Below are 72,089 nucleotides of genomic sequence, written 5' to 3' on the forward strand. Positions count from 1 at the left end.
ATGCCGCGGCGAGGCAGCTGTGGCCCGGCTGTGCCGTGGTTAGACACGCCAGCAAGAAGGCGAGGGAGTGCTTTGCACGGGAAAATGAATACAACATGAGAGGCCTATTTAAAGTTCAAGTGGTAGGCTGACTCCCCGGAGTTAGGCCATCAGCACACAGAAGCTCAGCCTCCATCCCATAATAAATTCAATGAAGGCAGGTTTCACTGCTACTTACAGAAGCAGGCTTTAAAATGACAGTCAAAGCGAAATGACCTATTTTCTTGCTTATTGCAGGAAGGTGCAGGTTTGGATTCAATACTTTCTTCTGTCTAGGATGTAAGCCTAAGATTGTTTGTGTTTATTCAATACTTTCTTCTGTCTAGGATGTAAGCCTAAGAATGTATGTGTGCTTCTTGGTTTAGGACGTGGATGTAACCGGGAATTGAAGAAGTTTGGTCTGTCCCCTTAGAGGAGGCACTAACTGTATACCTGTGGAAGCTGAACAAGCTATATGGTTTAAAGGGGAAATGTCTCCCATAGGTTCATGTGTTTGGACATTTGGTTCCCAGCTGGGGGTAGTGTTTGGGAAACTTGTGGAGGCTTCAGAAGGAGGAGCCTCAACAGAAAAAGTGGGTTATTTATTGGAGGTTTTACAGCCTAGCACCCAGAACCTGGAGACAGGAGCTGATACAGAGGCTGTGGAGAAGTGCTGCTTACTGGCTTGCTTCTCATGGCTTGCTCAGCCTGCTTTCTTATAGAACCCAGGACCACCTGCCCAGGGGTGTCCCCATCCACAATGAGCTGGGCCTTCACCCATAGATACTAATTAAGAAAGTGCCCTACAGGCTGTCCATTTACAGTCTGATCTTCTGAAGGCATTTTCTCTTTATTATTATTATTATTATTATTATTATATGTTTTACTATCTAAAACAATTTTTAAATTTAAATATAGTTTGGTCATATTCTTCCCTTCCTTCAAGTCCTTCCAGATGCTTTCCCTCTCTGTACCCACCCAACTTTAAGCACTTTCTAAAAAGACAAACAACAACCCAATACAACAACAAAAAAACCCAAATCCAACCAAACAAAATAAACCACACCCCACAAAACCAAACAAAAACAGAAAGAAAAAACCCAGCAAACTGTAACCAAATAGAAGCACATACAAAACAAAACTGTGGAGTCCACTACATGCTGGTCAGCTACTCCTGAACCTGAGGTCTGTTCAGGAGTGGTTGATCTACCCAGTGTCACTCTATTGGAGAAAACTGATTATCCATTTCTCAGCAGGTATAAGTGACAGTTCAGTTACCCTAGTGGCTTGGTTTTCATTCATTCATTCGTTCATGCATTCATTTTTTTAAAAATATAACAAAATATAATATAATAAGATAAAGCAAAAACTCACACTGAAGTAGGACAAGAAAAACCAGCAGAAGGGAAAAAAGCCCAAGGGAAGGCACAAAAATCAGAAACCCATTCATTCACACACTCAGGAATCCCATTGAAAACACTGAACTAGAAGCCATAATATATACTCAGGGAACCTAAGCAAGTGGACCTAAGCATCAAGCTGATGTAGCTGTTTTAATATCTGACAAAATAGACTTCAAACCCAAACCGATCAGAAGAGATAGGCAAGGACACTACATGTTCATCAGAGGAAAAAAATCAATCCACCAAGAGGATGTACATTTCTGTGCCCCAAACACAAGGACACCCAAGTTTGTAAAAGAAACCCTTCTGCAGCTTAAGTCTCCTATTCACCCTCACACACTGAGAGTGGGAGACTTCACTCCCTCACTCTGGTCAATGGAGGCATTTTCTCAAGTGACGCTATTCACTCTCTGCTTCCTAGCTGTGGACTCAATTCGATCAAATGCTGCCTGTTCATGACAGACAGACTGTATGTCCTGGAGCTGTATGCCAAAATAAACCATCCCCTTCTTAGGTTACTTCTATCCAGCTAGCTTGGTTACAACAGAGCAGAGCCAGGTGATGGTGGCGCACGCCTTTAATCCCAGCACTTAGGAGGCAGAGGCAGGCGGATCTCTGTGAGTTCAAGGCTAGCCTCATCTACAAAGAGAGTTCCAGGAAAGGCGCAAAGCTACACAGAGAAACCCTGTCTCAAAAAAACAAAACAAAAAACAAAACAAAACAACGGCGCATAAAAAAAATGAATATCCCATCTAACCTTTCGCTGTGTCTGATAGACAATGAGACAAAAAAAAAGTCTTATAAAGCCTCTTAAACTATGAACTTTGCTGATTCTGATCACTCTCTAGATAATTTATCAAGGAGGAGATAAGAATACAAAAAGGAAAAGTGGTCTTTTATATCAAAGGCAAACTCTGCCTAAGACCGAAATGAGGATTCTTGCTCCTAGGCATGTGAGGTCTGGGAAGGACACAGAGGGAAGTGTAAAGAACATATACTGAGACAAATGTGCACCAGAGTTTTCATGCTTCTTATTTTATCTGACCCTCAAAGACAGGTTTTTAACCTTCCTAAGGGCTATGGCCCTTTAAGACAGTTCCTCATGATGTAATGAGGAATTTTTATGGAGGGCCAGCCATAAAATTATTTTCATTGCTACTTCGCAACTACAATTTTGCTACTGCTATGAGTTGTATTATAAATGTGATGTGTGACCACCAATGGGTCACAACCCACAGGTTGAGAACCACTGCTCTAAGACCGGCAAAGGACAGATGAGGAGTCTGCGTCACAGAAGCATTATGTTAAGGCCCATAGTGACACAGCTTATTATGGGATACATACAACATCACATTGTACTTGAGGCTCCCCACCCACAGCAGTACCCTGAGTTGGAGACTCGGTCAACAAGAATTACTAATAGATGAGTAGCTACCATGTGTCCTATCATTTGAGCGGCATGGGGCATTTCCTCTTTCTCTAATACTCTTAAACTACCTGAAAGCTGCCAGATTACCTCCAGAGCAACCCTTGCTTTGAGTTAACAAATGCACTCTATTCCAAAAGCTCAGACTAAAACTCAGGTGTTATTTGGAAGGAATAAATCTATTAATTCATTAGTTAAAAAAAATAGTCTTTTTAAAAATTAAACAGGCTGACATGATTTGATTAGCTAGCTGAAATTCCATAGAAAGCTTCAAGTGGCCATTTCTCCATCATAGAGGGGATGTAGAAAGGACAATAATTCTTTCCGATTGTGGCCAGGGTGAGGGCCAAACCTATGCTCCACAGAGAGAAGGGCATTTGGGCATCCCCAGAGTACTAGCAACCTCGGGATGATTTGCAGAGGTGCCAGGAATATGCGGGCAATGGGACATAGAGATATGATCAAAGGAGAGAAGAGCGAGGGGGTTCTGGAAGGAAACAGAACAGGGTGGAATGAAAAGTTCCTCGTTTAATGAATATTCTCATGCTCCTAAGCAGCTGTTGAGATTTATTAATCTATATCACAGTACACTTTAAGCTTTTTTAAAAAAGTGAGGCCTAAAAGAGTTAGCCAAAGCTACCAAGTCACTCTGTGGACTGGCACTCAGACCTTGTTCTCCAAACCAAGCTCTTTCTGTGACTACTCTGCCTCAGTGTAGACCTTGATGACCTTAATCTCTTCATGACATGGTGAAAGGGGGATGCTACCAGACACTTAGGGATACAGGCCTGAGTTCAGTCTTCTTCTGGATAGTGAGGTCTACATAAATTAACTGTAGAAGAGCCAGGTAGATGGCGGAAACAGAAATTAAGAGCCTAGATACAGTCACGGAGGAAGAGCATAGGTGGATCTGTTGAGGTGTTTATGGGATGCCTAGTTTGTGACACCGTAGGGGTAGGCACATAACACCACATAACACACACACACACACACACACACACACACACACACACACACACACACACCAAAATCTACCAATGAAAAAATTTGGATAAGTCATGGTATACAGGAACATTTTACATCCAGTGGAAAATGACTTATTTTGCTTATAGAAATTAGCCATGGTGTAAGTGTTGCAGTATCCTTGGCATTCCTGCTAGGCATCTAACCATCAGCTGACTGGACATAGGCTGTCCCCAAATCCATCTTTTTCATTTTATGAATGTATGGTAGAGCCCAGATTCAGAATTCTCACTTCAAATGTCTGGATAAGATGACTCAAATACCCTTCCAAATATCAAATACTTTTTTATTCTATTTTTTAACTTATTTAGCTCTCTCATGGCTAAGCCTGGTGACAGAGGTCTGTAATTACAGCACTTTGGAGGCTGAGGCAGGATTATGAGTTCACAAGTTCAAGGTCAGCCTGGGCAACACAGTGGGACCTTGTCTCAAATCAAAACAGCCTTTTCTCCATGGCAGTGTCCAGTTAAGATGGTGACTACATAAATACCCTGGTGTTCTAGAAGAGAAGAAACCAGCAGGGAAATACAAGTGAGGCATGGATCTCAAGGGAAAAGTGCTCAAAAGAAAGTAAGTTCAAAAAATGTCAGCATTTGCCATGCAATAAGCAAGGTGCCGTGCTTTTCTAGATGGAGGCGTTACATTGCTAGCTTCAAACTGTGTCAGCATAGTTAGGACACTCTTCAAAAGAGCTAACATCAGGGGAGAAATGGCTCAGAGCAGGCTCGGTGTCCATGGTACTCCATCCATCCATGCATTCCTTCCATCAAGGCACAGGATGCTGCCAACATCAGCAACAACAAGGATGCTTACTGAAGATGAGCTATTTAAGAAACTTGTTCAAATGGACGTGGACAGAAAGCAATAGAGCCAGGATTTGAAACATCTTTTGTTTTGCTTGTTGTTGCGTGAAAAATTGTTACAAAAAGTCCATACGCAATGACCTGGAGCTTACTACCATGTTACCTTGTGTGTGTTTGGGGGGCGGTGTGTGTTTGTTGTGTTTGGTTAGGTTTTTCTGATGCTCTTACATATCATCTACACTGATAGGAAGAGGCCTAATAGTGTTCTATTCTTTTTCAGGCTATAGGAAAATAAAAATATAAAATTTAGTTTTTGACAAGCTACTGGGGAAAAACAACAACAACAACAACAAAAAAAAAACCACTGCCCTGGAGAGTCAACCTTTGCTTTTGCCTTAGATGGTAACTGGATAGTCCCCAGGAGAATTCAAATGGCCATGCACAAAAGCACCTTTTTCATAGCTTACAGCCAGCAGGTGAGCAGAAATCCAAAAAGCAAAAGTCGGAGATTGATCAGAAAACCCCAAGGAGAACTCTACTCCACAACCATCCAAGGCCACAGGCCCCATCCTCCTCCTATGCCTTTGGCTCCTGGGAAAAGGCGGGCCTGGGGCTCTGTCTTAAATGCCTGTGTCCACCAGAGCTTTCTACAGGGAGCATGAGAGGGAATGAACTGCTCGCCAGACCCATCAAGTAGCTTGACTTAAACATTTACATTGCATGTCTCAAGATGATCCATTTGAGGAACTGCCTTTTTGAAACACCTACACCTGGAATTAAAATACTGAAAAGAAAGCACCCTCCAGTCTTTTCCAATGAGCAGATGGGCCTGATCGGATCCAGCCACGGACTACATGAAGCACCAGATTGTGCATCTTTTCACAAAGCCTCAAATTAGAAATTTCAGAGCGTCATGATTTGCAAGATGAAGTCTGTTTTCCTGAGAAGATTCTGTGCTGCCCCGATGCCAGCCTCGCAGCCTCTGTCTCTCCAACAGGGCGTTCTGCAAATAAAATGTACTGCACAGTCTATTTAATTAGCTATTGCTCTCAACCATTCAGAGCTTTGGGTGACTAGTATTTATAATTTTATGGTTGAGTTTACTTGCCCAAAACATGTCCTGAACAATTCACTGGTGTCTAATTTCAGATGAGCTCAGTAAGGCTCGAGACATAGGGAACACCTGGAACACTTTGTCCCACCTTCTCTCAGGACCAGCCCTGGTCATCCATGGTATTAAAGGCAGGCCAAGCACCTGGATGCCTCTGGGCATTTTTCTGAGGCCTCTGCTTTGACCTCATGGGAATTTCATCAAATAAGAAGGGGATAGGAGGTGAGGGCACTTGGCCAGGTGTCTCCAGTCAGGTGAAGAAGGGAAACACACCTCACAGTTGGAGAATGAGGGATTTGCTGAGAGCAATGAAGAGAAATCTGGTTTCAGGGAGGTGTCTACCTGCTTACATGACTCAGACACCCCTCTGCAAACGTCCCAAGTTTAGAGGCAATTGAGCATCCAGATGACTTGCCAATACATAAGATATAGCATATTTATTTGCTGGAATGGTATTTGGCAGTCAAAAGCAATGGATTAAGTTTACACAAATCGGCATGGGTAAATCTTAAAAACAAGCCACGGACTAGAAACACAACTCACAGACAACATATGCAGCATGCTATCATTTGACTTAAAAGAGAAATTGTATGTACACACACCAGAAAACCATATATTTCTCTAGGCAGGCACACGTTCATAAGTGAACCCTGAAAACATGATTTTTGTGTAAATTTCTTTTACACAATAAAAATAAAAAATCTCCAAGGATATTTAGGACTAACTCATTAAAAAAAAATAGGTAAATATCTTAAGGAATTAATTTTTCTCAGGAGCTTGGAATAACTTAACTGATTAACTTTCAGCTTTTGGACATATAAATCTCTATATATGGAAGTATGTATAACATATATTTACATACCACAGTATATATTTTTATCAAGTTAGAGAGCATATAATTATTTAAAAAATCTAAAATGGCATCTTTCCAACTCACTAGTGAGTGAGTGATTCTGAAGGAGAATTTGAGCCGATGGTCAGAGTTTATTCACGTAAATAAACAAGATTAATACCATTTTCAACTATTTTAAAAATAAAGTAATTAAAATAATGACAGTCTGTACCATGTCCTGAATCCTGACCCTAAGCCAGACATGTGTAGGTGTTAACTTAGCACATTTAACTATCCTATGACTCCAGGAGGTAGGCATTCTCATTACCAAATACTCTATTCAAACTGTGATCAGTTCCAGAAGCAGCTACCCAAGAGGAATGGTGGTAAGTGGAGGAACCAGTCCTGAGACTCTCAGCCAGACCTGTGTCCAACCAGTGTGGCCCCAGTGGCCCCTACAACTCTGCTCTGATTTCTAAGAGGTCCTACCTGCCCTCCTGGGAAATCTACCACACTACCCTGCAGGGCAAAGTGTCTAGAATATGAGCTTCATGATACTGGGTTCTGTTCCTGGTAGAAGACCTATAGTAGTTCATCCAAAACATCTCCAAACCTGACCCTGTGTCCCAGGAGGACAAAGACAGAAGGAAGCACAGTGAACAGGGCTGACAGAGGCCTGTCTTTGACACTCAGGAGAGCTGGCAGCTAAAATAGTCAGTTGAGCTTCCTGACTCAGTGGGTGCTTTCAAGAGAAGACAAGACAGTTACCAATACTTGGTGTTCTCCTTCAATACATTTCAAAATTGACTTTAAAGCTACTGACCCAGCTTACATGTTTGTTTTTATCTCAATCTAGAAATATGGAAACTTATGTAGAAGCATAGATTTGATAATATCATTCCAGTGCACCTTTTATATAATTCAAAGATGTACATAAAATAGGATTTCTTTTTTAATGCCTTTCTTTTTCTGACTAGGTTTTATACCAAAGGTCAACTCACTGTTAAAAATGGTTAATGTGCTTCTATTTTCTGTCCCTCCCCGAACTGTGAAATGCTGACATAAACTCCCAGAATGAAATCACCAAAGGGAACGGAGAGCAGCGTTAATGCATTTAACCATTTTATCAATGTGAATATGATAGAGATGTTGAAGGTCTAAAAATATACAGAAGACAATGCTAAAAGTGTTTGGAAAGTAGGAGCTGAGGCGTTGGCTCAGTTAGTGGAAATGACCGCTGCACAAGAATACAGACCCGAGTCAGCATCCCCAGCACTCATATACACACAGCATTCGGGAGCACACCTGAAGCCCCAGGGCTGTGGGGCAAAGGCAAGCAGATGCCTGGGCTAACCAGCCAGCCAGCTTACAAGAATCAGGGGGATCTGGACTCAGTGAGAGACCCTGTCTCAAAAGGTAAGGTAGAAAGCAATATTGGAAGACACCCATTGTCAACCTTTGACCTCTCACCCCCATGCATATGTGCACACCCCCACATGAACAAATATAAACACACATGTTTCTCTTCTTTTTTTAAAGCTAAAAAGTCATCGGGATGGTAAAGGGATGGCTCAGTGGTCAAGAGTACACGCTGCTCTTACAGGGACCTAAATTCAGTTTCCATGTTAGGTGGCTCACAACTGCCTATATCTCCAGCTCCAGAGAATCAATACTCTCTTCTGATCTCTACACACAGGTGGCATACACACACACACACACACACACACACACACACACATACACACAAATAAAAATAAAGTCAATAAGGGATTAATTGAGAAAAGAAGGCATATTTCTAGGATACTGCTTAAGTCAACAGTGAACATCATACTTTGCATTAAAAAATTTTAAGTAGTAATGCTGGTGTGCGTCACACATACACATGAAAAACTGTGACATAAAGCTATTGCAGGAGACATCAGACAGGAGGTAGACTGAGCACTTGAGCCAAGGGAGATAGAAGTTTACAGTTTCCCTTTGCCATGGTCAGAAATCATTATCTAAACAACTATCGGCTTTTAGAAGTAAACAGACCTCTCCTTCCAAGATTCTTCAGAAACCAAACCCAGATGTGTACCATTTGTCCACTGGCCTCACTTCTTCCTCCTGGGCTACCTGCCTCCAAAGACTGTTGTGCATTTATATCTATTCTATGATTATCCCTCACCCCAAATTCCTACATCCAGCATTGGTCTCTGTGCTCAAACCACTTAGCCACACGTCCACAGGAACGCAACAGCAATGTAGCGTCCAAACAGGGTCACTTTGAGAGCAAAAGGAAGATGCTGACAACTGGCAGAAGATTAAGGCATGATGTCATGAAAACAGCATGAACTTAAATGCCCTAGGCCAGCCAAGAGGCACCTTACCCATGAGGCATTTCGGACTTCACTGGCCGGTCCAAACCAAACAGTGGTTCTTTTCCCTAACACTTGTTTTTCCTAAACTCTTTCTCGCCTTAGTAGAAATCCATTCTTTTTAGTTCCTCAGGCCCCAAAGCCTGGGGTCACTCCCAAGTCCCCCTTGATAGCAGGACACCTTCAATCAGTCAGCTGAGCCCACCAACTTTTACTTTCCAAAGAGGAGTCTCTCCTTTATCCAGGCCACCATCACCTCTCGGTTGTGCTGAAGTAGCATCCTTGCTCGCTCCTTTCACCGCCCCTGCTCCTGTCTTCCTGAGCTAAGCTCAGAACCAGCCAGGCACTTTGTAAGTTAAGATCTTGTTTGGGGATCTTCTCACGCCCTCACTTGTAACACCAAACAGGTTCCCCTGCCACCTAGAGACAAGAGAACCTGAGGATGAAAAGGTCCTTCATATTGTCTCCAAACTCCTGAATCCTCTCTGGTGTCAACTGTCAGCCAATTACTTCTGCGCACACCCTCCAGCCGCTGAGATTCCTAGAGGTTCTTGTTTCTGGAACACACCTCATATGCTCTTACATAGGAACTCTCTCTATTTTTGGTTTTCTATGCTTGTATTTCTCTAACCCTCAAATATCCTTCTGAGTCACTGCCTCCGTTTTTTTTTTCCTTTTTCATTCCAACAGCATGTTTTTTTTTTTTTTTTTTTTTTTTTTTTTTTTTTTTTTTTTTTTTTGGTTTTTTTTCGAGACAGGGTTTCTTTGTGTAGCTTTGCGCCTTTCCTGGAACTCACTTGGTAGACCAGGCTGGCCTCGAACTCACAGAGATCTGCCTGCCTCTGCCTCCCGAGTGCTAGGATTAAAGGCGTGCGCACGCGCACGCAGCTGCGCGCCGGCCAACAGCACAGTTCTTATTTGGAATCTCCTGCACCCGCGAGAGTTACACCCCTTGGTGTAATTAATGCTCTCCCCCCTTGTCTGCTCTGCTTTTCTGCTCAGTGATATGTATTTCACCTCTCTCCTTCGCTCACTGTCCCCCTCCACTGAAGATGTCAACTCCCAAGAGACGGTGACTTTTAGTATTTTACTCACAGCCTAAACCTACAGGAGGACCTCACATATTCTTGCTGAACAAACCAAGTAAGGATGTAAGCATCCATTTAGAGATGCAGGTAAGAGGCAAGACGATGGTGCGACCAGGAATGTTTACTTTTAAAATAAACATCTTAGTATTAGCTGGCTCCTAAAAGCAATTCAAATGGGATCTTCAATTTGAATTTAAGAGCTTCAATCTTGCGATAAGAGGTGATGAACTCCCTCACAGTACCAAACTGCTGGGTTTTCTGTCAGTAATCCTTAAATCCTCAGTGCCCTGAATCCACATAGCACATAGGCCCTCAGCTCCATTCTGCAGAGGAGTTACAATGGCTCTTCTTTGACTTGGTACCCACATCAGTGTGCACATCACCGAGGAAGTCCTGTGGACCTAGAGATGAGCAGTTTATCTCCTGAAAGCAACCTAGGGAAGCCCTGTAAGTCAGCAATGAGAGAGGAGAAGAGAAGGAAGAAGGCATGGCAACTTTTATTGACTTCGCAATTTGCTTATCCGAAGCCCTTGACAAAGTGGGGGAAGGGAAAGGAAGACAGCAGAGGAATAGAGCTTTCACCTCATGTGTCCAAGGTCATGAGTTCAATACCACCCCTTCCCCGCAACAACAACAACAAACTGTGGAGAAAGAATTCATGAGATTATATAGCCAAAGTGCATTCTGGAGCAAGGAAGCACCCTTTCACTGAAAATTTCTGAGTGGGACATGAAAATAATCATCTGAGCAAGATCCAATGGTTTCTGATGATCTGAGCAAATAGAATTGAATGTTGAAATGATCACTCACTTCTCTCTGCCATTATTAGTGGTATGGCAAGCTGGCAAGATGCCAACTGAATGTAACAATCTAAAACCAGCTTAATATAACAGTGTTGGTGGCACCTCATGGTGTGCCATCTTACACATTTTATTTCCACAACTAACCACTGGCGTAACTAATAATGGATCCCCAAATAGATTTCACAGGGGAGCAGGCATTTGATCTTTCTCCCCTCCCTTCTGTTACCTCTGATTCTTTCCTCAGGCAGTTTGGTTAACTGCAGACCTGGGGAGAGCCAGCCCTGAGAAGCCTCCTTGTAGAAAACTCACAGAGCTCGGGCTGGGGAATAATGGAAATCAAACTTGGCAAAAAAAAAAAAAAAAAAAAAAAAAAAAAAAAAAAATGGCTTTTCAGTATATTGAAAAGAGGATTGAATCCACCACGGACCACGAAATCCCCTCATCAAATCCAATCTTGATTTTTACCTATGAACTGATTAGTCCCACCTGTCACTCAGCCATTTTATCTCCCAGGTTCAGTACAGCAGCAATTTTGCTGTGGTTTGTCAATTTGCTGTCAATCCACTGAGAGCAGAATATTGTTCAATGTGTTGAGAATAAGACGAGCAAGCGAGAGAGAGGAAGAGAGAGAGAGAGAGAGAGAGAGAGAGAGAGAGAGAGAGAAGAGAGATATTCTGGGGTGCTAGTCACAGATATTTAAATTGCCATTTCAAAAGCTTCAACTTTCAGGGGGTTAAAAAAAACTTGCAGATCACAATAACAATTCAAAGAATATTATGAGGCCCCAGTGCTGCCGCTAAAGGAGAAGATTTTATTTTTATAGACCTCTGACAAGGTAAAACTTGGTTTGAAAATTTAGCTAACTGGAAGAGTTCCATGCCAGAATATGAACATATCTCTGTAGTCCTTAAGAACACTTCAAGTGGGATAAACTTAGAAAGATTCGACATCAGCAAATAAGTCACCTTGGGATAAAAGCAATGGTTTTATGTTTCTCATTAGCATTGTACCTCTGAACACGTTATTTCACGTCTCACTTACCTTTTATCACAATATTTTCCTCTTGTTTGTTCTGCTGATAATGATTATCTTGATTTATGAACACAGCTAGAGAAGTTAGACAAGCCAAATGCCTTTCCATATTAAAGACACTAAGTATGTAAAAACCACTGGGTGAGAAAAATAGATTAGCTCGACCAAAGCATTGATTACAGTCTTGGTTTCAGAAAGCTGTAAGGATATAATGACCTCTTGGTTATCCTCTGTCAACGAGATACAATCAACATTTTCTTTTCTCTCTCTTTTTTTCTGATTCCAGTAGAACACTTATTCTATTTACAGTAAGCGATTATAAAATGAGAAATGTTTATAGACTACCGAGAACCATACCCAAAACACTTAAGTTTGTTTTTCTTTACATAGCACAGGGATCTCTCCAGCTCAATCTCCCTTCTAGTGAGGTTCCTGCTGCTGTGATAAACACCATGACTGAATTCGACTTTGGGAAGAAAAGGGTTTATTTGGCTTAAATATCCCCATCATAGTTCAACGTCAAGAGAAGTCAGACCAGGAGCTGAGGTGGAGACTGTGGAAGAATGCTGCTTACCAACTTGCTCAACTTGTATTATTATTTTTTTCCCACCATTTATTTACTTAATGTGCATTGGTGTTTTCCTGCACGATGTCTGTGTGAGGATGTCGGATCCCCTGAAACTGGACTCACAGACAGTTGTGAGCTGCCATGTGGGTGCTGGGAATCGAACCCAGGCCCTTCTGGAAGAACAACCAGTACTCTTAACCTCTGAGCCATCTCTCCAGCCCCTCAACTTGTGTTCTTACACAACCCAAGACCACCATCTCACAGGCTGTATAGCGTGCAGTTGGCTGCTCCCTCCCACGTCCGTCATGAATTAAGAGAATGCTCTATAGGCTTGCCTGCAAGCCAGTCCAAAGTAGGCAATACCTCAAGTGGCAGTCCCTCTTCCCAGGTGACGCTAGTCAAATTTACAAGTCTAACCAGCTCAACCTCTCCTGCATGTCCTTCAGTTACTTTTGCGTTTCACACACGGATCTCTGCATGACACATCCTCTAATTTTGTTCGCCAGTCCTACTCAAATATCATGTAGCATGAACTAATTTAACCAAATGTCCGACTTGAATTTGCAAGAGCAGATTCTCTTGGCACCAGTTCTCCATTTTGGAAGGGCATTGAGGAGAAGAGACATATGCCTTTGAAACTGTGGATCTTAGCCAAAGGATGCAGTATTAGTCTCTGACGCCGAAGTGGCTCCTCTCTGGCAAGTATCTTACAGAGACTGCCCACACCCAACCTGGGAGCCCATTTCACAGATGAGAAAGGTGAATGCGAAAACTAGAAATGCTTGGCGATACATGTGAGGGAACCTGACTAATAGCACCTGAGACCAACACATTTTCTGCTTCTTCATGTCAAAGGAATGAAAGGTGTGGTGCAGGGTAGAGCTGATGCAGCAAGCAGCCCCGTGGTGCCTTCCAAGATCTAATTTTCTCTTGCATCAGCCTCTTCCTCAGGTTGGAAACTCTGTAGGTATGTTAAGCACAAAAAGGGCGTTTTTTAGTGTAAGTTACCCAGGGCTAATAGACTATTTGGAGTATGTCAGGGAAAACACACGTCTGCATAGGTGGCTACTGGTGCTTTTACCCAACGCTGAGGCTGCAGAAAGCCATAGAACCACAGAAAATGGCTGACCATCATTTTGTCAGTTGGAACCAAAAGGACATGCTTTGAAAAGAAAGGTCCAGCCACCCCTGTAAAGGGCTCTCCTTAGGACTGGCTGAAAAACTAGGAAGCTAGTTCTGCTTTCCAAATCCCACATGAGGGAGCAGCTTTACACTGAAACCCTGATGCCAGAAGCTCTGTGAAGACAAGCTCCAGGCTTCCAGACTCGATAGGGCACAGAAGGACAGACAAGAATGAAAATGGCATTTGTTTAATCCAACGCAATGTTCCAAGGAGCAAGAAGAGCCTCAAAGAACCACTAATGGCCTTTGTTCTCTTTTCCAGAAAACAAAAGCATCTGCATAGATCTCATTGCCCAGAACTAGGTCACCATGTACCCTTTGGCTGCAAAGAAAGCAGGCAGAATTCAGGTTTTCTTGTTTGAAATATGGTCCAAGTCCATCACATATGACATTATGATAATATCTAATGGAATCCATTGTAATATATGCTAATAAAAAGATTTAAAAAGAGCCTCCTGGCACTCTTAAAAAGACACATGGCAGATTGAGAAAGTTATACTCATATTTTTAAAATTAAAATAATTTAAAAAAGTAAATGGAAAGCAAAAATCAGGACTGACCATTGAAAAATAGGTAAATATATTCATGTGAGATTTTAGGAAAGAATAACTTGCAAAGAGCGCATAACCACGTAAAAGGAATTCTTGATTATCTAATTAATAATGTGTGGATTTAAAATACTACATGATACGTTGATGTGGGGGTGAATATTTGTACAACTAGTTTAGGATCAGTTGACAGTGTTTATTTGAATTCCTATGGCTTTACCATTTGATCTAGCAATTCTCCCCCAAGTACATATCCCAAAGAAATTACCAAGTTCAAACTCAAGAACAGGTTTGAAACAGTTACAGCAGCAGTTCTTATGGGGAGTTACATGTGGAGATGAGTCCCATGATGGGTGAAGAAGCAGTTAGAACTTGGATGGATCCAGCAAATACAGTGCGATGTGAAAAAAAAAAAAAATACGAGGTAGTGAATGTAATCTATACTCAAATCCTTTGGTAAAAATTAAAAGTTTATGCATGGAAAACCTAATACAAATTTGTTGATAATTTATTAGAGTCAGTGTCCATGGTGAGAAATATAGAAAACAGAATGGAAATAAGGTATTAAAAAAAACAGAAAGAGGATGTTGCTTGGAACAGTGATGATACTGTCCTGTGGATGGAGAATGATAATTGATCTAATCTTCAGGAAACATAGTATAGTGAAAAACCAAAAGTCCACTCATTTAGAAACAGAAATTTCTTGTATTGGTTATAAATATGCATGCTCACTAGAAGTGTGTCATCCAAAAAGATCCACTGTGTGTTACCACGGCTTCAGTCAAAGATGAGCCCCATTCAGGATAGTCTGTAATCATTGGGAGGCAGTTGAAATGCATTTTGTAGTAACTCAAAAGGATCAAGGGGACTGACTGACACAATGAAACTCAGTGGACTGAGATCCACAGGACCTACGCACCTCAAGAGCAACATTCTCCTGTCTGATCGGCATAAAAACTTAGTGGTTCTAATCAAGCCTTGAGTGAACTATTTGGAACTCTAGTGGACAGCCATCAGGCCAAAGGAGTTTTCTACAAAGCCCATTATTTTTCTAAGAACTTGTCCAGAAATAATCAGATACTATCCTCATACACGTCTCAGTCCACTGCTTATACATTGCCATCTTTGTGTGCTTGTTTCAAATGCCTAGACAGGGAAAATTTTTCATTGCTCTTAATTAACAGGTCCATGTGACACTTGTCAAGCTTTAGAACCTACCAGTTTCCCAGTGGTCAAAGGAAGTGACTCTCTCTTCTCTTTCATTGGTGACTGGCAGTGATGCCAACCAAGATCACTGATTCTATTTTGATTTGGACAGGGAGAGGTGGATGTCACCCTGTCTTCTTAAACAGAGGTATTCAATGTGGCCGACATGTATGATTTATCATTATATGGAGCAAGCTACAAATGTTGGCTGAGCACAGGCTGTCCTCACTTTGCTAGTACACAGAAGATATCTCTAGGGAATCAGAGACCAAGCCTGGCAGCAATACTTTGCTAGTAACTCTTTATCAAGCTCCATGTTTTGCAAAGGGAAGGATGATCTCTATCCACTGGAACAGTTTCAGCCAGGGCTTCAAAAGCTTTCCAACAGGCCCCTTAAAACGCAATGCCTGTGTGACTTCAGAGGAGTTACTGACCATCTTTCAATGTTTCCTTTCTCTGAAGTCTTGAAATACTTGCAAGCACACAGAGATGCTGTGAACATCCAATAAGGCACTTAGAAAAAGGAGGCAGGCACAGAACTACACCATTTATATTCTCAGAAGCCCTCAACTCTGAGCCGCCGGCAGCCTCAGATTACACCCTTCATTGAACTCGCATGAAAGGGCACTTCCTTGTGTGTGTGGAGGGGGTGTGTGGGGAAGAGACAGAAATCCACCCAAATGTAATGACTATAAGCTGAAAACTCAGTAAACACCAGCAACACCAGCTGCCATTGTCCTTGTTACTGCTCCCCTGGTATTATGACGCACTAACATCTGACAATGCTTATATTACATTAAGTATGAGCACTATCACATTCAAAGAATTATTCGTGAAGTACATGGGCCCAGGCAATATATTGGAAAACACCCCTGCTGCTTGAGAAGAGAATTACACAGAGCAAAGCCTTCTTCGCGTCGTCCTCATTTTCACTTTGGTGTGCCACAGATTTTTTTTTTTTTTTTTTTTTTTTTAATGAGCCAACAGTCTTAAAATATAAAGACACCATACTGTTGTCACCCTGTATCCAGGAACATCTGAGCCCCTTCTTGCTGCTGGGGCTGTGGAAGCCTTTGAAGAAAGAAAATGTCCCTGCCTTCTCTTTAAACATTGATAATTAAGACACAGTTCGGCAAACTAAAATAGACGCATCATCTAGTATCGACACTCTCTTCTCAGGAGAGAGCAAAGGAAGGAAAGGGGGAAGACGAGGAGGAAGAAGAGGGAGAGGAGGAGGAGGGAAAGATAGTTTAGAGTTGAAAACATAAATTAGTTGTCTCTGCCTTTTAACAGGAAAAAAAAACAGCCACTTTTATATTACAACTCAATTCAGTCTTATATCCCCACATCAATTTTTCTCTCTTCTCTTCGTAGACGATGATCTTGCAATTTCTTTTTCTTATGACTAATTTTTCTTCTAAGAAAAGGAAAAGAAGGTATGTCTTTAATATTTTTTTTATCATTTATCTTCTTGAATGTGTGCATTGGAGGGGCAACTGCCCTTGGATGTCATTCTTCCTTGTCCAAGCTATTGTTGGGTTACAAATTTAAAACAGGCTGTGCTTCTGAGGCTCCTTTCAAATCCGAGCAGGGGACATGTGGGATATAAAGGTTTATTAGTATGAATGGGTAAATAATGAATGTTGAATTCCAGGAACCTTGTGTTCCGTCTACTTGGCTCCAGTAACTAGTCATAATATTCTTTTTAAAATCCAACTAGGCAGCCTCATCACCAAGATAAATTGATCTAAACATTAATTGGAAAGGCATAGAAAGCATATTGCCATGTTTGTTTCTTTACAATAAATAATTTGGGTCTATGGATTCAACAGTGATTTATTTGTAACTATATCATAATCATTGAAGTGGGTGACAGACATTTTTTGGAAATTCACTGTTGAACATATTCAGAATTAAAAACTGTTCACTCTGGAGCTCCTGTCTGAACGTTATCTTAAATAAATAGTTGCCTGCTGTTCTCCTTCTGGATTCTGACCTTTCTCTTTCTGCTGCTGTATCATGTAAATAGGCGTCATCATCAATTGCAGAGTGCAGCAAGATGACTTGGGGTGGCCTCTAAAGCCATGGAGGAGTCTTAACAAATGAAACTGAGTCCTATGTCTTGTTTTCAAAAAGAAGTTTTCAAGTATGTCACAATTGCACTTTTTAAATTCTCAGACTACAGGAAAATGGACCAGTTGTTAAAGTCATAGCGGGGAGCAGATTTTAAAAATAAGGGTAAGATAATCACTGGGTAGGATTCTCAAGGACCCAGGTGTCACCAGAATTCTCAGTACAACGCTTTGATAAGCAAAAGGGAACTTGGGAGATAGAACTTTAAGTTATTCGTGCTTTTGTAATGTTGGTTTAACCAAGAAGAAGGCAGGGAGCACAGAGGAAACCACATGGGAATTGCTAAGCCTTCGGGAGTCAAGTAGATGCAGACAAAAGCTGTGATTTAACATGTGGTCTTACTAGCTCGTGTGTCATGTAATACTTGACTGTGTTTAATCATGAAAGAGAGATGATTGAAGAATTCCAGATCTTAAATGGATTCCAGATCTTCCTCATATAAAGGAAGAAATGCGTAGAAGTGGCTGTCAGGATACCTTAGCCCAGAAGAGTTAGGCTGTAGCAGTAGGGTATGGGCCTTCTTCAAAACAGGTTATCAGGGTACTTCAAAGGCAGACCTGCATTTACTTTTATGTTTCAGCTAACATGCTCATACCCTTTCACAGTTTATCATTATAATTAAGTACATGAATGTGTGTATACACACACACACACACATATATGGATTATATGTCTTTATAACATGTTTGCAATCTCATTAGAAGTTCTTAGGAGCCCTCCAAGATGGTATTGTGACTTTCGATCCCATCACGAATGACCTGAGAACAAAAGAGGATGATGATGGGTCTCGGTGGCAGAAGCTGAATTGCTATCTCATATGTTGAGCTCCATATATTTAGATGACACACCTCGGAAAAGAAATTAGCAGTGCAAGGGGTTGTGAGTAGAGGCACTTGATTTTGTGAGATGAATATGGGGAAGCTGAGGTGGGGGGAATGGTATGATTAATTTAATACTTACTTGCATAACACTTGGTACTTTCCAGGTTATAAGGATTTTGTAAATACTGACTCACCAGTCAGTGCTCATAACAAACCTGCAAGGCAAGTACTATCCACAGCACCTTTTTGTTTGTTTGCTTGCTTTTTGTTTTGTTGGATTGTTTGTTTTGTTTTGTTTTTTTGTTTTGTTTTGTTCTGTTTTGTTCGAGACAGGGTTTCTCTGTGTAGTTGTGGTGCCTGTCCTGGATCTCGATCTGTAGACCAGTCTGGTCTCGAACTCACAGAGATCCACCTGGCTCTGTCTCCCGCTTGCTGGGATTAAAAGGATACACCACAACTGCCAGGCTCACAGCACCATTTTGAAGATGGGAAACAATGGAAATCCAATTATGTTTTTAAAGTTTCATAAGAACTTTGGCCGCTTTGCTCAGATCTATACCATCAGCCAAGGAGGCTGCCGGCTCTCTGAGTAAGCCTCCATTGTTTAAAAGGTTAAAGGGTCACAACATACTTGGAAAAGACTGTATAAAAGAACTTACGTCTGTGCTCAGTATAGTCTAACAGTCTTCTCTGGCTTGAGTCAAGGCTACCCATGAGAAGACCATATCATAGGTAAGGAGAGGAGAGAGGAACAATGAGGAATTTAGAGATATGATTGGCAAATCCATCCTCCAAACAGGAAGGATTCTGCATGGATTAGCCTCCATTAGAGTTTTTTTCTACACAGACTTCAGCCATCTGTGCAGCTTGGCACAGCTCATCCTAAGATAAATCGCCTAAGCATTTTTCCTTCTCAGTTCCCAGTTCGTCTTTCCTTTAATCCAAATCTAGAACTTGTTTGCTCAGGGTCTTGAAATATAATTGTCTCTTAGTATCCACAATGGATTCATTTCAGGAACCCCACAGGAACTGAACTCTGGGAATACCTGAATACTTTATGTAAAATGGCATAGTATTCACAGATACTTGTACATCTCTTTACTGTAAACCATCTCTAGATGACATACAATAGCTGATAACGTGCAAATACGACATAAAGAGTTTTATAATCAATGATCTTGGAATGATGACAAAAGAGAGAAGTCTGCATACATTCTGTAATTTTTGCCAATATTTTTGTTCTGGGTTGTTTCAATCCACAGATGTAGAACTTGTAGAGAGGAGTGATGACTGTAATTCCACAATTCAAACATTACCAAGTTGTCAGGCCCTGCAGATACAATGATTAAAACACTATGACCTCATTGCTCAAGCAACTGGCTTCCTAGAAAGTTGTTACAGACATATAAACCAGTCATGAGCACGCTTCAACTAAAAGCAGAAATAAGTTTGCTGAAGGGCCAGGGGGGACACATGAAATGAAGGTTGGTTTTTCTCTGGAAGCAGGTTTCTCCAAGAAAGTGTACCTTAGCAGGGTTTGGGAGGCCAGGAAAACAAGACATGACTATGCATATATAGAATATATGTCCAAGTAAACATGTCCATTTGCAAAAGTGTGACATTCTAGGAAACATGATGATTTGCAAATGCTTGAAAATTAAAGGGCCAACAAAATCCATAAAAGAAGAAGAAAAGCTACCATGAAGATGTCCAGAAGGGAGGAGGAGCTCTTTCTCCTGAAGGATGGACAGATGCAAAGGATTAAATTAAATGTGGGAGACTCCTTCCAGGTGAGCATTGCCTAGAGCTTGACCCAGTGCGATGTTAGTGGGTAGGTGAGGAAGAAAATGATTGTTTTAACTATATGGGAAGATAGATTGAAAGGGAATTGGGATATAAGAATGATTTTCTAATTCCTAGCATGCTATGTTAGTAGGGTCATTATATACATAGCAAATATAGGAAGCATAGAAAGTAGAAGATGAAGGGTTGAATTTAGAGCATGTATAAAATGTTCAGCTGTAGTAGAAGATAGGAGACTATACCAGGAACTCAAAAATATGTTTGTTTATGTGTTTTTATTTCTTTCTGACATACTAGTTGATTGAGATGTACCCATTTTACAGGAATATACCAGGAACTCAAAAATATGTTTGTTTATGTGTTTTTATTTCTTTCTGACATACTAGTTGATTGAGATGTACCCATTTTACAGGAACCTACAGATGTGGGACATCTATATACCTGGGAGATGAAAGATAGATAAGTAGATAAATAAATAGATGTTATGAGCTGCAGGATTATAGTAAGAATTCAGCTGAATATGATAAAGCTATACCTAAAAAAAAATCAAGGCTTTTTTTTTTTTTTTTTTTTTTTTTTTTGCCAAATCTCAAGGAGTATTTGGTGTTATTCGGCTTTTAATATATTGGCTGTTTCCTGCTATTAATTTCATGTGTGCTCATAACTTCCCCAAGAACTTTTAACAGTGTATTTTATCTGAAATTCTTTACAAGCATCCTAGGCCTAGGAGAAAGGTGACCTTAGGTGCATAGTTTTGTTTTTTGCACAAATGAAGCTCAGAGTTTCCGTTCTCTCACAGCCCAAATGGCATTCCAGAGCAATTGACTCAGAACAAAAGGGGTTTTGGCATACCAGGTGAAGTGTAACTATGAGGCTGGTTTCCTAGCTCCCAGCAGAGTCACCCCGCCCTGCCAGTGGCATAGGAAAATAGAGGCAGATTTATTTTAGTGACTTATAGACTCTTTTACCTAACCACCTGTAAGATTGGAGTTTGAGCACACTTACTTCACCTAACCACTTATAAGAATATATTTTGAGCATATAAATTCCCTTTCTGACTTATTCCAGGCCTTATCTGACACCACCTCCTCTATTCACTCCCCTTTTGGATTGCAAATGAAGCTGGTTATCACAGCTCTTGTAGGGACCTTGGAAGCTTTGCATTGTATTGTAGGAGTCAGGCTGCTGGTAAGGGAGAGACCAGTTCCTGGAGAGGAACGGGAAGGAACCATGTTGAAGAAGAACAAGAATGAAGATGAGGAAGGAGACAGAAAAGAGGGTTATGAGAGGACAGAGAGGAGCTAAGTATGGAATTGAAACTGTGTAGATACAGTTTAATCTCAGAGGAATAAAGTAGATGGACGAAAGAGCACAGTGTACTTAGATTATTTTCCCACAGATCATTCCTGCCATTGGTAGTGTCTCTTCTGGCCCCTGGAAAGGAAACTAAGAGGCTGGACTTCAAAAGTTTTCGATAGATAGATAGATAGATAGATAGATAGATAGATAGATAGATGATAGACAGACAGACAGAGAGATAGATCGATAGAGCTATCCCATCCTTCAATATTTGTCCCATGTCTCATAGTCACAAGGCTTCTTCTGAATGTCATCAAATCTATACCAATCAATGCATTATCCTTCAACTTCCCTCTGAAGACATCTAGTCATTCATCCTACATTCAGCCCTGACTCCTTACCTTGCTTCAAGTCTACCATCACTTTATGTCTCAAATGAGCCTTTTCCTATTCACACAACACCTTTAGTTCTAGCCTTTTTCCCCTTTCAGCTCACATAGAAAGTCTATAAACATTTTTCCCCACCAAATATCTGTTGTTAATGGTGGTAAAATCAGTTATCCAATTGTTCAGACCTAAATTCTAGTAGTTGCCTTTGATTCCTCTTGGCTGCCTACTCTGCAGACAAATACAGCAGCTCATAGTGTCAAGGTGACCTTCAGGAAATGCCTGGCCAGCAATCTTACATCTCCTTCATCCCCTATGTAGTGGTCCCCATCAGATGCCTGCCTTTCCATTCTTTCTCCTACCAAGATCAGACAGGACCCTTTAAAGGCAAAAATCTGAATTGTCACTCACTCATTCTGATACCTAAATGACTTTCTATCATACCCAAATGAGACCCAATCTTTTCTGTGCCCACCACCACCACACTCAAGTCCTATCACCTGGCCAATGCCTAGTTGCCCAACACTTTTGCTCTCTCTCTACTATACTTTGATCGAGTTCCTGTCTATTTCAGGAGCTGCTGACCACACGGGCCTACTGAGGGCTTGAAATCCAGGGAGAGAGTTTGAAGAACTGAGTTCCTCATATTTAACTTCCTTTAATCTGAATTTTAAGGTAGATACTTATTTAATTTTCAGGAAACTCTTTAGTATACTCAGACAACATGGATTTATGAATCTACTTTAGCATAAATTTTGTGAAATTAAAATACAGCTCAAATTACTTCCAAATTAAGAGAGACAATAAGTATGAAATTTACCATTTTGAAACAACATAAAAAATGTCAAATATTTTGTTTGTAATTTTTTGTCAGTTGAATGTTTAAATGAAAATATATAGTTCCATTTCTTTCTCCTTTTTATGTTTTCCTTTTCAATTGGTGAAGCTACTAGCAAAGTGTAAATCACATATATAGTTCTCATACTTTTATAGGCCAGCATTGTTTTAGGAAATCCAATGCAGCCAGGCCTCCAGGATCTTTGCCATTATCCCCCTGTGTCTGGGATGCTCTCATAGGCTCACAACTCTGGATCATCATCATTCATCTGTAATTTTTAATGCAGCTCTGATGGAGCAATGTCTTTTTGTATGCTGTGAAAATATGTTGCTCTGATTGGTTGATAATAAAGCTGTTTGGCCAATGGTGAGGTAGAATAGGGTTAGGAGGGACATTCTAACTAGAAAGGAGGAAGTTGAAAGGAGAACAGAGAGACGCTGCCAGCCGCCACCATGAAAAGCAAGATGTAAAGATACCGGTAAGCCATGAGCCATGTGGCAAGGTGTAGATTTATAGAAATGGGTTAATTTAAGATTTAAATCTATCTAACAAGAAGCCTGAGCTATTAGGCCATACAGTTTTAATTAATGTAAGCATCTGTGTGTTTATTTGGGTCTGAGTGGCTGCGGGCCCCAGCGGGACTGGAGAAAACTCCAGCTACACGGCTTTTCCTTGCATCTCCAAACCTTGGCTTTTCTCTGAACACACTCTCTTAAGCAGCTCCCTCCTTTTCCCACTTCCATTACTTAATTTCCCTACATGGCCCCCATCGCTACAGCTCCTTTCGGACTGCTGACACTGAGAACCTTTTACTTTTACTCCAATGCTGTATTTCTATGACCAAGACAAAGGAACTTGTACCAGACATTAAATATATGCTGGATAAGTGGTCAAATGAGCCAATGAATGAATGAACTGAAGAGGTGACAGCCGTGTCTTAGTATGGACAATTGCCGTGTATGTCTTTGTGACTCTTTCCTAAATATAGCCTTCAAGCATCTCTGTCACACTGGAACTTGGCAGGCAAAAGAATCTCTCTCAAACAACAACAACAACAACAACCTTCCCCTCCCGGGGGCGGGGAGAACCTTTACAGGACATCGACAAACTTAGAGAAATGTGGAATTTGCTCAGAGTCAACATGAGATCTCAGGTAATGGCAGCCCACACAGACTATGTTCCATACAAACCTTTCACAGACATACCCAACACCCACAAAGCACTCACATTTAAGATATCCTTTATTTAATTCTCTTCAAAGAAAGAGTTTTTATTTTTAAAAAGAATCCATGGAAGCCTAATAATGGAAAACTATATATGAGATATACAAGCATGCACCCTTTCCTTAAAAGTACACCTAAACTCTTTTTCAATGCTGCCCTGATTCCAGGAACATAGTAGCTCTTGAATTTGCAAGCAGTTAGCAAGCAATCACAGCAAAGGAACAAAGCAGGAATATTTGGGCCATCTTCAAGGCAAAGATGGAGAGGGCTTGTCAACTGAGAATTACTGTGAACATTTGCCTTCATTTCCAGCAGGATCTCATGGGTCCAGAGGTGAAGACAACTCTCTATAAAATGTGAAGTTGTGGACATACTCAGCATGGCAGTTGGGGAACTTTGCATTTCTCTCTTAAATATCATCAGCTCCCACTTCACTGATGGAGAGTGAGCTACGAGCTGCATCATCCCAGTGTTCAGATAATATGGCCTTGTAGCCCAGGAACTGGAAAAGCAGAGCCAAGTGCACAGCATAGGAGGCAGACATGAAACATGGCTCCCAACGTTGCATAACGTCCTGTAATCCTGAGACTCCACCATGGAGCATGGCTAATGCGGGCACTAAACCTTCAGCACTGGGAAGTAAACAGAGCAAGAATAGAAAGTTTCTCTAGGAGGTCATGGTACTCTAAATGTGCGTGAGGAGGACTGCCAACCCAGCTGGTGACCACAGCCTGAAATCATTTCAGAGTCACTATTACCAACTCCATTTTGGACAGACTGGGTCATGATTTTATGTGAGGGAAGGGCACAAAAATCACATCAAACCTAGTTTTTTGTCCCCATTCTGCCAGGCAGGATGCTACTGAGTTGTTTATATTCTTCATCTCCTTCTGCTATGAGTCAGTGAAGGGAGTTAAGACTGTGTGTGGATGAGGAATAAATATATCTGATTTCAGATTTAGGGTGTTGTCTTTACATATTTCCAAACATGAAGGCTTCACACTTGTGATGTTTGAAGCTCTTGTAGTCACATTTAAGTGCTCTGCTGTATTAAAATAGAAGGGATGGCTCTGATGATGGTGACTGGGAAGGCTATCATTTTCCCATGCAATTAATCTTTAGGCATGTGAAGTTGAAAGAATCATGGGCTGGACTTCTGGAAATTCATTTACAGAGGCGTGACAAGGCATTTAGGGCTAACAACACTGATCTGGGTTCAAATCATGCTGGGCAGGAATTGTTAGTTTACAGGATTTGTCTTTTTTTCCCCCTGTATATATGCATTTGTGTTGTGTGTATTGTGTTGTGTGTGTGTAGAATGTGTTAGTATGTGTGTGGTACATACATGTGAATGCACATGTATACTCACACATCCACATGTGGAGTCACAAGGAGACACTGGGTATCTTTCGTCATCACCCTTGGCCTTATTCTCATGAGGCAGACTCTCTCACTGAACCCTAAGTAGAAGCTCACCATTTGTCTAGGCCGGCTGGCCAGCGAACCCCACGGATCCACCTCTCTTTGCCCTCTAATATACTGGGGTTGCAAGCGTATGTTCTCATGCCCACATTTTTATCTGCATACTTGGAACTGAAACTCAGATCCACATATTTACACACTAAGCGCTCTTATCCACTGAGCCATTTCCCGTACTGTACGTATCTTCTTGAGAAATGCAGATTGTGGAGAATCAGCTCTGAACAAGTATTTTGGAGTACAAAGTCAATTCAGCCACAAACCATTGAGATATGCATGAATTTTCAGAATTTCAGTGTATATCAAATTACAACTTCCTTAAAGCTTTCCAAATCAAAAAGGTTTTGAATTTGGACATGAAAAAGATAAAAAATATCAAAAAAATGTTTTGGATAGTAATTAAAGTTTACTTTTATATTTGTTACTGTTCTCTAGCTGCAAACTGCTTCAATAACCATTTGTCATGATTACCCTTTGAGACCCTTGGTTGGGATGTACACCTTGTATATGTTCTGGTAGGATGGTGGTTCAATCTGGCAACACTTCCTCCCTACAAGAAGACATTGGAAACTGTTTCCTGTGCTGACAATTCATTTCATTTCTGACCTCACACAGATTTCACTTTACACCTCCAGCTGTCAAACTCATGTGCTGGCCTTCTCTATTTAAAATCCAGTCAGGAATGAAGGAGACAACACCTCTTTTATTACAGTTTGGGGAAACAATACAAATCATCTTAGATATTGAAATATCCCATGAAGCACCGGGGCATATTTTACTTTGTGCTTTGAAAATTGCAGACAATGCATTCAAAGAAACAGACGTCCACAAGATCTATTGTTAAGGCAGTGATGCTCCCTGGTCACCTGCAAGTTTGAAGATGCTAAATTGAATCAGTGAACCACAAATGAATAAGCAGAGAGAAAACTAGAAAACAATGTAACGATGTTGTACCTGCCTTTTTTTTTTTTTTTTTTTTTTTTTTTTTCTGTTGTTGGTTATTTGAAACTTGCTCTAAGTACAAGACATCAGAAATCCAAGTTCTTGGCAGAGATCAGTCCCATGCTGAGAGTACAGTTGGGCTTTTGACTGCCCTCAAGTACTTCAATCAAGGCATCCCAGATTCAGGAGGGACCTTACAAACAGTGACAACTTAGCAAGGCCTTGCTGTTTGTTTCAGAGGGAGCTTCTGCAACACACATTTAATTCAAGGACACACAAATGTTAATATATGTGTGACTACTTGGGACCTTGACAAAATACAGATATGAGAAGATAAATGTCCAGAGTGACAGCTGTGTTGATTGTCCTGACACAAACATTATACATAATATACAAGTATTGACAAAGAACTTTCACATGGTACTCCATTAATATGTACAATTACCATGTTCGACTCAAAATATATGTAAAGAATTATATATATAATTTGCATGTATTATACTTAATTTATCTGTGTAATGCAGACACTCATTCTGTCTGTCTGGGGACAGTCTGTAATTCTGAATTTCTAACTAGTCCCAGAAGCAGGCTGATGGTTCAGGAGCCCCATTGTAATAGTGGAGTTCACTTTCTATGATAGTTTGCCCAAACAGCATGTGTTCAAAACTTCATCTCCAATGCAGCGGTACTGAAGTTAAAGTTATCAGGCTATGAGAAACACTTAAATAGCAAGAAAGATATGAGCTCATTTCTCTGGATGGACATGGAAGTTATTTGAAGAATTAAGAAATAAGAGTCTGGAAAAAAAAAAAAACAACAAACAGGTCACAGACAGAACCACAAATAAGAGAAACAAGAATACATCAAGAAAAATAAATGAACAAACAATAAATGAAGCACAGTGCCCGTGGTGATTTGAATGAGAACAGCCCCTGTAGGATAATATATCTGAATGCTTGGTTCTCAGTTGGTGGACTGTTTGAGGAGGACTAGGAAATGTGACCTTGGGAGGAGCTGTATCACTGGGGTTTGTTTTGAGCTTTCAAATGCCTATGCTAGTTTCTCTCTGTCTCTGTCTCTGTCTCTCTCTCTCCCTCCCTCCCTCCTGTTTGTGGATTAGATGTGAGCTCTCAGCTTCTGCTCTGCCACCACGCCTCTTTGCCTGCTGCCATACTCCTAGCCATGATGGCCATGGACTTGCCCTCTGAAATAGTAAGCAAGCCCCCAATTAAATGCTTCCTTCTGTAAATTGCCTTGGTCATGGTGCCTCTTCACAGCAACAGAACAGTAACTAAGACAGTGCCTCATAAATATCAGCTGAAGGAAATTCAGAATTCAGAGACGTGGAACAAAGGATCACATGAGAGTCCTTTACCTTTTAATGCTAGAACAATGATGAATAAATACAACATTGACAAATCCAGATCCGTGGTGAGGGAGGAGACAAACTACTTAGACTTCAAAAAATTAAAAGAAAAATTAAAGATAAGAAAATCTTTGGATGAGATATAAAAGTTCCCTAAATAAATACCAAAACCAAGTGAAACAACTTCTTTCAACCAAGAGATGGGGATATTTTTCAATGTAACTTTTCCTTGGCCTCTTGATATTTTGAAATAGCTGAGACAGGTATGAGGCACACATCTTCCAGTAAGATGTGCTCAGCCTTCCACTGTCACTGACGTGACATGAACTCCAGCTACAGAGAGTTCTCAAATGCGTATGGGGTTAATATTGAGGAGCTCTATATTGGACTGTTCCAAAAAGGCAATCTGTTTTCTTCCCTCCAGATATTCCTTAATGCAATATTTGATTTCTGTCACTGTGACAAAAAAAAAAAAAAAATGATAAAATCAAGTAAAAAGAACGGTTTCTTTTGGCTCCCGGGTTAAGGAGCTAAAGCCCCATTGGTTCGACTGCTTTAAGGGCTGTGACTAGGCAGTGTATCACTGAGAGGAACGCGCGCCGGGCCAAAGCTGTGTGCCTCACGGCAGTGAGGAGGCAAACTAAGGGTGAAGCAGCTATGGTCCTGCAATCTTCTTCAAAGGAAGGCTCTCAACAGCCTAACTTAATCCTACCCATCAATTACGGGTGCTAACTCCTTTCATGAGCACCACAGACTAGCAATCAAACCTCCAGGATATGGGGCTTTGGAGGGATACTTTACCACAACACACACTCAGGACCTGCAGGTACAATCGGCAGACAGGATGGAGAAAAAAAATATATATATATATATTCTTTATCAGTCACTAAGTAAACTATGTCAGCAAAGCTGGGGAATCCTCTTTCAGGTTGAACACCAACCTGAATAGCCTTCTCAAACTCCCCCAAGGTTGATTTGATAATTATGAACTTGGGGGAGTCCGTGATATAGCACTTTCAGACCTGCGAATTCTCACACTCTCGCACTGTTCCACAAAAGCATGTCAGCAGACATTTGCCTCAAGCAAGTACCTTTTCAAAAGGTTGGGAGATTCCATTTTGGTTTTAAAAGCGACCCGTTTTAGCCGCCAAACCGTAACACTCTCCCTGAGCCTTCCCAGGACTGTTGGCATCATCGCCATCTTCCAGATAACAGCGCTATCCACAAAAGACAAGCATTACCTGCAAATCAGTTCCAGAGGCTATATTTGACATGCAACTGACAATCTCAGTCATTTACAGATAGGAACACGGGGTCATGTTTAAAAGGCTTTTACCCAGGGAATAGTGCTTAGAGTACTCACAACACAGTTGGTCGCAGGGCAGGAAGGAGAGATGTAGTGTTATTCACAGATAAAGGCAGCAGTCCTCACAGAATAACCCAGTCCTGTAAATTTACCAAGATTCACCCGAGATTCTTTTGCAGTACTCACAAGCTTTTATCTCTCTGACAACCAAACCCCAGAGGTTTGCCAAAATAGAATTCCAGTGTAGGGAAAGAGAAAGCTAAAGAATTATGCATTAATAACACCTTTACCCACAGGCTGAACATATTTTCATCTCTACAGATCATGTACAGGAGATCTTAGGTTATTAAAGGTGAAAGAGGCTAATAGTCTTTGGGATGGCCCTCTTGGGATACCTATTTGCATAATGGAGCTAATACAGAGCATCCCAGCTCAGCAGTTCTTACGGCTCTGCTACTTGTAGCCACACACGGTACTTTTAATTCACTAGCTAAATGACTTTGTGGAAGAGTTGCTGGTAGCTAATCTCAAAACTATGCCTATAAACAATTCATGACCATATTTGCCAGTGAGGAAAAGCCTAATTGGTAAAGATGCATGGCTTAATTAATCTGTCTTTTGGAAAAGCCCAAATTAATGCATGCATAAAGATCACCCCCAATAAAGATTTAGACACTGCTGACGTTCTCTGAATAATTCAAATGCAGGGTTGGGACCTCTGCCTTCCCCCTGAAGCCTGAAGATGTAAGAGTCTCTAACAGGAAACAGTCAGGAAGCTGCTTCTCAAGCAAAAGGAGCTCGGAGCTTCTGCCCATGATGTCTTTTCACAGTTAGACGCATTTGGTTTAAAATCATTTAAATCACAGCAACCTGAAGAGCAGAACACATTCGGCTTCGGAGTGAATAGTACATGAATAATTGTGTTTTAGTAGAGAGACATTGGGGTTATTTATTACAGAGAAACTCCTTACTATTGTGCCATTAATCTGTGGGGTAAATTTCTCTGGTGTTTGTGTTATAGAGTGGTTTTGCTTTATTAAACAATGTGTGGATTGATCAATATCTAAGCTATCATGAATAATAATTAATATTGGCAGAATATTTAAGTGTTAGATGTTCTACTGTGCCAAGTACTTTACATGGATTAATTCATGTACTCTGGCTCTCTGAGTTACGGTTCCCACGGTATATCTGTTTTGCAGTGAGCATAGAAGGGTCAAAGATTTTCCCATAATCACACAGCTAATGCACGACTTATCTGATTTTACCTAGACATTGAATTATCACATCTATTGGGTGGTCTTGCTTCAAATCTTTGGGCTTTTGCCATGCTTTATCTTTTCTGTGAGTGTTATATAAAAAACCAAGTGTTCCTGATGCAGACTTCTCCTGGCCATGTCTACAAGAAGCAGGCCTCAGCCAGAACACCTTTAATCCCAGCACTCAGGAGGCAGAGCCAGGCAGATCTCTGTGAGTTCAAGGCCAGCCTGGTCTACAGAGTGAGATCCAGAAGAAAACTACACAGAGAAACCCCGTCTCAAAAAACCAAAGATGAAGAAGAAGAAGGAAGAGGAGGAGAAGAAGAAGGAAGAGGAGGAGGAGGAGGAGGAGGAGGAGGAGAAGGAGGAGAAGGAGAAGGAGAAGAAGAAGAAGAAGAAGAAGAAGAAGAAGAAGAAGAAGAAGAAGAAGAAGAAGAAGAAGAAGAAGAAGAAGAAGAAGAAGAAGAAGAAGAAGAAGAAGAAGGCGGCAGAGGCCTCAGGCAACTCTAGAGCATTCTTGCTTCTTGCTCCTCTTTGTAAACTTTGAAATCTGCAGAGGTCATTAGTGATAAGCATTGTAATCCTAGCTCTCCTGTGTTGTCCAGAGTTAAACCCTGATCCACACCTTATTCTTCTCTTTGTGCTCTTAACTATTGTCAAGTCCTGTGTCTGAGAACCTTCTTCCTATGGTCTAGCTTCCATAATATTATATAAGCTGAGAGTTCTATATAAGCTGCCAAGAAAAGGAAGCAATTTATAGTCCTACCCAGCTGTGACATCTATGAACCACAAGAATGACCACCATGGCAAAATATGTATGAAAGTTCACATGACCATAACCAACAGCTGTCTAATTGGACTTAAGGCCCACTGAACAGGCAGGAATCATTCCTAGTACTAGACACCTAGTCTACTCACTGGGTTAGTGAGGTCATGGGCCTTCGAAAAGAATCTTCCATTACCACTTTCCTAGAGCAGTATAATTCCTTACTATATTCCAAATCTTCTCCTTATACTCACAGATAACTATAGTTTTCACCCATCACCAACAAAACTTCTCTTGATAGCAAATGGAAACCATTACAGAAAGCCAGAACTGGACACAATGCAGAAATCAATGAATCACAGAGAGTTCTACCCCAACAAATACATCTTTATCACAGCTCCTATATCTATAGTTTAGGGAACATCTGGAAAGAGGGGGCAGTCAGGTTGTAAGAGCCAGAATACCAGGAAGTCTGCTGTGAGACTGTCTCTCCTAGAAATGGCCACATAAAGATGACCCGAACAGTGATGATATCAATAGATACACTAATATGGAAGGGAGATATTCTCATGGGGCTCCATGCCTACATAAAGAACTATAGGCAACTAATGATATCTGAAAAGGGGAGAATTTGTCTCTTTTTAAGGGAATGAGCACCCTAATTGCTTACTCAATACAAAGTGGTCAGCCCTGAAACCATGTACATATAAGCAATAAAAATGGACTCAGCAGCTTGCATTTACACGTATGTATGTATGTGTGTGTGTGTGTGTGTGTGTGTGTGTGTGTGTGTGTGTGTGTGTCTTATGCATGCATGGACAGGTGTATGTGCAGGTGTGTATACCCATGCATGCATACAGGTGTGCTCACTCATGTGTATGCACATGACAGATGTTAATGCCTGTATCTTCCTATATCATATTCCACCTTATTTTTTGAGACATGGTCCTCACTAAACCTATAATTCATTGACTCAGCTAGATTAGATAGATAGATAGAGTGCTCCCATTATCTATGTTTTGTCATCCTTCCAGGGCTGGGGTTACAGGTGTGTGTTGTGCTCATACATGGGTGCATGCATGTGGGGGTATGTGTATGACAATAATAATCAGAAGAGAGGGGAGTACCAATTCGAGAGTTAGGGAACATGGGAGGGGTTATTAGGAGTGGGTATGGGAGGGGATGGGGGAAAAGAAATAGAGGAGGTGATACAATTTTATATTTTTATTAAAATATATTAAAATAAAAAAATAAAGGCTAGATTGCATCCTATTGAGTTCTCCTCCAGGTCCTACATTAGTGAAGTAGAGATGACCCCTGTTGTCACGTTGACTGTTTACAGAAGGCTTTGGAATTTCAGCTGCTATCACTCTCAATCAGCCAGTGCCATGGGAAGCTGCCAAGACAAGCTGTGCTTGCTGGGCACACACTGTGGCAGTGCCATGGTCAAAACAAAGAGGAAGGTGTTCCTGTAGAGCTGCTCCTTGGCTCAACCATCACCATGATGGGTTTGGGCTACTGTTACAAGTTACCACAGACTGGGCCTTATAAACCACCAAAACATTTTTGTATTTCTAACAGCCCTGGAGGCTGAGAAATGTAAGCTGTGTCTAGTGAGGTCTCATGTCCTGGCCCACAAATGATATGCTCCATGAGAAGTCACACTACAGAGAGGGTGAGGAGGGTCCTTGGGGTCTTTTTTATAATGGCACTGTTTCCCAAAAGTCCTCTATGAGTTAACAGATGAATGTTCAATGGATACGAACATTTAGTCAACAGCCAATAGCATCCCTTGCCACTTAGTGTAGAAACTCTGCTTAACCAGAGAATATCCAGAAATGCCTGGAAAATAGGTTGTAGGGGTAATTATTACAACAAAGAAAAATGCTGTAACTAGAGACAGGGTATTATAAAATATGATAATTATTTTCAAATATTTGAAATTTCATCCCAAAATAGAGCCACTGAATTACCCCACAATGTTTCTGAAAGTAATATCAAGAGTTTAAAGATTTGAATATGCAAATTCCAACCCAGTACAAGAAAGAATTTGGTAATTATAGCTTTTTAAACAAAAGAATGAAGTTCTAGCATTCCCAAATGTATGAAGACATGGATTTTTTTTCTTATAACCAAACTGGGAAGGGAAATGAGATTAATTTTTCTGAAGAGGCAATTTGGCAATATAGTCCAAAAAAACTAAACAGCCTAACCCTTTAATCCAGAAATCTCACCTATGGACATTTATTGGAATAATTAGAAAGTACTGCAAAATGTTTAGAAGAATATTGATTGTAGTATTTTTAGAATAGTGAACCTTTAAAAATAACCTAAATAGCTATCAACAGATGCACACTGCATTTATAAAATGTAACACTATTCTGTTATTTAAAACACATGGGAGAAAGATATTTCATACATGTATAAATATTTATATCACCAGTTGAAGGAGAGATCTTAGCAGGGAATAATGTCTCATGTCTCAGCACTCAAGAAAGGGAAAGGATTAGTTGTGAATGAAAGGCCTACAGAGAAGCTAGATCTCCAAAGACTGATTTAAGTTTTGTCTACAAAGGTGATTGACCTAATAGAACTACAGCCATTTATAGTGGTTGGAATGTTGCAGGTCCTGGGGCTATATGTAGCCCCTAAAAAGCCATTCCATACCCAGTTCCATGATGGACCTGACATCCTGGGACTAATAGACACAAACTTTTGGGAATGTACTAACAGAACGCTAGTTTTCACCAGCTAAAAAGTTGAGTCATCACCAGGCTATAACCACCTTCATCATGTTTCCACTAATGTGTTTGAAAAGAGACCTTGACTTATGGGTTTTTCTTAAACCTGTTACTATAAAAATTTCATGAAACTTCTTCACATTGGAATACAGGAATGGGGACAACTTATATCCATGTTCCTGAGGCAGGGTTGCTCATATTTGGCTCCACAGTAAACTAATTCTCATCCCATTTGAGGTGACAGTTCTGTTTCTATGTCAACAGAGGAAAGGGAGGGAGGCAAGTGAGGAGGGAGGGAAGGGGGAGGGAGGGAAGAGGGAAGGGAGGGAAGGAAGAGTCTCAACTTTTCAAGTGTAGAGATGGAGAAAAAATAAAATACGCCAAATATTTCTACCTATAGAATAAAGAACAATTGTCCCTATGTGTTTTTTACTGTTTTTTGACAGCCTGCTTAAACTGAAAATATATATTTTTGCAGCCAGAAAGAAATAAGAAAAAAAACAATGAAAGTAGAGAACACGTGTCCCTGCATCTCTAGTACCTGACTCACAGTGGGAGGTACACATTTTTTGTGGAATAAATGAATAAATTAATTAAATGTTATAAATATTTTATGGAGTGAACCTGCTAAAAAGAGTTAATAGCGGCTCATTACTGGAAGTGTTTAAGTCGAGGCTGAGTGACTCTCAACGTATTTGGAGGACATTCTTATTTTGATTTAGATTAGTGATTCCCCAACAGAAGCACCTGAGAAGCCCAAGATGCTCCAGTGTTCTTCAAAAGGCAAGTTCCTGGCCCCTCCTTGGGTGTCAGAGTCTAATGGAATTATTGGGAAAACATGCAGTTGCTAAAATTTGCCTGGAATGGTGAAAATACTACTAAGATGATTTTCAAGCAGCTAAAACCCCACCTGGAGTCCCGAGCTGATGGCAAAGGTGCCAGTCTGTGCAGGCTCCCAGGGCATCTGCCTTTGCTCTTCCTGGGCTGAGCAGCTCTTCTCCCATATCCAGGGACCTCCACCATTCACTTTCATGTCCTTCTTCAATGAGGCTCCCTCAAAATCCAAGACATTGCGACTTCTCCCCGACTTCCCACTGACTACTTTACCCAATATTATATGATTAAGTTAATCACTGGTAATCCTGCTGTTATAGTTTGAACGTGGAAGAGCTCCATAGGCTTATGCATTTGAACAATTTGTCTCTAGCTGGAAACAGACATTGAGGTGGAGCCTAGCTGGCAGAAGAGAGTCACTGAAGGTGGACCTTGAGTTTTCTTAGCTTTCCCCTACTTCCTATCTCTTCTCCACTTCTTGATAATAGTTGTAATGTGGCTGGCTACCTCACTCTCCTGCCACTGTGCCTTTCTAGCCAAGACGGGCTTGTATCCCCTCCAATTGTACACTGAAAAGAAGCCCTTCCTATATAAACAGACCATGAAGAATCATGTTCGTATCTTTCTCATCATTGTGACCAGTTACTCAGTAAAATGGCCACTTAGAAAACTCCACGAACACAGGAATTTTTTTAAATTTATTTTGCTTATTCAAGCATCCAAATACAGTGTCTGACATGTAGAAGCTCAGAAAACGCTTGCTAATCAACAGTAACAGTCATAAAAATGCACGGATAACGTCTCTGGTTCTACTTGCAGGAGCCTGGCTGCTGCTTCCTGCTAAGTGATATTCCAGTTAGTCTATACTAGGAGTTGGCAAAGTTTTACTGTAAAGGGCCAAATAGAAGCATCTTCAGCTTTATGAATCATAAGGTCTCTGTCACAACTATTCAACTGCACCATCGAAACACAAAGGCAGCCCTGGACAATACATAAATATGAGTAGTGCTATTTTCCCGGAAAGCTCTAAGATGGATCTGGGCCACTGGCTATTGTCTGCTGACCTTGTTCCATTCACATTTCTGGAAGCTTCATTAAGACAGCATTCAAGCTGCTCCAGGTCATGGTTGTGGCTTACTTGTCTTTGCCAGGGCTTGGGCACAAAGCTTTTGGCTCTAAAGTCACAGAGGTCTTCACTCTAAATCATGGGGTCTTGGGATAAATAACTCTTTTTACTAACTAGAAGTGTTTCTTAACTCAATCTGCATAAACAGAGCAAAGTGTTCACTGATGATGGTCAAATGCACCTGCAATAAGTGGGTCAGGCATGAGTTTTCCATCATTAATTAGGGAGTCTGTGGTGGGTCTGGGTAGGCATCTTCAGCTCTACCTCACTGATTTTACAGTTCAGCTCTGGCTATTGTCTTTAGCATCACTAACTTCCAGGCCCAATGTTCTTTGCTGCATGGCCGTGACATTCCTACATGCCCCTGCAATGTCTTAAGCCAATCTTTAAAAAAGGATTTTGCTTTGGTGAGTTTCCTCAATATTCCCTGCCTGCTACACCTCAGGAATACCAACCACCTTTGTTGCAAATATCTAGGGCTCAGCATTTTCTACAGAGTAGAAAACTTGGGCTGTGGTCACAGGATGGGCCAGAATTCAAATCCCTATGTTCATGAAGATGCTACTCTGTGTTGTCTGACCTTAAAATGCAGTATTATTTGGAAGAAACACTGTGTATCCTACAAGCATAGCTCTAGGTAACAGATGCTATGTAGACTGTTGTTCAGGGCATCACTGCCATTCGATCACACTATGCTCAACATCAAAATGTTGCCGAAGGTAAAAACTAAAGGATGCAGTCAGTCTTGTTAGGATCTTCCTTATGAAGCCACAGCATTCCTATGTTTAAAAATATTTCTACAGTATTTTATATTGTGCAACATATAAAAGGTGTGGCTATTACTTGAGACCCCCATTAAGAGTGAGCATTCCATTTTTGAAAACCAACAATTCTCTATATGGGTCTTGCTAACATGTGCATGTATATATATCACAATGACAAAGGCTAAAACTTAGAGGCAGAAATATGCCAGATGTGGTAACACATGCCTATAATCCCAGCACCTAGGAGGCAGAGGAAGGTGATCACATAAGTTTGAAAAAAAGAGTTGGGGGTATGTGGGGTATTTACCCACCACCCCCACAGTTCCCCAGAGTTTTCTTGAGTGCAATCAGCAGGAAATATTAGATAGAAGGATTTGTTGCGGAGAATATCGCGGAGATAAACAGATAGAAAATAAAGGATAGCCTCGAGAGGGCCTGGAACCTATTCCAACGGGCCCCGACTGTCTCTGGCCCAGGGTTTTTATAGAGACGCCAAGGGGGTGGAGCAAAAGACCTCCTCCCCCAGCACAGCCAAGTGCAGACCATCTCAGACACCTGCACTCAGGCCCGTGGTCCTGATCATCCTCTATTCGGACCTGCTGGGTAAAGCCACAAGGAATCTGAGAACGGGCTGCCACAGGAGTAGAGAAAGGAAGGAGAAAAAAGTTAAAAGTTTTTTTTTCTAAGCAGGACCTCATATTGAATATTGTATCTTATTATAAGAACAGGTCTACTAATTTTGTCACGGAAATTAGTGTTCTTATCAAACAAGACAGACTAAAAATGGAAACAGACCTCGGGAAAATAATTATCTTTCTTCTAAAATGTCAGCCTCATCTACTCAGTAGATTCCCATTTTAACTTAGCCTCTGCTGCTTTAATAAGACACTGACCAAAAGCATCTCAGGGAGGAAGGAGCTTCCTTGGCTGCTGAGCTACAGCCCATCATGAAGGGAAGCAAAGCCAGGAACCTGGAAGCAGGAGTGGAGGCAGGGACCATGGGAGAATGCTGCTTACTGGCTGGCTCCGCCTGGATTGCTCAGCTACTTTGCTTACACAACTCATGCCCATCTGTCCAGGAATGGCACTATTCCCAATGTGCTTGGCCCTCCCACATCAATTAACAAATAAGAAAATGCCCCCAAAGACATGCCACAGGCCAGTTCTGCAGAGGTGAGTCTTCAATTGAGATCCCCCCTTCCCAAGAGACTCTAGTTTGAGTCAAATTGACAAAAAAAAAAAAAAAAAAAAAAAAAAAAAAAAAAAAAAATCTATCTAGTATGACTTCTCAATCGCTTTAAGGACTTTGGTTAAAAACATACTTTTTTTGGATGTTAATTTTGGGGACCCATAGGAATTTATTGCCTTGATTCTGGATGAAAGTAAATACACAGTAGTTCATTTTACAGTTCTACAGGCCTTGGAATAAGGCCTGGTTCTTGCACTGGTCTGTGTTGTCCAAAGCAGACTGTCCTGAGCCTTGACTGGGGAGTCTCTGGTAAAGGCCCAAGCGACTACCCTGACCTCTACCTCTCTGCTCTTGACTCCTCCCTCCCCAAGTGAAAGGTAGTTGATCTCACCATGTTGCCCTACCTGCTGCTGAGCCACCCCACTGGCATTCAGACTCCACATAAACTTTGTTCCTTGTCCACTGAGGACAAGCCCAGTGACTGACACCTGCTCCTTTGTTACCTTTTCTTCCCTGGTGATGAGGTGTGTAGTGGGTAGCCATTCCAACCTTGATCTGGAAGTTCCAACCCCCATTGAGGCTTCGGTAACTGTCACGCCTACAAGGCGGGGCCAAGAGAGGACCCTGATGACCCGAGATCCGGATGTGCCAGCTTTCTTGGTTCCTGGACCCTGGACGCTGGAGGTAGACCACCGCCGGACTGCGCTGCATCTTTCCCAGACCCTGCAACCTACCTACCCCTTCATTTGTAAGTTACGCCACTAAATAAACCTCCCTTTTAACTACGTGGAGTGGCCTTAATAATTTCACCAATAGAGGTGGGTAAAGAGGAAGAGGTCATAGGCACAGACCTAATATATATATTAGGTAGAAGTGGGTCTCCCTTGCCAGTGGACTCTCCCTATGCTTGCCAGTCTGATCAGCAATCCAAAGAAGCCAAAGTGTCTTGGCACCAAACTACCAACTCCATCTAGTAAACAAATGTTTTACTTGCCTGAATTCCTATCTCTTACTTTGTTTCCTGAAAGCAGACTACAGCAAATACCGCAGCACTGGAACAAGGTTGAGCAGGGTTGCTATCAATTCAATGCAATCAAACATATCTTCTTTTCTTCCCCTGTTCAGATAAGAATCAATTCAAATGTCTAGATCAGAATAGACATTAATTTGTCCAAGGGTTGTATTCAAATGCTGACTTGTCCTCTAAGATTTCTGAACTGAAATTGTATATTAGTTTGGAAAGATACTATATGTATTTCTACAATGATAAAGTGAGAGACATTCATATCTAATCTATTTCTTTTCCTGTACTCTCCAGGTAAGATAGACATTAAAATAGCCTGTATCTAGCAGATAGTGACATTCCCTACCTATTATAGAAGGACTACAAATATCCCCAGATATCCCTAGTAATTGCAGGCAAAGAATCCTTGGTTCACATTTCTTGCACATATACAATACAAAAATTGCAAATGCCCATGATGGAATGGATGCTCACATTTCTGCTGACACCAAAATCTCCAGTTACCCCAGGATTTGAGTGCTGACTAGCTCCTAATTTATTTGGGGGCAAATTAGGCAGTATAATGAGTTAAAAAAATACATCAAGGATCAAATTTAAATGAACACACACAAAGCAATTCAGGTGTAAGTCTAACGGCCACAGTTATTTCTTCAATTGTGGTCAAGTCTTGGCAGCAACAAACTTCAATTAATGGGCTGGAGTTCCAACAATAACAAGTGTATCGCTAAGAATGGATTTACAGAAAACTTGGCCCGTTGGAGCCAAAGCTACCAAACTGGCAAATTGACTAGAAGTAGATGGAAGAGATTATACTTCAGAAGACAGTGATGGAAAAAAAAATCTCATGTATGGAAAATTACTGTCTTTGGGGATTCAAGAAAGAAAAATAACTTTGTTGGTCATTACTTGTGCAACTGGTTCTAATAGCCAACATGTGCATTGTGTTTAACAGTTTAAAATACACTCACTCTTGCAAGCATCGTCTCCTAATGTCTCGCTACAGCCCAGAAGTCAATGGAACACACTGATAGGGAAGTAGAGGCTCTGGATGCTTAAATAACATCCCTAATGTCCCACAGATGTGTGACACAAAAGCAGCTGTGTCTATAAAATAAACAAACACAAAGTGGTCTCCCTTAGAAATTGCCAGATGGTGGTGCTGCTTCGCACTTTGGAGGCAAGATGGAAAACTTCATCCAGTGGCAGGATTTTCCTTTCAGATGGGGATGACCGATCGGTGACCCATGGGCTGTGGCAAACCCGAGGTGGTGAAGGGCACTGTCAGAATAAGACGCTCTGAGATAACAGATGCTGGCCCAGGCCTCCGTGTATCTCATCTTAGATTCATCTGTGGCCAGTTCTGAAATGTGTGTAGTGTTTTCTTCTTCGGGATTCCGGGGACTAAAGGATAATGCTTTCAACAAAACAACCATACAAACAAATTAGTGTTCAAGTTGAATTCTGCATCCTGCTCCCATCTCATCTCTCTTCGCTTCTGGTCACAGAAACAAGCCTAACTCTGAAAACTATCTTGATGATTTTTTTTTTAATGCTTGAAAATGTAATTTTGAATTTGCATATAAAGAGCCAATACATTCGTAATGCTCAAAATACCAAGTTGTCTCAGCACCTAACAGCTTTTCCTAAGCATCATACCAAAGGAGGGCTTCCAGAATCACAAATGTTCAAGTAGGAAGTAAATTCAAGTGAATCCAACACTCTCCGTTTTCCCAAGGGGGAAGACTCAGTGACAACTGAGAATAGCTGGGCATGTGATTGGATCATTTGAGGTGGGGACACCCTTAATTTAGGCCACATCTGGGGGCAGCCGACGTAAAAGGACATGGAAGAAGGAAGCTTTTGCTTTTTGTCTGCTCGTCCTCATGGCTGCTGGAAAGTTCATCCGTCTTGTTGCTCAAATATTCCTTCACTGGCATCAAAACCTTCCTGTTCAGGATTCCAATGTAGACTGAAGGCCAGCAGCTCTCTGGGAATTCCCTAGGACTCCAGCACCAGACCGGGATTGTTGAGACATCTACCTCATGGACTGAACAACTACCAGATCCTTGGCCTTTCTATTGGGAGACAGCCAATGGTGGACTGCTCCAATGTTGGACAGCCTATAGGCCACTCTAATAAATCTTCTCTTGATAGATATATAGTCACTCTATCAGCTCTGTTCCTCTAGGGAACCCCAGCTAATCTATCTCCCATTAAAAACACTACCATTCCTTGCCCTACCATTATTCTACTTTGAACAGTCAGTCTCACCTATTTCCTTCCTTCTCTTCCCTCTCAAAACCCTCCATTGTCCCTACAAATTCAGCTTGGCCAATTGCAAACTCCAATCCAGCCTGTTCAGAATGCTCTTACTTCCTGTCATAACTAAAACTCAGTCATCCTATGAGTGCTGACTCAAAGTACTTTTCACAAAGATGGGGTTTTAGCCTCCACGTCCATGGGTCAGGACACCCTTAATCTTGTTATGACTCATGATCTTCTGCCTACCTCCTGCCAAAGGCACTTTCCACTGAGCCTCACATCCTGTGGATGTCATTCAATGGTTCTGGTTACCTACCCTGGCCCCTCATGCACAGAGGCTCTACCAATCACGCCAGTCTTCCTCTTCTATAATCCAACTCTGTCACTGGACTCATAACTCAGCATAGTCACACAGAGAACATCAAACATGCTGACCTCGCAGATCCCACATCCTCTCCCTGGGACGGACTGTCAGGCCTGAAGAATCAGCTGTACTGGTTGACTATAGTGTGTCAAGGCCAGCAAAAGAAGATTCAGAGAACACTATGGAACAGAGCTAAGGGGGTATTGTATTATTAATGTTGTCTTGAGCTGAGAAAGCATGTATGGGAAGGGCTTACATCTGTGACAAAACCTGGAAGGTGAGCCCCACTGATTAGGTGAGTAGAGGCAGAAGGCAGACAGAATAGTAAAGGCATAGAATGATGTCAAGGTTAGAAGCGAGAGTAACTTCAAAGGGCTAAGAAGGAAGTGTACTGGGTGCCATAAAAAGGGATGCAGAGGTACCAGACTAGGCCAGTCAGAAAAACTACTCAACACAAAGCCAAGAAATGCTAAATGGTTGTAGAATAATAATATAATAATGTGTGTGTATCTATTTTAGAACGAATAAAGGCAAATTGAAATTAATAGTTCATAAATTAAATTAAAAAGTGTTCTTTCATTGTAGATGCTGTGGGCTGAATGTTTGTGTCTCTCCAAAATATATCTGACACAGTAAACCCCACCTACCCACACATTTGATGATATTAGGACCCGAAGCCTTTGGACATAGTCAGGGTCATGAGGGAGGAGCCCTCGTAATGAGTTTAATGCCTTCTTTTTAGGAGAGGAAGAGACATAAGATCTTTCTCATACCACTCTAAAAAGACACAATGGGAAGGCAGCCATCTCTAAACCAGAATGGTAGCTCCCAGCCAAAACCATGCCATGCAAGCCTCCAGACAGGTGAACAGGAAATATCTTTGGTTTAAACCCTGAGATCTCCAACCAATAAATACTATGGGCAAGAGAAAGTCTAAATCCAGTCCAGTTTTTAATTCAGAACTAAACCCAAAATAGGACTGAAAAAGAAAGCTGTTCTTACTGCTCATAATAACACTGTAACTTGGTCAGCTCTCAACACTGAAATTAGACAGCAGATCCTGGGCTTCATGATACAAACTAACAGTGGGTATTTTCTGAGGAACTTCCCAGTAGCATTTGCCTGTAGGTTCTCACGGCTCTCACCCAGGTTCTTGGAAGTCTCAGACCTAAATAGACCAGGAATTCCCTAAGCACCAGAGAACTCTTTAAGTTTTCCACAAGGGCTGGTTCTGAATCAACAGATTCCGTTCATTTTCCTCTGTACTGAGAAGTCCAGCCCTCTCTCAAGACCCAAGTATGTCCCCAGGGGTAGTGACAAGGGCTTCGGAGGACCTGGGTACAGAGCGGTTTGGGAAGAATGATAGTGTGTGTTGCTCTGACATGAGAAGTCACTGACTTGTGATCAGTGTTGCTACAGTTCACCACTGCGTTGTGTGACGGCAGGAAGGTGTGGGGAGGGGCACAACCAATCTCCGAAACTAAACTCCGCGTAATTTCGTTCTAACCTTTTACAGCTGAACAGTTGACCACTTCGATGGCTTGTATATAAAAATACAAGCCTAGGTGACTGAAATCATTCTGATCAAACTGGAATCAAATTAAAATACTTGACACTGTTTTTGACTTCCCTGAAGTGATAGATTTGAGTAATAAGCAAAATAAACATTTACACAGAACAGCATCTACCTTTATCTTTTTTTTGTGTGTAGTTCATTGGTTACCTCTTGTAGCTCCGTGATTACAGACAGAAATAGAATATAATTCTATTACAACTCATTTTTGTAGTGAATTGAACATTTCTGTCTGCTTTTTCTTCCTTGTTCTCATGGCTTCAAATGTCAATTCTTAGGCTCCTGCTAGAAAATGCATTAAAATGCCTCTCTGGAGTCTCTCATCTTTACCTGAAATGATCTTGTGGGTCACTGGGAACCGATCTGGAACTCTGCAGTGCAGACACAAATGCATCTAGTTAATACAAATGCTTATGTTGCTATGTTGCATAGGAAATACAAAATGGCTGGTGAAGCAATATTTCTGTGTTCAGTCAATGACATTACTAACAATATCAATCTTAGGACATTTTTGTTTGTTTTGAGACAGGGTTTCTCTGTGTAGTTTTGGTATCTGTTCTGGATCTCGCTCTGTAGACCAGGGTGGCTTCAAACCCACAGAGACATGCCTGGCTCTGCCTCCCGAGTGCTGGGATTAAAGATGTGCGCCACCACCACCCGGCTAGTCTTAGGACATATTGATGTGTAGGAAAGTCAACAAAAAGGCTACTGTACATATTTCTTTGGCTACAACCATCGCTTCAGGATAGGTATATGCATGCATTCATTTGAGTCAATGTTGTTTCAAAGAAGCCTATAAAGGAATGTGCACATTTTCTTATTTTGAACCTCTCAAAAAATAATCTCTTCTGAATGAGTTGCAATTATGTACATTTCAAATTCCATTTAATTGCATCTTGGCATTAGATTACAGGGGAAGAAAGACAGAACAAGCAAATGGAGTTTCCTTAGGGACTCCCCTGTTCGTTTGCAGGCCTCAGGGTCTGTCAGTTCGAAAATGTGGACAACTTGGGTCATTTATGGTTACTTGTCTTACAGCAAAACTGAGCAGATTCCTGGTCTGCAGGAAACTCAGAAGTCTGTTCTCCTGTCCATCCATGGGGCGGCTCTCCAGCTGTCATGCTGTGGCATGTCAGACCATCCTTGTCTGCCTGAAGTACCAACTCTTGTCTGCTTTATCATCAACCTATCTCAGCATAAATGGATGCTTGCAGGGCCTTGAGACCATCCAAATCACCTCAGGCAGAATAATAATTGTTTTTGTAGCAACAGCTAGGCTATTTCATGGACATACTGGGTTGGGAGGAAAGTGAATCAGTTTTCAAAAAGAGTATGTAGCATGAGATAAAGCTGGAATCCCCAGGTCTTATCTGATGATTTAGTTTGTTTTTTCAAAGTGAGGACCCAGAGGTATTGGGCTCTATTTTAAGCAGACAGAGAGTTTAGTAGGAAAGTGCTGGCAAGTATATGAAAGGTCATCAGTAGACAGAGCTGTGCATTTAACTGAACTGAAAGCTTGCATCCCACAACTGTATCTGCTGTAAACAACACTTATACTTCAGCAGGTTCCAGAATGGATACAAGCTCTGACTCCTCAAAAGTAGGCACCTGTTTTGGTGAAGAAACTGAGAGCCATCCAAATCTCTTTTTCTCGCCCCACCCCCACACCTTTTAAAATAAAAAAAATACAGCTTGGCGATTCGGATGAGACACTAAACCGAGAATATTTAACACAAACAGAGAGATTATGGTCATGGTCAGCAGCTACGGGAGTCAGAACTTATAAATAAAGCATGAAATAATCTATTTTGTTTCTGAATATATTCCTGGAGGTCAGATGAACCCAAATAGGTCTAGTCTGAGGGAAGAAGATTTAAAAGGTCCAGGGAGAGTGTCCTCAAGGATTGTTAGTGGATTGTCATGAAAAACTCCTAGCATGTAAAAAGAAACTAAACCAAGAGGAACAGAACAAGAATAAATGGTGGGATTTATTTTCTTAATTGGTCTCTCTGCTCCAATCCCTCCACCTTCTCACTATGCTCAGAGCCAGCTTCCCCCAAACACAAAGCTGAATGCATTAAGGGGGTGTTGTAAATTTCCAGGGAGCACTTGAGCAAGTAGCTCAGTGGCTGAGGGCTCAGATACAATGTGAGACACCCTGAGCCCACTCCCTAGGACTCAAACAAACAATTCTGCAAAGAACTGTTGCCTACAGAACTCCTAACTGGGCATGCAGAGCCCTCCACAGTGGGCCCCAATTACTGTCGTCACCCCTCTTCCCACTGTGACCCCAGTGAAGCAATCCCTCCAACCACGCCCTCTCTCTGTACTCTGTCCCATCTAACTCAACTTGTCTTCCTTCAAATTCTCCCTCTGCTTCTGCCCCAGATGATGAGAATCAAGCAGACACGCATTTTAATTATAGAGCATGTCTATGAGGTTTATTGACTCAAAACACTTAGCTGGGGATGGTGAGATGTTCAGCCTGGAAAGGGACCTGATGACCTGTGTGTGTTCAATCTCAGAGACCCACAGGAAAGAGAGAGAGAGAACTGACTCTTACAAGTTGTCCTCTGACCTTGATGTTCAGTTTGTAATGTGTGCACACACATACAGGCACATGAAATACAACATACTTAAAAAAGTCCGCTAAACATTGTATGCCTCTACTGTATTTAACATTGGTATTAACCCTACAATGTGATCGATTGATCGTATCCAGGAACAGTTAAGCACAGAGAGTGTAAGTTACTTGCCTAAAGTCATGGAGATAGATGGAACTGAAGGGCACTTGTCTTCAGCCAGGGGCCTGCATGCTGAAGCTCTTCAACAACTTGCATTAATTGATTTTTTTTAACCATCTCTCTACAGACACCAGGTACAATCTTTAGATAAAACAGATCAGATAATTGTCAATAACATGTTAAATCAGTCTCAGTACATGATGTAAAAATATAAAGAAAAGAATTAGTTAACAGAGACAGAGGAGAGTGGGCCTGAGGGGTGGGGAGAGCATGGAGAACTTTGGTCAACTGGTACAAAGTTACAATCCGGAAGAATAAGTTCTAGTGTTCTGTCGCATCGTAGGGAGAATGTGCAATAGTTAACAATGATACACTGCATATTTAAAAGAGCTAGAGTAGGTTTTGAATGTTCGCACCGCAAACTAGCAGCAAATGTTTGAGATGATGGATATGCTAATTACTTTGATTTGAACATTACACAAAGCATAAATATATCAAAATGTCACATTGTACCTCACAAATATGTACAAATTATTATGTGACAATTTAAGATGTTTTAGGGAAAAACGTTGTTTTACAAAAGCAAAAAAAAATATTACTAAGAAACAGAACAAAATATTGAGTATAAAAAGAAAAATATATATATATATAAGAAAATGAAGTCTTCTTATTAAGCAGTCTGTTAAACAGTAGATGCTACCCCACTGGTTAGCATAAACGTCAAAGGGAGAGATAGCTTATGACAACTACATGGAAGACTAACTAGCCTAACTAGGAGTGGGGACAGATGGTAAATGAGCATCACCTTACCTGAACTGCACATCAAGACCCAATTTCAGAACTGACACTCTACTTGGTGCTGAGGAAGTACATGACGTTTAATGATGCCCAGAGACAGATTGGAAGTCTTGCTTTGTAAATAAAATCAAAGAAGTCAAGTCCAGTTGACAAAAAAAAAAAAAACCTATAAAAAAAAATGCCGACACCAAGATCAAAAGTCCAAGCAAGAATATTGGTGAAAAGGATAAAGGCAGCTTACCTGAAAAATTAAAGCCAAGTACTAACTGGAGTATCGGGGTTATTTGGGGGAGAAGTGACTGGAATTGGGCAGAAAACAATGAAGAGAGTTTGTGACAGTACGAAGAAGAGAAGCTGAATTTCTCTGTTAAATGTTCGAGAATCTGAGCCTGGATCCTTCAGAGATGCATCCATGATATATCCCAAAAGGTATCCAGCTTATGCAAGTAAGAAGGTCTGGGGTTAAGTAAGCTTAACAGGATGAACTACGAAGATCTCTTCTACAGACTCACAGGACTCCTTCAGACACTTCAAATGCTTTTTAAGAGGACTTCAGCGACAATAGCAGCAGATGACATTCATGAGATCTCACTGTATGTCAGCCCCTGTGCCAAGGTTTTGCATGGACTGATGACATCCTTAAGCTCCTGTCCTCATGTGACAGTGAAGGAAGCCAAGATTTAAATAATGTATCAGTCACCTAATTCATGAAGCTAGAAAGGGGTAGAGCTTATATTCTAAAGCTAGCCCTTGGATAGTACACTGCGATTCCTCCCTGTGAATGAGAGCTATTTAACTCATCTGAATGAAAGTGATGCATTTACCCCATCTCTCACTGTTTCCTGTAACTTCTCTTTGACCCAATAAACCTTATCTGCAAACTCAGCATCATCCCCCAGGGCTATGGAGAGAGAAAGTATGCCCTCTGACTGCTTGTATTTGGCTCCTTCGGATTTTAGATGAAAGTCATGCCATCTCCATTTACAAAATACCCCACACATTGGGAAATACCATTCTTGAGAATGACCTGATTTATGTCACAATGCCGACTATCAGAATTAAACTTATGTCTCGACCTCCAATACTCCACCTTTCCCACCACCCTCCTTCTCCACTGATAAAAGCTAAAATGTAGACTAGCCCTTGGTTGACATACTCTATGTGATTTTACTTAATCTTTCTGTCAGAAAGCTTTTTTGAATTACATAAGAAACCATCTCTGGGATTATCTTATCCATCTTTTAATTGTAGGTTCTATTTCACAATTAAACCATGTTTATAAAATTTATCTATAGCACCAAAATATCCCTTGTGCTAACAAAAGAGGAATGCTTAGAAAATATAAGAGGATGCTGAGACTTGGGTGATTCAATACCAAACCATAGACACCAGGAGGTTATTGAGCAAAGGCCATGTAAATTACAAGATGGATGACAGTTATGTTTGGAAAAAGTATATCATACCATAGACCATGGGTTTGGCCTTGCCTTGCATATCTGAAATTAATAGTAATTTATAGAAAGCTTTCCTGGGAATAGACAAATATCAAGGGGAAGACAAAAGCAGAGAGTCAATGTACATAAGAGCTTTGCCTATCCAATTATGCCCTGGGTAAATGATTGGCGCCAGCCACAGGAAGATGACAGTGTCTTAGAATGGAGAGAGAAGCAGATGGGGAAAGGAATCCCATCAACCTATAATCTGTGGAGAGAAGAGACCTAAGGCTTTCCCCTGCCTTTCATGATGACTCAGAGTGCTTCTTTATCTCAACCCTACTGTCTGCCCCTTGAGTAAAGGTCAGAGGCTCCTAACATCCTACGCCTCTCAATCTGGTGGGGTCATAAAAACAAACAAACAACATTCCTATCAGTCTCTTGATTGAGCCCTAATTGATGGAAAGTTTAGGCTATAGCTGCCTTTCCCCATTTGCCCAACATTTCACTAAGAAATCCAAGCAGCAAATGTCCCAGGGGCTGCCAAAAGGCTGATGAAGTTGGTGAGCTCTCTGCGTTTCACTGCTGTTGACAGCTGGTTTTCTTAAACAAGTTAGTACCTGCTGAGATGGGTTGGGCTTTATCTGAGCCACTAGAGCCCACGCTTTTCTTTTGCGTGTGTTTTTAACCACACACAGCAGCGCACACTTTGCTTATTTGTAAACCACCACCATCGAGCTAAATAGATGTTCCCTGAATAAATAAAAGGAAAGCATCGCTGTTCTGTTCAGGGACCATGGAATGCAGCTTGCTAAGTTGCAGCCTATTTTTTTTTCCAGGCAAGACACACAAGGTAATTTTTTTCCTTTTGATTACATGATGTCAGCATAGACTCCATCGCCTCCTGTATAAACTGACACTTGACAGGCCTATTTCAATGCATTCCGAGCTGCACGGCACTGCTATTGTTTCTAAGCATCTAAGTACAGCCATGGCAACAGAAGGGTGCTCAGTCTGATCTCCCAGCTGGGGAAGCATGGATGGAACTAGAACCCATTCTGCCCCAAAAACACTTTACCTCCAAAACCTTTACAAATGGTCCCTTTGGGAAAGTAACCAGAGTGGTGTTTCTTAAGGGTTTCGAAAAGAAGTATGTACTCCGTTACCATGGATCCAGAGCAAAACTGAAGCCTGCTGGGCTCAATCAGAACACGGCACACTTCCAAACAGGAATTTATAGAGATTAATTTGTGAGAAAGAGGGCCCCCCTCCTGACTGAGGTTGATCAGGCTGTTAAGAAACAGTTGTTCAATCATTATTGGGTCCTAGTGAACCTTCAACTGTTACCAATAAGTGAGTGTGTAAAGGAATTGGGAGAGAGAGCATAGAAGGGTCAGAGTGTGTGGGAAAGGAGGATGTTACCATACAAGTATCTGCTGCTGTTCATTTCTGTGGCTGTGATAAAATACCCTGACAAAAAGCAACTTAACTGAGTAAGGGGTTTATTTGGCTTACAGTTCCAGGTTCTCGCCTATCATTGAGGTGAAGTCAAGACAGCGATTCTAAGCAGGTCATACCACATCCACAGTCAAGAGCAGAAAAAACAAATGCATGCATCCTTGACTGTCGGTCTACCTTCTAGCTTTCTCTCAGCTAGCTTTCTCCTCCTTTATACTGCTCAGGACCCCCTGACTAGGGAATGGTGCCACTCATACTGGGCTGGATCTCCCCACATTCATTAACATTTTTTAAAAGCCCACAGGCCAACCTGATTGTTACAATTTCTCATTAGCGATCTCTTCCCAGATGATTCTAGACTGTGTCAAGTTGGCAATTAAAACTACCCAATATAGAGCCCTAATCCAGGTCATTATCTCTTCTCTCTTCTCTCTAGAAAGACATCTTATTTCCTTCTACCCAGCTCCCATGTCCCTGTGGTCCAGCACTAATGATCATCACTCTGGGACCTGTTTGAAAATCCATGAAGTGAACTCTTTACAAATAGTTAGAATGAGGGAATATTTAGATTATATCATGAGGGAAAATACATTACAACCATTCATAGTCATTTATCACCCCTTGAACACAAAATTCTCACTTGTCAACATATTTCCAGCACAGAATTCCCATGGTCCCAAAGCACAATCAATGTTTCTCTACTCCATTGACCAGCTATCAATCAAGAAGGGAGAATACAATCCTCCATTTTATAACTGTGCATGAGTCCTTGTCCCAAGAGGCAGGTGCCACTTTGGCCAACTAAACAACTTCTCAGTGAGAACACCCAGAGAGAACAGGTCACCTTCAGAAAGTCCAAGGACTATAACCTCTAAGAAGGAACAGCAAGCATAAGGATGCAAAGAATAGTAGGAGTAACTGACAGATCCACCATCTAGCACTGACCCTGAGATGCCCACTGAGTCACTAAGCCTCTTAGTACAGTAGTTTCCATATCTACAATGTGACACTGTGTAGCTGGAATTTTCCTGTCTCCCCTCAGCTCCTGCAGCTGCTCAGACCCAAGTTAACACACAGAGACTTATATTACTTATATACTGTATGGCCGTGGCAGGATCCTTGCTATCTAGTTCTTATCTCTTAAATTAACCCATTTCTATTAATCTCTAAGTTGCCATGTGGCTTGTGGCTTACTGGTACTTTACATCTTGCTTCTCCTGGCGGCAGTGGTGGCGGCTGGCAGCGTCTCCTGACTCAGCCTTCCACTTCTCAGAATTTTCCTCTCTACTTATCCCGCCTATACTATACTTTCTGCCTGACTACTGGCCAATCAGCATTTTATTTATCAATCAATCAGAGCAACACATTCACAGTATACAAAAGACATCCCCAGCAAGACTGGAACTCTACCAGTGTGGCTATGGGAACCATGTGATAGAGCGAAGGACAGCACACCACAAGAGGCCAAACACATAATTATCCTCATGCAAGGATTGTGGTCCTAGAGGAGTTCATGTTTACAAAGCAGGGGATACCTGATGCTGGAGGCTTAGTCCATGACCATAAACTTCCTGTGAACAACCCTCTCTGGTCAGCAGACAGTTTTGGGCCTGTACCCTTCTGAGACCCCAGAGAAGAAATGGCCAGTATCCTTTAAAAGGTAGCCTGTTTAACAAGAATGACAGCTCTTTTCGAATTTGGGGGGCAACTAATATGTTCCATCTTTCCTTTACCCCAGTGATGTTAGTCTGCCAGAGGTATATTTACCTTTAATAAAGCATAAACTTCACAAACCCTCAGATTTCCATCTCTGCAAAATGAAAAGTCCTGGGGCATATATATACATATGCCCCAGGCTCATGACAATTATAGCCTTCATAATTTTTCAATGAAAGACCATAAACAGTGTGTAGGGACCGAGAATAAGATCTGAGCCTCCTTGAATCTGAAGCCCGCCTCAGATTTCCACTTCTACTTAGACCAAAAGCCTCACACAGGTACCATCTGTACCCTGGGCTGCATTGCTCTGCTCTACCCGCCCCCAAACTAAGTCCTAATTAGGAAAAGGCAAAGTGGAGATCCCATACCCTCACATCTTCCAAAGAACCACAAGTAAGAAACTCATATTTTTGTCAGTATAAGTGGTAGATAATTTTCATTTAAGTATAAATATCAGATTTTTATCCCAGACTAAAGCAAACCCTGGTAATTATACAGTTGCAAATTATTGCATTACAAAAAAGGTCTAAATTATCTCCTTCCAACATTTAATGAATTCAGCCACTTAATGAATTCCCAAAATGCACTGCTTTCCCCATTTCACGTTCCCTTGCAAGAGCAGATTTGTATGGCCGCTGGAAAGAGGAGTGATTCCCATGTCATCCTTCCAGAATACAATTTATTTGCCAAAAAGAAAAACAAGAGGTTGGTGGGGGTGGGGAGAGAGAAGGAGAGAGACTAAATTGTCTTTGATCAGTGGGAATTAGTTACAAATGCTCAATAAAAATAAAAGCTGGATTGGACTCTTAATATGTTTAGGACTTGGATGATGCAATCGCCCAAATTTAGAATTTACAAGGTTGCTTTGTTCGGGCTCTTTCAGCTCGGTTCCCATGTAATGTTTGCTCTCAGGGCAAAAACATGAGGCATCTGGATGGAATCTATTCTGGCTTCAGGAAGACAGAATGCCTACCCTATAGGAAAACTGTCCATCTTTAAATTAAATTCAATTCCAAGCAGCTTGCTCCCTAACCAAAGTCTGCTTCTCCGTATCTTTATAAACTGAATGATTTAAATCATCTGCGTGGTGATTCTCCCCACTCCATCCCCCATTTTTTCCTGATATTTTGGAAGAAATGTGGTGCTTGTTAACATGAGGAATTGATAGTCTGTTGCCATTTTCCATGGTCTTGACATTTGAGGACATTTGTAGTCAATAAAGGCAGACACAGGGAAACAAATTTGATAACTGTTCTGAAGGAATAAAGATGGTCGGATGTTAAAACAGGATTCAAACAGAGGGTCCTAGCCAAAAATCTAATAAATCTGTGGGTCAAAAATCCTGGTTGCCTATCTGCATGCCATCCCCCCTCCTTCAGCATTTCGAGTTTCTTCTCACTGATTTTTTACCCATGTGACATTATGGCAAAAGGGCTTCAAAGACATTGGTTCACAAATGTCCATCAGTTCCATTCAGCACTTGGACCTAACAAGCCAGTCCTGGGTAAAATCCTGGCACACATGCCTGTCCTATGTGCTGCCATCTTGGTTTCCTCACAGTAACTGTCACAGAAATATATCTGTTTCTCTCTCTGCCATTCACTTCCTCCTGTTGACCTATATGGGTGCAGAATACATTGCCTGAGACATGTCTTCAGTGTAAACTGCTCCCTGCTGGCCCTCCCCACACCAACGCCTCTCTGACCAGTGTCTGACCTCCCAGGAACATCTACAAAAGGACTCTTACCCCACCCACGGGCGGCTTTGCCTGTAGAACTGGTTTGTGTCAACTCTGAAAAGAAGTTCCTACTCAGCATTTAAAGACAGGTTCAATTGAAACAGTAGCAATCCCTTCAGATATAATTTGCTTTTGTTTTTCTAAGAGGGCTATAGTAACAAAAATAGTGTCTTGACCCAAAGAAAAAGTTCCAACTTGGAAATGACAAGGAATGACAGGAGGAAAGTACTAGGCTTCATCAAAAAATCTTGGGTTCTTTTCAAGCCATGCTTCCCAGGGGGGTCCTCTCGGTCTCAGCTTTTCACAGAATGAAGCTATTAGCGCTACAAACATATGATACTGTTGCTTAATTAAAGAAGATATAAAATTGGTTGTTGTTTTGTTTTTCTTCTTCAGCATATTCAGTGTTCTGTAGTCATCAGGAAGCTTGAGGTGCCTACCTGAAAAACTACCTGGGAATGTGAAGAAGTTGGGGAATTGCAGTTGGAGCTCTATCAGACCTAGCATGCCTGCCTGTGCCGTTTATAAGTTGGGTTTTGCCGTACGTCAAGTATAAATGCTTTTGGTGTGTCCACCCAGATCATCCCACCTCCAGGGACTAATGGAATTCAGGAACAGGAGACCAAAAGCTAATACTCTCCCTCTTGCTCTCCTCTCTCCTCCCTTTTCTCACTCAGGCTCTCCTCCTTCCCCATTGTCTCCGCCTTCCCCTCTCACTTACTGCTTTTTCTCTGGTTGTGATTTTCCTGCATTGATTTTCTCTGTGTGTTTCATTCTCTCTCTCTCTCTCTCTCTCTCTCTCTCTCTCTCTCTCTCTCTCTCTCTCTCCTCCCTCCCTCCCTCCCCCCCATCCCCATTGATGCTTCCCTGGTTGTGATTATCCTGCACTGATTCTCTCTGTGTGTTTCTCTGTCTGTCTCTCTCTCTTTCTCTCTGTCTTTCTGTCTCTGTCTCTGTCTCTGTCTCTGTCTCTGTCTCTCTCTCTCTCTCTCTCTCTGCCCTCTCACTGTCTCTCTCTCACCCATTAATATTTCTCTGGTTGTGATTATTCTGTACTGATTCACTCTGTGTCTCTCTGTCTCTGTCTCTCTCGTCTCCCCCCTCCCCTCTCACCTATTGCTGTTTCCCTGGTTGTGATTTCCCTGCACTGATTCTAGAACTGACTTTACTAGAGAGTCAGACTTCCTTGCGCAACTGACAGAGACCAGGTTCCACAATGTCTCCCCCTGTGTAAGGTTCCTGATCACCTTTGGGCCAATCAAATGTATACATTAATTACAGCAACATCAAAACTGAATTAATATTATAAACCTAAAAGACCCTCTGTGACCCCACAGTGTAAATCATCAGAATGAGTATTTCAAGAAGCCAAAGAAATCTTCCTTCCATCAATTTCTAACAATAATCCTGGTGGAGACTCTGAGTTCATTGTTCCTTTTGATATTCAAAAAGACAAATACTGCCCTCACTAGAACACTAGAACTCACAGGAAAGAACCTGTGAGTGGAAGTCACCTATATGAAGTTGACTCTCCTTATTGCCTGTTTACTTAGGACAGCTGTTAAATATCAAAACTGAAGAAAGAAGACAGTCCTTTGACGGCGCTCCTCCCCGGAGTCCCTGGGCCATATGCTAGCAGTGAGTTTAAAATAGCCTGACCCTCTGCCTGATCCACACTATGCCCTGTTTTCTCAGTTGTGAAACTTGCAGTAAGGAGGTGGGAAGGATGAAAGCAGGCCTGTGCGAGCAGCTTGTGGAGTAGAGAGCTTTTCTTTCCATCCCATTTGTGTGGGTGAAATGCATTCTGGAACATGTTGCTCCGCACATCCCGCCCACTCTCCATCCTCACAGGCCTCGTTAGGAAACAGACTCTTCCAGTGGCCTTCGAAGGGAGGAAAACGCAGGCTTGACATATGCCTGGGAATAGGTAGCAAGTGAAGAAAAATGTAGAACATGTTTGAACAACGCCAGGGCATCTCCAAACACAAAATAAGATACAGTGAATTACCATTCAGGCAGCTTGCAAACAATCACAAAATCATGAACCAAAAGCATTTCTGCACATTTTGCACTCCTTTAGGAGAAAGAGGCAAACAAGCTGTCATCAGAGAAGATTCAACATCTAGAACATGCTCAAGGCTCCATAGCAATTGGGTCCAATCTCCTTAGCCACCTGAGAGCCTTGGTACTTGGGAATGAGGCTGGGTCCTCATGTTCTTCTAGACTCCATCATCAATATACGAAAAGTCTATTTCCCATCTCTGTGTCTAAATCCTTGAAAATCCACACGTGTGAGCACAGGTAACCATCACTTCTGATTGCACATCTCTCTCTAACCTAACTCACACCAATAACCAAACACCCCAGTGCTCCGCTTGGTATTTTGTTTCTTCTCTTACAAACTGCAGGGCTCTGGCTGTAGCAGGAGACAGGAGCAGGGTCATGAGGAAGGCTCTGCTCTCATGCTGGCTAGCTCACCTTCTCAGGGAATGTCAGGCTGCTGGGTAATTGAATGAGTACATATAAATTGCCATGAGCAACAAAGCCACCTCTGATTATCTTAAATTTATATATATATAATATATATATTTGGGGCTGGAGAGATGGCTCAGCAGTTAAGCACACTGGCTGCTCTTCCAGAGGAACCTAGTCACTTCCCAGCATCCACCTGTGCTTCCAGTCCCAGGGGCTCTGATGTCTTTTTCTGACCTCCTGGCATACCAGGTACATTTATGTCTGGTGCACAGACATAAATGCAGGCAATACTTACATACACATAATTTTTTAATTTAACTCCCTATTTATTAGAAGACCTTTGGAATGACAGATAAATGATGAAAGCATAAGTATTAGGCAGGAAAGCAAGCAGGAAATATGGTAGACTAAGCTACATCTCTGGAGAATAGTTACCACTGGCATGATGGTCCCCTTTAGAGCCTTACAGATGGTGATCTGACTGTCCTGTGACTCGCTGCCTCACAATACACACTCCAACTTCAAAGAGCCAGAAGAGACTAGATTTGGACAAGGCTGATGTGTGCCTACCCAGGTGACCTGAGTAGGCAGAGGAATGAGCTGGCACCGAACGATGGGAGCACTGGGTAGATGATCACTTCAATAGGGACATCTGGGGCTTGTGACAAGGGTGCTGTTCAATTCCTGAGTACCTCGGGAATACATAATCTACCATCAACATCCCCCCGGGACTCCTTTCTCTGTAATGCATTCCCAGGTTGATAAGCTACCCTGTTGGTCAAACTGGGACATGTGACTGACCCAGGCAAGCCATTTTTGTCTTCTTCTAGTCCAATATTATTTAATAGCCAGCTTTTATTCTTTTAGAAAGAGAAAAGGTTTTCCAGTCTTAATAATTACAGGTTATTAAAAATAAAGAGGACATGAAGTTGAGAAGCGTGGGGAGGTGGGGGTGGATCTGGGAGGCGTCAGGGGAAGTCTAGGGTGGATATAATCAAAACACATTGTATGAACTTTTCAAAGAATTAATAAAATATTATGTTAGAATTACATTCTCCTTTATTTGTGATCCAATAAAGGGCTTTTAGTGAGACTAGCATATCACCTTAATGGAACTATGTTTCATTTCATTTCAGATTTCCCTTTAGTTGTAACTGGATAGTATTAGTTACTCACACTCACTTAAGCATAGGTATCCTTCAAATATGTAAAAGTTCTTTTTAGTAGCCATCTTAACCTGGGTTCCCTAGGAAACAGACTGGACCATAAGACTGAGTGAGATCACTCCAGGGCAGGTCACAGGAAATGCTAGAATCTGTGAAAGATCTGCAGGAGAGACTTTAGCCAATCCTGTAATGAGTTCTGGAGCTCCACCCAGGCCAAGATCCAGGACTCGGTGCTCTCACATGGACCACTTGATAGACGTAGGCTGCCATCATGGAGCAGCTAGGAGCTAGAACAAAGCAAGTGCCCTCACGCGGAAGATTTTTCTGCAGAGAGATGAAGCAGTGAGCCGCTACCAGCCGCTCGAGTCTCTGGTCCTCAAGAGTTATCTGCATGCCACAGCATAGCCTTCTTCTCATCTGGTCCTTTTATTTTCCACAAAGGCTGAATCTTAAGCTGTAACTGGCATTCCCCTGCCTCCTTTGCTGTCCATTCTGCCACCTCTTCTCACCCTGCTTTGAACCTGACAACTTACCTAATAGCATAACCATACCTTTCTCCCTCAGAAGGATTGAGATCCTGGTTAATGGCATAACAGGCACACATCCAGGCTTCTGTCTAAGTACCATCAATATGGGTAAGGGTGTGCCAAGACTCGCCCTAGTGAATCAGCTGGAGCCAAGCAAATCCTTGCTTGACTTCATTGTGTAAAAGTCATTTTGCCTTTCTGGGTGGTCAGGGTCAACTCTTCCTACCTGCACAGTGACTCTCCCTACTCGCCAGCTGTTCTCCTGCCACAAGGCTCTCAAACTTTCTGATTTGAGAAATCCAGTGAGGAAAAGTTCCTCAACATAAATCCTAGTTTTATGCAACTAAAAATTTCTCCAAAGAATCATTAGCCTGTGATTTAAGTATTCATCACCTGTGGGACATAGGTTATATAAAAACAATCACTGATTTGTGATGTGTGTGTGTGTATGTGTGGGGGTGTGTGTGTGGTGTGTGTGTGTGTGTGTGAATATTCCAACATGGAAGAGACCCCTTCCATGCAGGGTATTAGCTCTCATCTAGTACCTCATTTTGGCCTTCAAATATTCATTCCATTACTAGACTAGGTTACCAGGTTTCAAGGTTTATAATAAGAGCAATAAAATCTATTGCCATGTGGCTACTAACATATCCTGTTCACTGTAAAGTTGCTCCAAGGATCTAATACAATCGTGTAGACTAAACTTCCCAGCACTGACTAGTGCTAGCTAAAGACCTGTGGGAAAGAAAGGCAAGCCAAATATATCCAAATTATCAGTCTACTCCTACTAAGACACAGACTGACCCATATCATGGGAGTCCAATCTAAAACAAAATCTTATCAAGTGGCCATTTCTGATTAATCATATTTTGCCGTTTGCTATCCTTCAATGTATGAGGGGCCCTAACAATAGTATATACCAGTGGTGCTCAACCTTCCTAATGCTACAACCCATTAATACAGTTCCTCATGTTGTGGTGAACCCCCAACCATAAAATTATTTTCACTGCTACTTCATAACTGTAATTTTGCTACAGGTATGAATAATAATGTAAATAGCTGTCTTTTCCAATGGTCTTAGATGATCCCTTTGAAACTGTAGTTCAACCCCCCAAAGGGGTTGAGAATCACTGGTATATACCATAATCCCTATGATTCATAATTTCACTAAACCTTGCAAATGCATTGCTCTTGCTGTGGGTGCCCAAATCCCACATTTGAGTCTACTTAAGACAACTTCTGTTGTTAACTCCCCATAGGCCAATTCAACAGGAAAAATATTGTGAAAACCTGAAATCTGCATAGCGTGTGTTTACTAGTAAGCGCTCTTAGGAATAACACCTATGCAGAATGAGGAAAAACAACCACATTAAGAAAGAGCTGGTCTTTTTCTGTTCAGCTGCAACAGAGACTTCTGGAACTACAGTTATCTTATTTGGGGGGGAAAGAGCCAGAAGATGGTACTCCTGTACTGACTAGGGGCACAGGCTACCCTCAGAAAACACTCATAAGAGGCAGCTTCCCTTAAAGGAAATTCCTTAATGAGTCCATCAGCTATGATCAGTTCATAGCCCTAGGGTAGAGGGAAAGCTCTAGGGATATCCCAGTGGTACATAATTGTGTCTACTGGTCCATCTTTTGACCAGGACATGTCTGTTAATACATTCCAAGCAAAAACAATCATTCTACTGCATAGTATAGAGTCTTAGGCTACACACACACACACACACACACACACACACACACACACACACACACAATGCTTGATGGTGCTATGAGCTAAGATCAAAATATCCTTTGCAATCTCTTTTGAACACAAAAGACAATAGTTTCTGTTCTATCAAAGAGTCATATTGCCAACTCCAGCCCCTACCCCTGAAAGATGATCAGGGGAATATTGCTACTGAAGAAAAATTAAGTAAAAGGAAAAGAAGAGAAGAGACAGAAGTAAAAAGGAGGGAGGAGGAGATTCTTATTTACTCCTCTGCTCTCTACCTTGGCATGATGAAGCATGGAGGTCTTAATAGATGTAATACTTTGAACTTGTTCTTCTAGCCACCAGGACTTGGAGAAACAAATTTCCTTTCTCCTCAGAAGTTGAAGGTAGTCCCTATTGCTGACTATACTGCACACTTCACCCACAGGACATGAAGGACTGAGCTGGAACTGACCTGGAAGCCTCCACTATGAGAACTAGCTTTCACCGTCCTGGAAGGTGTCATATAAGCTGCCTATAGAGGAGAGCAGTTGGCAGTCTTACCCAGCTATAATGCCTATGAACAACAGTGACCAGCACAGTAAGATATCCCCAAAGGTACAAAAGTGGTATTTACATTGTAGCTCTTTGATTGTATGTTAGGCCCTCTCAACAGGGAGGGAGTCATGCCTGGTACTATAAACCTAGTCAACTACCCAGGGATAGTAAAGTCATGAATATTAGAGGAGAACTTACTACTGCCATTTTCCTAAATCAGAACAATACCTAACTGTGTTCTAACTACTTATCCTGTACCCACAGCTCTCACCCCACATCAAAGAAGCTTCTTTTTGAAGAAGTTGGGGACCATTGCAGAAAGTAACAACTGTTCAAAATGCATTGAACAACTGTGGGGAGCTAACTGATACATCTACAACAAAATTCCTTACTTAAGGTTCAGGGAACATAATAGACAGGGTTCGGGGAAAGACTGCAGAGAACCAGAATAGTGCTAGGAGATTATGTTTTCTAAATATTACAAGGAAGTCATACCCATGAAATCTCAACAACATGGCTGCCTAACCAAGACGCCATACTAATGGCAATGCCTATTGGTATGACAAAGTGGATAGGGAATCTCCTTATGCCCCCACTGCTAGGTAAAGAGCTATAAGCAATTAATAACTGCTGAGAGAGGGAGAATTAGTCTTCCCCAGAAATGAGCCACCTAACTGATTTTCCGATATCAAGTGGTCAGGCCTAAAATATATACATCTAAGCAATACTAAAAGAACTCCACATATCTGTGTGTGTGTGTGTGTGTGTGTGTGTGTGTGTGTGTGTGTGTGCGTGCACGTGCGTGTGCATAACAAAAGTAATTAAAGAATAAGAAGTCATTAATTTGAGAGAGAGTGGGTAGGGGGACATGAGAAGGGTTGTAGGGAGGAGAGGGGAAGTGACGTAACTATCTTTTAATTAAAATGTCTTTTCCTTATAAGTTACACCATGTAATGGAGTAATACATACATTTGGATGATTGGTGTTTTGACTGCTGCTTGCTTTATCACCTCCACACTAACCTGGATCTTGGTCTTCCTTATACAGTGGTGGTTGCTCTGCTCTGAGGTTGCCTCTCAGCTCTCTTGTTTCTCCTACCCAACATTCCTTATTCTTTCATTCTTCTACAGAACTCAAGAAAGTCATGAACAGAATGGCCAATATCAAAAGTTTCTTCCACCTTGAGGAAATTACAAATAGTAGAACTATTGGGAGCATCAAATCTTTTCATTTTTTTGCTTTGTTCCCAAACAAGCACAAAGCTTCCTTAACATTCCTTAAAACTGGCATGTTCCCTCTTGAAAGTATTTCCAGGTAAATCTACTCTTCCCTTGTAAGACTTGGCAGTGTTCTGTTCTTCATACACCACATCTCCACTGGACATAAAGTAACATACAAAAACAAAAACTAATACACAGGGCTAAATAAATGGCTGAGTTCAAGAGTATGTGCTGCTTTGGACCTGAGTTCTGGTGCCAGCATCCACGTCAGGTGGCTCATAGCCATCTGTGAATCCAGTTCCAGGACAGCCAATGCCTCCAGCCTCTGCAGGTACCTGCACTTACATGTGCATACCTACACACACACACACACACACACACACACACACACACACACACACATACACACACACACATACACACACATATTAAAAATAATAAACTAAATTCAAAACACCAGACATACAGAGATTGTCTTGGAATCTCAACATCTGTTAGATCTTGACCGGCATCTAGTAGTTTTTTGTTCTTTTGTTTTGTTTTGTTTTTTACTCACTCAGTTTGCCTCTAGTAAGCAAAGTGTTAAATTTGCCTCAAAAAAAAAAATTATTCTCAAGATTTAGAGTCCTAGAATTCATTTTACTAAGGAAAAATTCCCACAAACACTTGCCGTTGATTGCTAGACCCTAAAAGAAAGGTCAGGTTTTGTAATTTATGTAGTAACAATAAGGAGATATGATTTTGTTTTAATATGCTAAAAGATAGTCTATTCTAATGCTACAAATTATGTCATTATTTTTTGGTGCGTCTAATAGCATATATGCAATTTCAGCCCTCTTGGAAGCTGTGGAAAAACACAAAGCATGTCTTACAGAGATGTGACACTACTGGATCTAGATATTATCAGGCAGAAAAGCTCCTGTCAATGTTGGAAGCAAAGATTGTTCTTAAATGTCTTATCAAAACATGTTTCTTCTTAAAATACCTTAAAATTGTGCTTGGTGCTGATACCAACATGAGATAAAGTTGCATTGAGCATAACAAAATGCATTGAGTAATAGCTTATCAAATATCCAATCAGCAAAGACACTGTGCCAAGTACTGAGCAAATCAAATGCATAAAATGATGACCATTATCCATTTCTCATTCCCTGAAACATGCCTTCTAAATGGCAGTAACACTACCTTGTGAACCTTGGCAAAGTCCAGAAAAGGTGTTAGGGTCCCATATGTAAGGTACCCTAGGAATGCAATGTCACAGAGTAGAGATTGTTATTGGCAGTTAAATTTCACTGAGCTCCTACAGCCAGTAAAAGACTTGTGCTCAACCCGCTCCCAAATCTCTGATCTCTAAATCCTGGGGATTGGCAAACTACAACCTCGATCTGAACAAAACTCTGTCTGCTGCCTGTTTTTGTAAATAAAGTTTTATTGGAATATAGCCCTGCTCATTTGTGTCCATGATTCAACAGCAGAACTGAATATTCACAGCACAGACAATATGTTACATCATGATGACACAATTACTATGTGACCCACAACAGAAAGTGTTTGGCTTTTTTTCCTGATTCCTACAATATAACATAATACAGTTTTGACTATAGGACAATATTGTTCACCTGGAGATATCGCTAGTATCTGGAGACATCTTTGTTGTCTTAACCTGAAGGGTACAAGTGACACATGGGTTGGGTAGGCAAGATGCACAGGACATTCCTTACAAGATTCATCCAGATTATAACAGCCAGACTGCTGATGTTAAAGAGATCATGGCAACCTTCCACATGCTCAAAAGCTGATGGGCCAATGGTGAAATCAGCACAAACTTTCAAAGCCGCAAACTTTCACAGCCAGCAGCGGTAAAAACTGGGAACTAAGCACATTTTCACTAAAGAATTGACCCAAACCTCAGATACTGATAAAACAAGCTCTTTTGAAAGAAATATTGATGAAGAGCTGGTAACGTGAGAAAAGGCTCAAACCCCTCCATTACTCTGAGCAAAATAGTCACTGTCTCCCATTCTGCAGGGAAGTAAACATGGACATTCCCTAGAGCAGGACACAGCAGACTGTGACTAAGTGAGAACCTGTAATAAGAACAATGGAATTCATGGGGCAAATGCATATGAAGAACACAAGACTTAGCGAATATAAAAGTTAGAAATGGAAATACATATGTATGTATATAAAAATATTAAAATGAAGCCCATTATTTCATATGGTAATTAAAAGACTAAAAAAAAAACTTTTAAAACATCTTACTACACCTGAACTATATTAGATACCATACCAAAAGAATTGAATCAATATGCTTTCTGTCTTTCAAAGAAACAAAAGTCAACAAGATTGCATGCCAGTGCAGTAGAGACCTACCAAAATACAGACTCATGCATTTCATCTGGAGGTAAAGAGATGACCCAAAAAGGTTTCTCACCAAGGAAAGTCAGAAATAGCTTTTTTTACTTCTTGACAGCTAGAGAACAGAAAGTCAATGCTTTCAGGATTTGGGGCAGAGGGCAACGAACCCTGAATTCCCTTAAAAGCCAAACTCACATCAATTGTTAGAGAAAAATAATGATAGTTTCATGCACCAACATCACAAAAGAATTACCTTCCCCTGTCCTTTCCTGTCTTACCTCATACACTTTCTCCAACGCAGCAAGGCAAAAAGCCAAGAAATGGATGGCAAGGTGTTTTAGCCCATAGTAGCCCAGAATACACATGATATACTTCAAAGAGGTGTTATCCAGGAACTGGAGAGATGGCTCAATGGTTAAGAGCACTTGCTATTCTTGTGGAGGACCCAGGGTCAGTTCCCATCACCCACATAATGGCTCATAACTATCCACAGGAACCAGACATGCATATAGAACACATACAAATATACAAACAAAATACTCAAGCACATAAAAATTATTTAACTAAGCTGGGCAGTGGTGGCGCACACCTTTAATCCCAGCACTCAGGAGGCAGAGGCAGGTGGATCTTTGTGAGTTCGAGGCCAGCCTGGGCTACCATGTGAGTTCCAGGAAAGGCACAAAGCTACACAGAGAAACCCTGTCTCAAAAAACCAAAAAAAAATTTATTTAACTAAATAACAAAAATTAAAACAAAAACCTTTAAATAATTAAAAATAAAACTTAGAAAACACTAGTGGTGCAAAGCAAATCCAGGGAAGGGTGGAGGCTTGTGCAGGATATCCACCCATGGAAAGAAATCATGAAGCAATGACCCTTTAGTGTCTATCAAATATTAGTCAAAGATCCTCTACAGGAGCAATTTTCCTGCCCTTCCAGGGCTGTACATTATGAACACTGGGTGGGTTCCAGAAGTATCTGCCCTTGAGATGCTAACAACCCTCAGACCAGCACAAGCCACAGCTGAGGTGCTCCAAGGTTGCCCCACAAAACCAATCACCACAGCACATCTAAATCAGGTGTGTAGTAATACTACTCTACCCAGGTAATCCTGTCCTTCATCCTCTCTTTCCACGTATGCATCGTTGCATCTGCTTTTATGCAGGCATGATTGTGGGATTGGATTTGGCCAGTGATACAGCTTATCTACTTTGAGAATGTAGCAAATCAAAGCAAGTGCATCACTCTCCATGATCTTCTCCCAGCTTCTGCACCATGAAATGCACATCAGTGTGGTGATGCCACTATGAAAGTCACCCGGGATGCTGCTCCAGAAACACTGTCTTCCAGAGTGGCCGAGAGTCATCTAGACACAAAGTGAACTTTATGCTACAAAAGACATCTTTCGTCACATTAAGTTGCTTATCTATTTGTGTTAGCCTGATGTGAAATCGAGGAGAAAATATCTACCACAAGAAAGACACATTTAATTCATTGGTATAACAAATGATATCTTAGTCTGATAGTTTTGAGCCAAATTAAAGAGTCTCTTGCTCACATGGAAGCATTCCAGAAAGTTTCAAGACAAAAATCTTCAAGGAGAAATTGGGGGGGCTGGAGAGTTCACTCAGGTTAGGGAGCACTAGCTGTTCTCATAGAGGACCCAAGTTCAGTCCCCAGCACTCACATGGTGACTCACAATTACCTGTAACTCTAGTTCAATAGGATTCAAGCCCTCACCTGACCTCCACAAGCTCCAGGGGCATACATGTGCACATACTTACATGCATGCAAAATACTCACACACTTAAAATAAATATCTCTAAAAGCAAGAGGGAAAAATTGAAAGAACACCTGATGAGACTGAATTCTATATAAGAGTTAATCAACAACTAGAACGAGGTTAAATGCCTTACCCATACATAGAAAACTAACAGAGCAAAGCAAGATGACTGTCTACAAGAAATGCTTTACAGTAACAGCTATAATTTGCTACGAAACTCTCTTCCAAACATCATTTATTTAGTCATAAATATGTAAATTTGCATATTGGTCTACGAACAGTACAACTTCCTGTGGCAAGAAGGCATCACCAGATGCTGGAGCTGTACCCTCAGACCCCCAACCTCCCGACCTATGAGTCAAGTAAATCCCCCTCTTTATTTGGAAAGAGGAAGAGGAGAGAAAATGAATGATGTAGGGAGATGATGAATAGTATATGCCTAGTGGAAGAAGTCAGAAAAGGCATTTTTTCACTAGTTTTCCAAAGTAAGAAGTTAATAGAAAAAGAATTAAAATTAAAAATATCAATTCAAGAGTTTAGAGACACAAATAGAAATACCGTGCTCAAATAAACCATCCAGCAAAGTTGAAAATAGTTGTCTCTGAGGTGGAAAATGGGTAAAGGAGACTAGGTGTGCTACTCTAGATGAGAAATAGTTAGAACAAGTTTCTTTGTAACTTATAATGGCAAAAGGAGTAACCATCCACGTGTCTTTGCTATGACTGTTATTAAAAGGTCCTGTCACTTCTCTCCTACCCACTCATGATGTGTTCAGAGACTACTAATTCTTAAGGTGATATTATCCATCTATATTTGTATGATGCCATCACAAATGACTCCTGCTACAGTGAATGACAGGGTAGCTTTGACGATTTAAAAGTCCCAGACGTAACAGATGGCCACATCAAATTGGAGACCTTGTACTCTTCACCCCATGTACTGCCTCAACACTGCCCAAACTTAAATGACTTTGATTAGCCTGAATGTTATGTCCTCAGGATTAAACACTCTTAAGGAAAAATTAAAGAGCTATTAATTTACAACCAGGCCACTGAACAAACCTTCAAAGAACACAGTTGGACAGGCACAGTGCAGATCAAATGAAATACTTCAGTGCTGTGGCTAAAGCTTTCCTTAACAAGTCCCTAAGACCCTTTATGGACTTACTAGGCAGTGCACAGCATACAAGACACTGAAGATCAGAGATAAATGTGTCACCAACTTGCCCCTTTCTGTTTCCTCTCTTAGCAAAGCTATGATTTTTTACATTTGGCAATAGAGCTTTATACTGGCCACCAGGAAAATCATAGTTCAGCTCACTGTTACTCCCTGGTGTCTAGTAAGTTGTGCATGATGATGTAACTATGATCCATGCATGTTTGTGAAATGAATGAGCAGGTAAGTAAATGAGAAAATGCCAAGGCAGAAAAGGGTCAGGAATGAACTTGGATCAGACTGACAGAAGGTGAGTCAGGAGAGTTCACTCATACTATTTTTTCTTCTTCCTATGCAGCTTGCTTCTCTGGTGACTTTTGGCTCCTTTTCATAACTTCTTTTATTTTTCATATTACTAAATGATGTATATCTAGAGATAGTAACCATGTACCAATCTTCTGAATTATTCATGAACTAGACAGTAATAAGATAGGGAACAACACAGGGTCCATGAATGAGTCAACCCATTCACTGGCCCTTGATGGCAAACCCTCATTATCAGAGATGAAAGCTAATCAGCAATACATAGCCGGATAATCAAAGCCAGTCAACTTATTCTTCATCCAACCATTTGGGCACTGCAAGAAGCCTTGGATGGATAGAAGATCTAAACATGGATATTTTAGTTTCTTCTCCTGTGATAAAATACTCTAACTAACAACAAAGGGAGAGAGAGAGTCACAGTAGTAGTAGCATGAAGCATCTGATCATATTAAATCATCAATCCATAATCAGAAGAGAGCAATAAATGCATGTATGCTAGTGCTTAGCTCTCTCTTTCCAGGATCCTCAGCCTAGGGAATGATACTACTCACAGTGGGGAGGTCTTCCCACCTCAATTAACACAATCAAGATATCTCTCTCGCAGGCAGGCATGTCCAGAGGCCCATCTTCCAAGTGATTTTAGATTCTGTCAAGTTTAGCGTTAACATTAACCATTACAATAATTCTACTCTACTGATTTAAAACTGATGTAGAACTCCCCTAAAGTCATAGCCCATCTATTTACATCTTTGTTGACTCAATAACAAGCTACCAAGTCCATAAGAATATGTATCAATGTGCATTAATACATACCTATGGGATCAATAAAAACATGGATAGCATAACCCAATAAATATCCATTGAGTTAGCTAATATCTATATGAGCTGAGCACTTATGCTGTGAGATAGTCAGGATTGGAGTCACGCATATCGCCACAATTTCTGCAGAGCATATGGTTAAAGTTGTGCTTAGAAGAATGTTTATTAGAAATGAAAGAATCCATCAAGAAAGAATCTTCTCCCCTAGTTACTTTTTTCCAAAGAAGACTTATTTATTTATTTTTATTGCATAGCAACATGTCACCAAGAAATGTAAAGGTCCCTAGAGAAAGGTCATCATTGGCAGTTTCTTCTTTTGCTTTTAAGATTATCCAACATTAAACGACTGGTATGCCTTGCATGTAACTTGGCATCCATATGCAACCTGACCAGCATCTGTTGAACAACTGGCAGGGAGAGAAAAACAATCCATCCTCTTTTCTCCAATTATACAAAAAGCAGAAATCATTGGAAAGGATTTTGTTTCTGCTGTGATTGGCATTCATGAAGGCTTCCTGAGCCAGTAGCATAACCAGATGTTTTCCCCAGCAATAGGTACGGATTCCAGGAGACATTTCAACTCTTTGTAACATTCTAACATGCATTTGCTACGAGCCAAGCATCATACAAGATGCCAAGCATCATACAAGATGCTAGAGAGGCAAAAGTGAAAATGAGTGGGGGTGGGGTGGGGCGGGGCGGGGCCTTCTATTCAGCATCTTCCTTTCTAAGAAAATGGTTCAAGGAGTCAACAACCACCAGGAAAGTCACTGGAGCTGCAACAGTTTTCAGGTTAAGGTCTGTGCACGAGCATCTACTGTAGTCTCAAGTGGTCATGAAGGATAATCGGGAATTTCCAATAAAGAAAAGGTTGTAAGGGAGAGAATTTCAAGCAATGAACATAACGATACAAAGCATCCCTGAGAACTCTGAGTATCATCAAATAAATGTGAGAGGACAGCAGAAATGGAGTTGGTGATGCTGGGAAGGGAAGTTAGAGCCAAATCATGAAGAACAGCTTTGCTGTTGAAATAAGTTATGATAGGGGCAAGTGATGAACATGAACCAACTGAGAATCTTATTTAAAAATCAACTACAAACCCCTTAAAATCCAACTCTCTAGCAATGGCTACATCCTGGTGCTACAATTTCTTTGTAATTTTAGTTTTGTTTTTTTTTTTAAAGACTCTGATGGGTTCCTTAATTCTTTGGGAACCACATGATTCAGACCTAGAAACACAAATGAAATGATCCTTGAGTTCACTTCCTATGATCATAGAACAGCCTGCAGGGTGCACGAAACAAGCTGTCACGTGTATCCGCCCATGGGGGGGGGGGGCTTATTGTCATGCTGAGCTTCAACAGTCAGCTTCAGCAAAACCTTTTGTTCTTCCTTGTACATAAAAGTACAACCCAGCTTTGTGGAACTAGCCAATGGGAACAAGTAAGGAAATCCACACAATAGCATTCTTCTCCCAGAGTCAAGGCCAAGAGCTTCCACTATTAAAGGGTTGTTTCAAACCACTTAGGACTTTGGGATACCAATCACTTCTTAACCAAAGTTTAAATGTCTACTCCACAAAACACATTATCTAGAGAATGAAAAGACAAGCTACAAACCAGAGGGAGACAATTTGCAAAAGATACACCTGATTTAAAAAAAAACAGTAGCAAAGGAACAACAACAATAAGAAATATAAAAATTGGCACACGATCTGAAGATATACACGTAGCAGTTTGGCTCTTATAAATATATCCATGTCATAATTACCAGAGAAATTGAAGTGAGAATGATAATGAGGTACCACCCATGTGGTGGTTTGAACAAGAATGACCCCAAAGGCTCAAACATCGAATGCTTGGTCATAAGGGAGTGGATCTATTTAAGAGAGATTAGGAGGTGCGGCCTTGGTGGAGGGAGTGTTTTCACTTGGAATGTGCTTTAGGGTTTCAGAAGCTCAAGCCAAGCCCAGAGGCTCTCTCTTTTCCTGCTGCCTATGGATCTGGATGTAGAACTCTCAGCTGTCTGTGTGCCGCCATGCTCCCCAGCATGAGGATAACGGACTGAACCTCTGAAACTGCATGTAAGCCCCAATTAAATGCCTTCTTTTGTAGGAGTTGCCCTGGTCATGGTGTCTCTTCACAGCAATAGAATACTAAGACTCCACCCCTAATAGAGTATCTAGGCATCAAAAGCTGCCTAGCAAGGATGCAGAGCAACAGGCATGCTTAGTCACTGTCTATGGTAGTGCAAATGGTTCAGGACATCTTATAAAACTAAGTATGTTTTGAGCATCTCATTTAACAACCAATTCACGGGTGTTTACTCAATGAGACTGAAATTTTACATTCACACAGGAACCTGCACATGAATGATGACAGCACCTTCTCTAAAATAATTGCCCAAGCAGAAAGCATCCGAGATGTCTTTCAATAGATGAACAGGTAAGTCATTTGTGCTGAATAACAGTGGAATATTATCCAGCAATAGAAAAATTGAAATTTATTAAGCCAGGGAATAAAAAATAGAAATCTTAAAGGCATATCATTAAGTAGATGATACCAGTCTGGAGGCAAGTACATATCGTGCCAACTTACGGTATTTTGGAAAAGGTAATACTGTGAAGACAAAAAAACAGTAGTTGCTTAGGTCTGTTAACAAGGACAGGTGAATAATCAGAGAATATAGAAGGAGTTTTAGGGCAGTGAAATTTATGTATGACAAGTAGTAATGGATACGTAATAAGTCATTAATAATAGTGACCAATATTAACTAGTGAAAACAAATGTACTACATTAATACTACATTTTAATAATGAAAATTGTGGGTGTGTGCATGCATTCATGCATGTTTGTGTGTCAGGATGGTTGTAAGTATTCTCCATAGTATCTGTGTGGTTCTTTTGAATATCTGGAACTATTGAAAAAAAAGCAATTTCCATTGATTAAAATGCAGGAGGACTGAAAAGTGATCTGATTTGAAAAACCAAAACAAAACTAGTTTAGCTCCAACACAACCCCAAAGTGATGCCTTATTGTAAAATAGAGCAAGAAGTAGGCTTAGAAATAGTTTGAATTCACTCTTTCAAGTCCCCTGCACAATTCCCCAGCAGTCACAAAAGAAAGCTGAAATTTCAGATTGAACTAGCAAAGGTCTTAGTCTGCGGGGCCACCATTACACACGGGCCCTCCTTACATGCCAGTTACTCTCCCTCAGCAGTTTTCTACCACAGTGTAATAAACTCAGAGACTTACACACAGACACACACATTTATTTTATCAAAGATCGGGAGTCATATTACAGTCTGCCCAGCCTATGGACTGACAGATGATCCTCAAGAACAAAAACACAAGCCAACATAAAGCCCACAGGAACTCACAGCCACATGAAACAATTTCTGCTCTATAGGGAGCAGCACTCAGTCATTTCATGAGCCAAAGTTTTCTCTGATTAATGGGGATTATTTGTCAATGTTTTAGAAAGACATAGTATGAGTATGCAAACATGCAGGAACTTACTGAATAGGAGCGTCTTGTTTTTAATTCCTTTTTCCCTCCCTTATTTTACATGTATAGCTGTTTTTATGCATGTATGTCTATACATCGTGCGCATACAGTGCCTGTGGAAGCCAGAATAGGGCATCAGATCTGCTGGAACTGAAGTTACATATGGTTGTGAGCCACCATATGGGTGCCGAGAATCAAACCTGTCCTCTGGAGGAGCAGAGGACATTAAGCCATCTCTCTAGTCCCTTTAGTCTTTTCTGAGAAAGAATAAGATAGAGATAAAGTCTGTTTTGAGAGACAAAGAGAGAGATAGGATCTGTCTCACTGTAGCATCTAGGCTAGCCTCCAACTAGAGATCCTTCTGTTTCAGCCTCTTGAGTACTAAGATTACAGACACATGCTATCACACTGGGATTATTCTTTGGATTAAAAGACTATGATGATAATATCAAACATGAGTGTATCACCTCTGTATCAGAAGTGCTGTATGACTCCATCACTATTTTTAAAGGATTTTTCCAAAGTGGATTTAAGATACACAACTGTTTGAGGGCTACTGAGTGACAGAGCCAGAATTAGAGCCCAGAAGGCTGCTCTGCCCTGTCATCATTTGTGTGTGAGGTAAAATAGTAAAGCAAGACATGAGGAACAGTCTTTGAAAGGTCGTAACATTTGAAAAGAGAAATGCTGTTCTGCCACCTCTAAGCTCACTCGCCCTGGCACATTCTTTGCCATCTGGTTCATTTCCACATTTTAATGAATGCTACTAGATCAAATTTTAGAGTGTTACAGTCCATCTGCTGTAAGTAGGGTTGTGGCAATAGAACCTTAGCATTCTACTGATGGATAAGCAAGACTCATTGTTCAGTTCCCGTTTATAATCTATAGTCATCATCATTGATGTCTCCATGACAACAAATCTAATTGTAAAGAGAGATTTGTAGATAGTGGTTTTCTAACATGTGAATTCATTATGTAGTGAAATATGGAAGACCTCATTTATGTGGTAGGGAGGGGAAATAAATATGGATTTGTTTGTGGCCAGTCAGAGGGAGGAGAGAACACAATAAATATAATAAAAGACAGAATGAAATGAGCACTACTGATAGAAGAATAAGCAATGTGGCATGGCAGCTTGGAGGAAACTGAGATGCGTGTTAGGGGATGAATTATATGTCAAACTATCTCCCAATCTTGAACTCATACCAGCTCTCACTGGGGGCTGAAAATGCCAACTTTTGAAAGTTCTATTGCCAACTTAGAAAAGGAGAAGATGTGTGTGCACAGCAGGCCATAGAATGAGGCCATACAAATCTTCACCAGTCAACTGCTAGACATGACACACATCTTCCATTGAATTTGCCTGTGAGGACAGAATCTTTGAAAGAATGACACCAAGAGGCCTCCCTCTTCCTGTTGAAACTGGGTAGAAGAAAAAGAAGTTCAAAAATCCAAAAGAAATCAGGAAGTGTTCTCAAAGAATTCAAACTAATATTGTGTCTTGGGTGAATTGTATTCCAAAAGGAAGATCTATGTTGTGGAATATTAGTTGAAAATGTATTACATTTGTTTATGCTGTAGAACATTTGTTTAATGATGCAAAGATGTGTTGCATTCTTTTATGTTGCATTTGTTTGAGTCTGTGAAGCTGTGTTACGTTGCCTGTCTAAAACACCTGATTGGTCTAATAAAGGCAACAAGTAGGCAGGAGAA

Source organism: Peromyscus leucopus, chromosome 13, assembly GCF_004664715.2.
Source record: "Peromyscus leucopus breed LL Stock chromosome 13, UCI_PerLeu_2.1, whole genome shotgun sequence".
NCBI classification, from domain to species: Eukaryota; Metazoa; Chordata; class Mammalia; order Rodentia; family Cricetidae; genus Peromyscus; species Peromyscus leucopus.